The following is a 71,137-nucleotide window of genomic DNA, read 5'->3' as shown; positions in this document are numbered from 1 at the left end:
TCTGGTATTGGTATTTCAGTATCGATTTGCACGTCACTCGAGTTTATAAAAATGTCGGTTTTCAGCAGCACTACAATTTGGGATGTAGATCTCTTCACAGTCAAAGTGGGTGACAATGTTATGACAAACAAAAAACAGATGACCTATCTGGGCTGCATCCTAGAGGCTAATCTCTCCAGGGGAAAAAATCCACCGAAGGATTCGGCTCTTGGTGGGTAGATATACACTGAAGACTCTGGCACAAGCACTCAAGTCAACCCCACTTTGAGTACGGAGATCATGTCTGGTACCGTGACGCCTCCAAGGAAGCCCAAAACAAATCAATCAGGCTATGACTCAACCTTTTATCTGGGCCTCACCTTTCCGACAACCATTTCCTTCGTGTGCAGTGGCTCTTGGTAGCCGACAGAGTACACAGCTCCTTGCACTGGGCCTGGTGCACAAGATAGATAGATAGATAGATGATTCATTGTTCATCTATCGATCGATCGATCGATCGATCGATCGATCGATAGATAGATAGATAGATAGATAGATAGATAGATAGATGGATAGATAGACAGATAGATAGTACTTTATTGATTCCTTCAGGAGAGTTCCCTCAGGAAAATTTAAATTCCAGCAGCAGTGTACAGAATTGAGATCGAATTTAAAAAGTAAAAAGTAAATAATGGGGATATAATCGGGGTATAAATGGAAACAAAATAGAAAAATATTACAATAGAATAAAAATAAAAAGCAACAATGAGAATAAAAATATAACAGTAAAATAAGAATATAACAAGAGAAAATAGGCAGTAGTGACCATGTTATGAAAAATTATTGCACTGTTATTGTTTTGCATCCCCTGTCATCCTAGTACCCCCCCTCCCTCCCAGAGAGGAGTTGTACAGTCTGATGGCGTGTGGGACAAAGGAGTTTTTTAGTCTATTAGTCCTGCACTTGGGATGAAGCAGTCTAGCACTGAACAGGCTCCTCTGGCTACTGACAACGGTATGCAGAGGGTGACTGGCATCATCCAGGATGCTCACTAGTTTTTCCACAGTCCTCTTCTCTGCCACCGTCACCAGTGAGTCCAGTTTTATTCCGATCGTAGAACCGACCCACCTGATCAGTTTCTCCAGTCTGGAGCTGTCCTTCTTAGATGTACTGCCCCCCCCAGCACACTACGATGTAGTACAGAACACTGGCAACCACAGACCAGTTTTTTACAGACGTTGAAGGAGTGCAGCCTCCTCAGGAAGTACAGCCTGCTCTGTCCTTTCCTGTACAAGTGGTCCGTGTTAACAGTCCAGTCCAGCTTATTGTCCACCCACACCCCGAGGTACTTGAATGAGTCCACGGTCTGTACCTCGACACCCTCGATCACAATAGGTTGTGACCTTGGACTCGACCTCCCAAAGTCAATGACCAGCTCCTTGGTCTTTGACGGATTGAGCTGCAAGAGGTTCCTGTGGTACCAGACAACAAAATCCCACACCAGCCTCCGAAACCCCTCCTCTCTGCCGTCCCTGATGCACCTGACGATGGCTGTGTCATCCGCGTAATTCTGGATGTGACACAGCTCTGAGTTGTAGCAGAAGTCAGCGGTGTACAGTGTGAAGAGAAGAGGGACTATACCATTAAAACACCCATGTCTAGATACTTCCAGAATGTAAAAGATGTTCACCACTACAACCCCAGACGCAGTTCTACAAATCACGTTCAACTCCAAAAAGTGTTCCAATTCATCCAACCATCCATTTTCTACCGCTTGTCCCGTTCGGGGTCGCGGGGGTGCTGCAGCCTATCTCAGCTGCATTCAATGACCTGCTATACTATCAAAATGTGGAGCTCCCTACCAACAGCTATGAAAGAGTGTAAATCCCTTACTTCCTTCAAAGCCGCTTTGAAAAGCCACCTACAGGCTCGTAACTGGCAGTACACAAAGCATTTTACTTTTTTTTTTTCTAATGATATTTTTGCCTTTTAAATGTTACTTTCTGAAAAGTACTTTGTTCAGTCTGTATGTTTTTCTAATAGTGGACGAGTTTTAAAAGAAAGGATTTCAATTGAAACAAGCTCAGGGTTTCTTGTATAATTTCCCTGTACCATGGAATCTGTACTGATATGACACTGTATTCAAACTTCTGATAAATCCTTCAAAGAAAAAAACCAAAAACAAAAACTAAAGTTCACAGTACCACAAAGTGATAAAGATATGTGCATGACTCATGGCTGTGAGCTATCATATGATGTTTACTGAGGGTTATTTCAGTGCATGGTTTCGGTTTGCACTTGCTGACCGGGCATGTTTGTATCATGCAATTGCCTTCATTTTGAATTACATTGTATGGACACTACAGAGGGAGAGAGAGAACACGCATACAGTATAAATCAGGGTTGCGTAACGTTTTGCCTTCAAGGGCCAAAGTGAAAATGTGCGAATGGCCAAACCGATTTTTTTCCATGCACCACTATATAGGCTCATACCGGTAATATTTAATCATAAGGTAGTAAAGATTGTCACAGTTGTGACTAATTCAGTTAGCATACAACTCTGCATCTTTTATGTACACCTTGAACCTCAAAACATCCAAAAAAGATCATTTTCTGCAGATTTTTGCCATTTTTAAGTGTTGTTCTAGAACCAGTTCATCCTAGATAGTTTATCCCATCGCTTTCAAACTTTACCCAGACAGATTAGACGTATGGAAGATGGTCAATTTCGAAGCGTTTAAGTTTTCATTATAGGACGTGGGCGAAGCATGGCGACCAAGATTATCGTATCATATTCAAACGCAAATAAAAATCTATAGAATCTACGGTGGTTTTTACACAAAATTACTGCAAATTGAACAACTGTACCACTGTTGTTTATGTTAAATTCTGGTGACTGAGCTGCCAGTTTTTTTACCGTAAAATATATGGCCATTTCTTTTTGCTGTGTATTACTAATATAATGAAAAACTGTACCACTGTTTTATTGCTGAAAAATTCTGGCGAGCTGCTACTTTTTTTAAAGGGGAACATTATCACCAGACCTATGTAAGCGTCAATATATACCTTGATGTTGCAGAAAAAGGACCATATATTTTTTTAACCGATTTCCGAACTCTATATGGGTGAATTTTGGCGAATTAAACGCCTTTCTAATATTCGCTCTTGGAGCGATGACGTCACAACATGACGTCACATCGGGAAGCAATCCGCCATTTTCTCAAACACCGAGTCAAATCAGCTCTGTTATTTTCCGTTTTTTCGACTGTTTTCCGTACCTTGGAGACATCCTGCCTCGTCGGTGTGTTGTCGGAGGGAGTAACAACACGAACAGGGACGGATTCAAGTTGCACCAGTGCCCCAAAGATGCGAAAGTGGCAAGAAATTGGACGTTTGTTCCGCACACTTTACCGACGAAAGCTATGCTACGACAGAGATGGCAAGAATGTGTGGATATCCTGCGACACTCAAAGCAGATGCATTTCCAACGATAAAGTCAAAGAAATCTGCCGCCAGACCCCCATTGAATCTGCCGGAGTGTGTGAGCAATTCAGGGACAAAGGACCTCGGTAGCACGGCAAGCAATGGCGGCAGTTTGTTCCCGCAGACGAGCGAGCTAAACCCCCTGGATGTTTTTGGCTCACATCGACCCTAGCTTCCCTGGCCTGCTGACATCAACTCCAAAACTGGACAGATCAGCTTTCAGGAAAAGAGCGCGGATGAGGGTATGTCTACAGAATATATTAATTGATGAAAACTGGGCTGTCTGCACTCTCAAAGTGCATGTTGTTGCCAAATGTATTTCATATGCTGCAAACCTAGTTCATAGTTGTTAGTTTCCTTTAAGGCCAAACAAACACATACCAATCGTTGGTTAGAAGGCGATCGCCGAATTCGTCCTCGCTTTCTCCCGTGTCGCTGGCTGTCGTGTCGTTTTCGTCGGTTTCGCTTGCATATGGTTCAAACCGATATGGCTCAATAGCTTCAGTTTCTTCTTCAATTTCGTTTTCGCTACCTGCCTCCACACTACAACCATCCGTTTCAATACATTCGTAATCTGTTGAATCGCTTAAGCCGCTGAAATCCGAGTTTGAATCCGAGCTATTGTCGCTATAGCTTGCTGTTCTTTCCGCCACGTTTGTTTGTGTTGGCTTCACTATGTGACGTCACAGGAAAATGGACGGGTGTTTATAACGATGGTTAAAATCAGGCACTTTCAAGCTTTTTTTAGGGATATTGCGTGATGGGTAAAATTTTGAAAAAAACTTTGAAAAACATAATAAGCCACTGGGACCTGATTTTTAATGGTTTTAACCATTCTGAAATTGTGATAATGTTCCCCTTTAACCGTAAAATCTACGTTCCCTGTTTTTACACTGCATTATGGTAAACTGGAAAATGGTACCACTGGTGATTTTAGGGGAAATTTCTGGCGACTGAGCTGCCAGGTTTTTGTAGTGTAATCTACGGACTTTTTGACAGAGTAGCCTTGTGGACATGCCCATCAATAATTGTGCATCTTGAAAAAAGGTCAGTATAAATGTGTATTTAATTTGGCAGCTATCCTTTGGCGGGCCAATCAAAATGACACGACCCGTGGGCCCCACTTTGGCCATCCCTGGTATAAATGACCTTATTAGCACATCCGCCAGGTTGTTATGTAATCGTTGACGTCTATCTGTTAGCAAAAAGTTACTGGGGGATTTTCATGAAACTTTCAGAAAATGTCCGAACAGAGATGAGGAACCACTGCTTATATTTTGGGGGTCATCAGGATCATTTCTATCATCTTATGCTTATGTTATATGCTTCAAATTATATGCAGAGAAAAAGAAACCGGAGACTGACATGACGGTTTAGTCCGTTTATTCAATTCTGCTATAAATAGCTCAAAAAGTTACCGCCATATTTTGAATAAACTTTCAGGACATGTCAGAAATAGGATAGCACAATGTTTCTTAACTAGACCGGGGCCCACTTGTTTCACAGCTGTGGTCTGTATGGGGCCCAGCTGTGCTCGGTTGTAATAGACTTTTCCACCACTTTAACTCAGTCGGAGACTTTAAACTAGTGCGCAATTTATACGTGTTCTGTTATTTATTACAGACTTCATTTTACTCTTAAATATATTAATTCATATGATTAAATATTCAATAACTCCAGTTTTGAGGATAAATATGAAATAGAGGAGGTGGAACAAAGGTAAACAACATCAAACATTCACTATTTACTTTGTTTCATGCCTTAAAAGTATTCGACACGACACTTGTGTAGTTAATAGCCTCAACCCGAGTGAACCGAATACTAATGCTAACAGGCTAACGCTAAATGTGCTGTGCTCGTGTTGTCGCTGTGATATTTTCCGTTGAAACGGATCATAAAGACTTGCCTGACTTTAATGAATTCATCATTAGGCACTTTTCCATCTCAGAAACCTTTTCGGGAACGTAAAAAAAAGTACTCTGTGTGTTTCCAACAAAAACCACCCAGGTAGATGTAGTTTTCCAGGAGCTATCTTTAGTTCCTAGTAGCGAGGTGGGACTTTTGAAAGGGTTCCAGGAACTTTGGAGGGGGCGGGCTGTGCTGTCGACCGCTGATTGGTTGAACACAATTGCGGGTGTTCCTAAAAACTTTGTATTCAAAAGTGTCAGCCGCCATTAGACTATGCGAGGACAACTTGTTTACTTAAAGGCCTACTGAAACCCACTACTACCGACCACGCAGTCTGATAGTTTAGATATAATTGATGAAATTTTAACATTGCAACACATGCCAATACGGCCGGGTTAGCTTACTAAAGTGCAATTTTAAATTTTGCGCGAAATATCCTGCTGAAAACGTCTCGGAATGATGACGTCTGCGCGTGACGTCACAGATTGTAGAGGACATTTTGGGACAGCATGGTGGCCAGCTATTAAGTCGTCTGTTTTCATCGCAAAATTCCACAGTATTCTGGACATCTGTGTTGATGAATCTTTTGCAATTTGTTCAATGAACAATGGAGACAGCAAAGAAGAAAACTGTAGGTGGGAAGCGGTGTATTGCGGCAGGTGTTGTGCCGGATAACGCACCCCCGCCGTAGAAAGCACCCCTTGACTGTTGTGCCTGATAACACAGCCGGTGTTTCATTGTTTACATTCCCGAAAGATGACAGTCAAGCTTTACCATTGGCCTGTGGAGAACTGGGACAACAGAGACTCTTACCTGGAGGACTTTGAGTTGGATGCGCAGACGCGGTACCGTGAGTACGCATGCAGCTGCGGCTTCCAAACATTTGATCGCTTGCCCGTACGTGCGTGCCGCTATGTGCATGTCACGTACGTAACTTTGGGGACTTTAGGGAAATATATGTGCTGTATGAACTTTGGGGAGGTGAACGGTACCTTGGGCTGTGGAATTGAGTGTGTTGTGCAGGTGTTTGAGTTGTATTGGCAGGTTATATGGACGGGAGGGGGGAGGTGTTTGTTATGCGGGATTAATTTGTGGCATATCAAATATAAGCCTGGTTGTGTTGTGGCTAATAGAGTATATATATGTCTTGTGTTTATTTACTGTTTTAGTCATTCCCAGCTGAATATCGGGTCCCACCCGCCTCTCACAGCATCGCTCCCACTGCCCTCTAGTCCACTCTCACTTTCCTCATCCACGAATCTTTCATCCTCGCTCAAATTAATGGGGAAATCGTCACTTTCTCGGTCCGAATCGCTCTCGCTGCTGGTGGCCATGATTGTAAACAATGTGCAGATGTGAGGAGCTCCACAACCTATGACGTCACGCGCAATGATCAAGTATGACACACAGAATGGACTTGCTATCCCCGTTTGAATAAGAAAATCGCATTTCAGTCGGCCTTTAAATTTGTATGCAGTTTATTTTGCTTTACCAACTACATTTCAAAACGCGATGCTACGACAAGTAAATAGACTTTTAAACCTATTGACGTATTGACTATTGCCATAAGCTTGCATTTGTATTTAAAATTCAATACATTTGTTTGATAGAATTATATTGTTTATTTTATTTACCTACACTTTAATAACATAAATCTGACTTGTGAAATGCAATGGGAACACAAACCAGGCAAGTATCAGGAACTTTTAGTTCCTGAACTTTTGGTGGAAATGTTCGCAGATAAATTGGATTTTATGTTCTTGTGAAAACATCACGTCCAGTGTGTTGAAATATTTGTAGCGGTGACTTGAACTGTTGGAAACTCCCCGAAAGGGTTCAAGTAAGGTGAGGGTGACCAATGAATGGCTGAGTCAGCAGTGACAAAGAAACAGATGCTATTAAAAAATCAGTCCTGAGAACTCATGGCTGTTGTAGTGTTGCAAAAGAGGAAGGAAGACGCGAGATGAATGCACAAACACCACAAAAACTGAACTGCGACACAAGTGACAGGAAATAAACTAAAGAAAAACGAGAAACTCGGTGCGTCTTGAAATCCTGATGTAATACTTCGGGGACAATGTTCAGACATAACCTTAGCAGCCAACAACCCAGAACCCGTTCACTTAGTCATCAGTTATCCATCTGTACACAGAGTATATACAATATACAAACTAATAACTCAACTATGACACAACTTGATAATTTTCTTTTATCATTACCAAACTACTCCTCTCCGAGCTGCCACCTTAACGTGGTAGAGGAGTTTGCGTGTCCCAAAGATCCTACGAGCTATGTTGTCCGGGGGCATAAAGGTAGGGTCTCCCAAGACAAACTGGTCCTAGGTGAGGGATCAGACAAAGAGCAGCTCGAAGACCTCTATGAAGAAAACAAACAAGGAACCCAGATTTCCCTTGCCCGGACGCGGGTCACCGGGGACCCCCACTGGAGCCAGGCCCGGAGGTGGGGCACGATGGCCCGGCCGCGCACAGCCCGAATAGGCAACGTGGGTCCCCCCTCCAATGGGCTCACCACCCATAGCAGGGGTCATAGAGGTCGGGTGCGATGTGAGCTGGGCGGCAGCCGAGGGCAGGGCACTTGGCGGTCCAATCCTCGGCTACAGAAGCTAGCTCTTGGAACGTGGAACGTCACCTCGCTGGGGGGGGAGGAGCCTGAGCTAGTGCGCGAGGTGGAGAAGTTCCGGCTAGATATAGTCGGACTCACTTCGACGCACAGCAAGGGCTCTGGAACCATTTCTCTCGAGAGGGGCTGGACTCTCTTCCACTCTGGCGTTGACGGCAGTGAGAGGCGACGGGCTGGGGTGGCAATTCTTGTTTTCCCCCGGCTCAGAGCCTACACGTTGGAGTTCAACCTGGTGGACGAGAGGGTAGCTTCCCTCCGCCTTTGGGTGGGGAGACGGGTCCTGACTGTGGTTTGCGCTTACGCGCCAAACCGCAGCTCAGAGTACCCACCCTTTTTGGATTCACTCGAGGGAGTACTTGAGAGTGCTCCCCCGGGTGATTCCCTCGTTCTACTGGGGGACTTCAATGCTCATGTTGGCAGAGACAGTGAAACCTGGAGAGGCGTGATTGGGAAGAATGGCTGCCCAGATCTGAACCCGAGCGGTGTTTTGTTATTGGACTTTTGTGCCCGTCACAGATTGTCCAAAACGAACACCATGTTCAAACATAAGGGTGTCCATATGTGCACTTGGCACCAGGACACCCTAGGCCGCAGTTCCATGATCGACTTTGTAGTTGTGTCATCGGATTTGCGGCCTCATGTTTTGGACACTCGGGTGAAGAGAGGGGCGGAGCTTTCTACCGATCACTACCTGGTGGTGAGTTGACTGCGATGGTGGGGGAGGATGCCGGACAGACCTGGCAGGCCCAAACGCATTGTGAGGGTTTGCTGGGAACGTCTGGCAGAGTCTCCTGTCAGAGAGAGTTTCAATTCCCACCTCCGGAAGAACTTTGAACATGTCACGAGGGAGGTGCTGGACATTGAGTCCGAATGGACCATGTTCCGCGCCTCTATTGTCGAGGCGGCTGATTGGAGCTGTGGCCGCAAGGTACTTGGTGTTTGTCGTGGCGGTAATCCTAGAACCCGTTGGTGGACACCGGCGGTGAGGGATGCCGTCAAGCTGAAGAAGGAGTCCTAACGGGTTCTTTTGGCTCATAGAACTCCTGAGGCAGCGGACAGGTACCGACAGGCCAAGCGGTGTGCGGCTTCAGCGGTCGCAGAGGCAAAAACTCGGACATGGGAGGAGTTCGGTGAGGCCATGGAAAACGACTTCCGGACGGCTTCGAAGCAATTCTGGACCACCATCCGCCGCCTCAGGAAGGGGAAGCAGTGCACTATCAACACCGTGTATGGCGAGGATGGTGTTCTGCTGACCTCGACTGCGGATGTTGTGGATCGGTGGAGGGAATACTTCGAAGACCTCCTCAATCCCACCAACACGTCTTCCTATGAGGAAGCATTGCCTGGGGAGTCTGTGGTGGGCTCTCCTATTTCTGGGGCTGAGGTTGCTGAGGTAGTTAAAAAGCTCCTCGGTGGCAAGGCCCCGGGGGTAGATGAGATCCGCCCGGAGTTCCTTAAGGCTCTGGAAGCTGTGGGGCTGTCTTGGTTGACAAGACTCTGCAGCATCGCGTGGACATCGGGGGCGGTACCACTGGATTGGCAGACCGGGGTGGTGGTTCCTCTCTTTAAGAAGGGGAACCGGAGGGTGCGTTCTAACTATCGTGGGATCACACTCCTCAGCCTTCCCGGTAAGGTCTATTCAGGTGTACTGGAGAGGAGGCTACGCCGGATAGTCGAACCTCGGATTCAGGAGGAACAGTGTGGTTTTCGTCCTGGTCGTGGAACTGTGGACCAGCTCTATACTCTCGGCAGGGTCCTTGAGGGTGCATGGGAGTTTGCCCAACCAGTCTACATGTGTTTTGTGGACTTGGAGAAGGCATTCGACCGTGTCCCTCGGGAAGTCCTGTGGGGAGTGCTCAGAGAGTATGGGGTATCGGACTGTCTGATTGTGGCAGTCCGCTCCCTGTATGATCAGTGCCAGAGCTTGGTCCGTATTGCCGGTAGTAAGTCGGACACGTTTCCAGTGAGGGTTGGACTCCGCCAAGGCTGCCCTTTGTCACCGATTCTGTTCATAACTTTTATGGACAGAATTTCTAGGCGCAGTCAAGGCGTTGATGGGATCTGGTTTGGTGGCTGCAGGATTAGATCTCTGCTTTTTGCAGATGATGTGGTCCTGATGGCTTCATCTGGCCAGGATCTTCAGCTCTCACTGGATCTGTTCGCAGCTGAGTGTGAAGCGACTGGGATGAGAATCAGCACCTCCAAGTCCGAGTCCATGGTTCTCGCCCGGAAAAGGGTGGAGTGCCATCTCCGGGTTGGGGAGGAGATCTTGCCCCAAGTGGCGGAGTTCAAGTACCTCGGAGTCTTGTTCACGAGTGAGGGAAGAGTGGATCGAGAGATCGAAAGGCGGATCGGTGCGGCGTCTTCAGTAATGCGGACTCTGTATCGATCCGTTGTGGTGAAGAAGGAGCTGAGCCGGAAGGCAAAGCTCTCAATTTACCGGTCGATCTACGTTCCCATCCTCACCTATGGTCATGAGCTTTGGGTTATGACCGAAAGGACAAGATCACGGGTACAAGCGGCCGAAATGAGTTTCCTCCGCCGGGTGGCGGGGCTCTCCCTTAGAGATAGGGTGAGAAGCTCTGCCATCCGGGAGGAGCTCAAAGTAAAGCCGCTGCTCCTCCACATCGAGAGGAGCCAGATGAGGTGGTTCGGGCATCTGGTCAGGATGCCACCCGAACGCCTCCCTAGGGAGGTGTTTAGGGCACGTCCGACCGGTAGGAGGCCGCGGGAAAGACCCAGGACACGTTGGGAAGACTATGTCTCCCGGCTGGCCTGGGAACGCCTCGGGGTCCCACAGGAAGAGCTGGACGAAGTGGCTGGGGAGAGGGAAGTCTGGGCTTCCCTGCTTAGGCTGCTTCCCCCGCGACCCGACCTCGGATAAGCGGAAGAAGATGGATGGATGGATGGATTACCAAACTGGTAACTCTGGGTAGGATTCAGGACGGACATATTTGTGGTGTGGCCTTCTCAGGGGAACACAAGTCTTGTGCTGAAAGATACAAACATCCCGTTAGTCGGCATCCTAGTGAGAGCAAGTGATTGTTTTACTATGTTCGTAGTCTGTATTTCCTGTTTAGCGCTTAGCAATACCGCTAAACATTGCTGAGTGTTTCCCCAAAGCTGGGTCTGCTTATCACTCAGCTTCTAAAATGTGTAGATCAGGGTTCCCAAACTTTTTAACTCGGGGGCCGCATTGGGTTAAAAAAATTGGGCCGGGGGCCAGGCTGTGTATATATATATATATATATATATATATATATATATATATATATATATATATATATATAAGAAGATGGATGGATGGATATATATATATATATATATATATATATATATATATATATATATATATATATATATATATAAGAAGATGGATGGATATATATATATATATATATATATATATATATATATATATATATATATATATATATATATATATATATATATATATATATATATATATATATGTGTGTATATATCAGTAGCGTGCGGTCACTGGAGGCAGGTGAGGTGGGGCCTCACCTGCCATCATGGAAAGAAAAAAAATGTAAAAAGAAAAAAATTAATTAAATTGTTATATGTATCCAGTGATTATACTATAAAGTTATTTTCCATTTAACTTCACCAGTTTTAGATTATTTTTATTCAAAATCGCTGAATTTTCACATTTGCCGTTCAAATACTAAGAAGAGACGGTGCGGTGAACAGCAGCCAGTTGAGGCACATCACTGAGTTGTGCCTCAAAATGGATTGCGGACTCGGCTAACTGCTGGCCTGCTGTGCAGTGAGACCGTATTGCTATATGAACTATATTATACATTTCCATAGTTTAGTTAGCTGAGGTATATAATGTACAGTGTATTTTGTCAACAACTGTATGTGTGTAATGTATTTCTTGTGCTGAGCAATCATAAAACTGCTGCGAAGACGCACTGTGTGAGGCTCGCGTAATCCCGCCTCCTGGTGCCGGTTAATGCACCTCCCGACAGGAGCGCCACACCAACCAAAGCCCACACCCAAATCCTCCACGTGCAAGACCGAATCCACCCAAAAAAAGTCACTTAACAAGAAGCCAAAAACTGCAAAAACAACATTGCTCGCGCCGGAGGAGCCGTGAACGACTGCAAGGACACAACATTAGGTACACCTGCAGACTGCAGCACGGATTTCATATTTCATTCATTCACAACTCCTCCAACACGAACACCACTGTTCCCGCACTTAGAAGTAAAGGTAAGACCATAATAACGTTTTTTTTATTAAATGTGCTTTTTTGTGTGCTACAGTTTGTATGTGTAAAGTTAAAGTTAAGTTAAAGTACCAATGATTGTCACACACACACTAGGTGTGGTGAAATTTGTCCTCTGCATTTGACCCATCCCCTTGCTCACCCCCTGGGATGTGAGGGGAGCAGTGGGGAGCAGTGGGCAGCAGCGGCGCCGCGTCCGGAAATAATTGTTGGTGATTTAACCCCCAATTCCAACCCTTGATGCTGAGTGCCAAGCAGGGAAGAATGCTGGTATGAGCTTTTAAACATAACCCGTTAACTGCTGCCAATCAAATGGTGAATAAGATACTCTTTAGGGTTCATATGTTTGTAAATCTGACTGTGATGAAGTCAGTGCCTCACCAGTCATAAACCTCACCGCACGTCACTGGTATATATACACATATATATATTGTCTTTATAATCCGTTTTGTCATTTAATATCAATTAACATTGATGTTCATCAACATTTAACATTGTCACGTTATCGATTGGGAAAATTCATTTTTAGACAAAATTATTTGCCTGAGCGGCTAGGAGACACCGAGAGTAACAAGCGGTAGAAAATGGATTAGAAAGGAAATCATATTAATAACTTGGGACTTCCCGTGGGCCGGATTTTGGATGCTGGAGGGCCAGATCCGGCCCGCGGGCCGTAGTTTGGGGACCCCTGGTATAGATCATCCTCCTTAGGGAACTCTCCTGAAGGAATCAATAAAGTACTATCTATCCATCTATTGAGAGAGGGGATGTATGGCTCTTTGAAGAGAGCCGGACCTTAAGGAGCCTTTCACTCGTTATTTTAGTTACCATAAATCCCGGAATATAAACCGCTACTTTTTCCTTACGCTTTGAATTCTGCGGCTAATTTATGGATTGTTCTTTGCTGACAGTCATAATACAAATAGTTTAAAAAAAAACACTGAAAGGGTGTTATTGTTTGTACTTTGGCGCCATCTTTCGGACAAGTTCTTTCACTGCAGGTGCCGCAGTGTTGCATTGCCCTTCTGTTTAGACTGAGCTTTCAACCGGAAGTATAATTGCCGTTCTGTCTTCTTGCCGTCCATAGCATTCCTACTCGTATGGATTCTTCATTCATCACTCCAAGCAACGTTTGTAAGTTTTACAATATAAGTAAAACAATTCTTACTAACTCAAGCATCCCATGTCTGATGTCTGTAGGAGTGTTTTCATGCATATTTGTACGTGCTATCGTAATCGAGCAAGCATTTTAAGCAGCTAGCTAATATGCTAATATGTTTAAGAGTGTATGTTAGCATTATTAACTTGCGATGGCATTCTTTTTTGTATTTTTTCAGTTTCACTAATTCCTCAGTAAATTCGCTATATGTCATCGTGGCGTTATAGAGTCTGTTAAGATGATTGTAGAGCTCGCTTCCACGGCTAGTGGGTCGATGACGATGACTTCTGTTTTGTTTGATCATCCGTTTTACTGCCGTGTTTGGAAACAGTTAAGGTATGTAAATAAACATTTACCAAATATTCAAGTATAAATAACTAATTTCACAATGTATATACCCGCGATTTATAGTCCGGTGCGGCTAATATATGGAAAAATATTTTCTCTCTCTAAAATTTAGTGGGTGCAGATTATATGCCGGTGCGCTCCATTTAATTCTGTCTAATTTAGGAATGCTGAAGAATATGAAGACATTATTTCATAAAAGTACTGTAGCAGTTTATAGTACATTCTACAAAAAGAGCCCCCACAAAACATAGGGTATTTCTAAATAAAATAACAGTGTAGCCTGCGTTGGGGACGTGTGAGTTTATTTTATCACTTCTCGTTTCGGCTCCTCAAACGTTGTATTGACACAATGCTCATCCTTTGAGGAACCATCAGTGGTTTATGTCACTGTCACCTGTATGCTAAGGACTTGGTAATACCAGAAATAGTACAATTGAGCCACATCCTGCTAAATGCGACAAAAAAAAAGATCATTGCCAAATAGGTCCAATAAATTAGTAGTACACTATAACCTCGATTTACCAACTCCTAATAGAAAACCTTTCAATTTAGGAACTTTTAGATTGGGACGAATATGCCCTAATTATGTGTCTGCGTGCGAACGCTTCATTCATTCATTCATTTTGTGTCATGTCTGCAGGCAAAAAAGCGGGGTGCAGCATTGTTGGGTGGCACTTGCTGAGCAGTACACTATTAGTCACTTCTCAGCGCTTTAGCATGTGTGCTTTGTCTGTGGTTTTTAATGCCTTTTGACAAGTAATGTCCATTTTGCTAACTCAATGAGTCCCAAAAAATACAACAGACCATCGTGGAAAGAAGGAGGGAATCGCTGTGGAGACTATCTGCAAGGAATACATTTATAGGGCTCTCAAGTACGGAAGAATGGGCGAAGCAGGTTTTGTACCACAGCAAGATTTAATTGTGATGGGACCAGACATTTCTGGAAAAGGATGCCAAAGCAGACTTATTGCACAGAGGGAGAAAAGAGTCGCCTCTCATTCAGCGGCGCCTTTTTCAAGCGCTCACACACACGTGGCCCCCTTACCTCCGATCCTACCCTTCTCTCCCTCTGTCCACTCCTTTCTCGTCAGCTCCTCCTTTGCCGATGTTAATGTAAGCGGGTTTTACGTTTTTAAATTTTATTTTCGTGGTTTCTGATCTTGGTGAAGACACTAAAGGAACTTCTGTGAGTGTGTGGCTTGTTGTTGTTTTGTCTTGTTAAAGAGAACATTGATCCATCACTTCCTTGTTATGTTTGTGCGATATACAGTACTCTATATCACTTTATACTGTGTTCAAAGTGTACAAACCTTCACTAAAATATGCCTTTTGTCCAGGCTGGAACCCATTATTCATATTTACATTGTTTCTTATGGAGAATTTTGCTTCATTATAAAAACTTTTCTATTTACGAACCCTGTTCAAAAACTTAAACGGAGGTTCCACTGCATTAAAAGAATGTGTACTGTATATTTACTGTATTGGAAGAACTGTAGATGATTCTAATGAAGTGTCCAGCACGTGTACCGTATTTTTCGGATTACAAGTCGCTCCGGAGTATACGTCGCACCGGCCGAAAATGCATAATAAAGAAGGAAAAAAACATACCGGTATATACGTCGCACTTGAGTATAAGTCACATTTTGGGGGAAAATTTATTTGATAAAATCCAACACCAAGAATAGACATTTGAAAGGCAATTTAAAATAAATAAAGAATAGTGAACAACAGGCTGAATAAGTGTACGTTATATGACGCACAAATTACCAACTGAGAACGTGCCTGGCATGTTAACGTTACATATTATGGTAAGAGTCATTCAAATAACTATAACATATAGAACATTCTATACGTTTACCAAACAATCTGTCACTCCTGATCGCTAAATCCGATGAAATCTTCTTCCTCGTTGTCGCTCCTGGTATGCGCCGCTTCCTTTCTTTCTGCTGCTTGATCGCGGTTTTCTGCTGCATATTTCACTACGTCCAGCTTGTAATCTGCAGTATATGATTTCCTTTTCAGTGCCATTTTTGTTCAGCCCTTCTCAGTTTTTATAAGTTACCGCCAATGTAGAAATGATCCATTTTAATAGCTACGGACATAGCAGCAGTTAGCATCCAATGACCCACAATGCACTTCTGCTGTGACCCGCCCCCGCCAAATTCTTATTGGTTGACGTGTGTGTGTGACGATTGCTGACATTTGCTTCGTCTCACGCGAATGAGATAAATAATATTTGATATTTTACGGTAATGTGTTAATAATTTCACACATAAGTCGCTCCGGAGTATATGTCGCACCCCCGGCCAAACTATGAAAAAAACTGCGACTTATAATCCGAAAAATACGGTACATGTTTTATGTTCTGCAACATGTATGATCCAACATCGCCATTGCTGACAGTGGAACCACATTTCTGCATGCCTACCAAATCACATCCATGCCCAAGGGTCCACCCGTCCAGTTAGCGTTACTCTGTAACATTCACTCTGGACATATCGGGAAGTGGAACGCACTTGTTGTGTGTCCCCTTTGGTGTTGCATTACTGTCACAGTCGTCATCATCCTCAAGATCACCAAAGTCCTCCTCATCATCCTCGTCATAATCCTCATCACTGTCCAAGGTACCCACGTCCTTCTTTCTGCACGTTGTGCCTCCGTCTTTGAGGTCTTCCTGTTCCTTTTCTTCTTGGTCCAAATGCGAGTTAACTCTGCACAAGAGGCAGAAAAACATGTCCGTGGTAAATGATTGTAACATTCATCTTGGTTGTCGTTTCCTTGACCAAATTTGGATGTGTTGGGAAAAAACATTGCAAATGCAAATAGTAACTTGTCTATGGCAAATCCAACTATTATCCAACTATATCCAATTAGCTTGTGAAGGACATAATGTCATGGCTGACTTGAGTTTCCAATCATTTCTGCAACTCTTTATTTTTTTGTGATAGAGTGATTGGAGCACATACTTGTTTGTCACAAAAAAACTTTCATGAAGTTTGGTTCTTTTATGAATTTATTATGGGTCTACTGAAAATGTGACCAAATCTGCTGTGTCAAAAGTATACATACAGCAATGTTAATAATTGCTTACATGTCCCTTTCACTGCAATAAGGCGCTTTTGGTAGCCATCCACAAGCTTTTGGCAAGCTTCTTGTTGGATTTTTGACCACTCCTCTTCACAAAATCGGTGCAGTTCAGCTAAATGTGTTGGTTTTCTGACATGGACTTGTTTCTTCAGCATTGTCCAAATGTTCTCAATGGGGTTTTAGTCAGGACTTTGGGAAGGCCATTCTAAAACCTTAATTCTAGCGGTATAGCTCGGTTGGTAGAGCGGCCGTGCCAGCAACTTGAGGGTTGCAGGTTCGATCCCCGCTTCCGCCATCCTAGTCACTGCCGTTGTGTCCTTGGGCAAGACACTTTACCCACCTGCTCCCAGTGCCACCCACACTGGTTTAAAAATGTAACTTAGATATTGGGTTTCACAATGTAAAGCGCTTTGAGTCACTTGAGAAAAGCGCTATATAAATATAATTCACTTCACTTCACATTTAGCCATTCCTTTACCACTTTTGACGTGTGCTTGGGGTCATTGTCCTTTTGGAACACCCAACTGCGCCCAAGACCCAACCTCCGGGCTAATGATTTTAGGTTGTCCTGAAGAATTTGGAGGTAATCCTCCTTTTTCATTGTCCCTTTACTCTCTGTAAAGCACCAGTTGCATTGGCAGCAAAACAGGCCCAGAGAATATTACTACCACCACCATGCTTGACGGTAGGAATTGGTGTTCCTGGGATTAAAGGCCTCACCTTTTCTCTTCCAAACATATTGCTGGGTATTGTGGCCAAACAGCTCAATTTTTTTTTCATCTGATCACAGAACTTTCCTCCAGAAGGTGCTATCTTTAGACTTTAGACAAGCCTTAAGGTGTCGCTTTTGGAGCAAGGGCTTCCTTCTTGCATGGTAGCCTCTCAGTCCATGGCGATGCAAAACACGCTTGACTGTGGACACGGACACCTGTGTTCCAGCAGCTTCCAATTCATTGCAGACCTGCTTTTGGGTGGTTCTCGGTTGACTCTTGATCATCCTGACCAATTTTCTCTCAGCAGCAGGTGATAGCTTGCGTTTTCTTCCTGATCGTGGAAGTGATAAAACTCTGCCTTGCACTTTATACTTACGAACAATTTTCTGCACAGTTGATCTTGGGACATTAAGCAGCTTTGAAATGGCTCAAAATGACTTTCCTGACTTATTCAAGTCAATATTTTTTTTTTTCAGATCTGTGCTGAGTTCTTTTGACTTTCCCATTGTCACGTTTGTAACCGAGTCTAATGAATGCATCACATGAGCCATATTTAAATTGGCTCAGAGAAGTAAACAGGTGTCGTCAATCATTTCACTCATATGAAGTTAAGAGGCCATGCCATGAAGCTGAATTGATTGTAACTTTTCTACATCACCAAAATTGATAATGTATGTTGCTGTATGTATACTTTTGACCCAGCAGATTTGGTCACATTTTCAGTAGACTCATAATAAATTCATAAAAGAACCAAACTTCATAAATGTTTTTTGTGACAAACAAGTATGTGCTCCAATCACTCTATCACAAAAAATAAGAGTTGTAGAAATTATTGGAAACTCAAGACAGCAATGACATTGTGTCCTTCACAAGTGTATGAAAAACTTTTGACCATGACTGTAATTATATATATATATATATATATATATATATATATATATATATATAATTAACAATTATTATAATTGAATATTAAGAGTATCTGGAAGTTCGACTTCAACCTTGTTAACTTCCGTGACGACCTCCTTAAAGTTTTGCAATCAATCAGAAATATCAAGCAGCTTAAATGCGCCTAAAATGGATAAGTGTGAAGAGAGTTTTTTGCGTTTTTCCCATCATGCCTTACAATAGATTTAAATGGGTGTAATTCAGATTTTTTTTATGGTGTTTGGCTGTTTTTTATACTGTCCACAAAGTTCAGTGAGCAGGTTGTGTTATGTTTGGTATGTGTGACATGTTTGTTGACTTTTTGTGCTGGTTTAATTTTTTTTTCTGTGCCACAACCTATGGAAAGTTGTTGGGATTGGGTCATAGAGGTTAATGCTGTGCATATAGTCTCGGGAAAGTACACTCCATGGTCACTGGCCTGAATCACTCACATTGTCCACAAAATGGCAACAAATAAGCACCTATCAAACTGCCAGATATTTAAATATAATACTGTATGTAAATACCAGATTGCTTGTTGTACTCATGTTGTCTCGCGGACAGGCCGCAATTAACCCACGGGCCGTAGTTTGGACATCCCTGACTTAGAGGGAGTTTGGCTGAGTGCCTCCTGAATATCGGCCAGGGCCTAAATCTCAAAAACTTTTTGTATTTTTTCTCAATGTTTACAAAGTTTTTTGGACAAAGGAGGACTTTTGAGGGCAAAAACCAAATGATTTAAAAGAGTAGTGTTTTGTTTAGATATCGTGTACGATTAACTTTGTTTTGATCATTTGATCAATTGTTTGTAATAAAAGACAATAAGGAACGAGTTTGAATATAGAGTTGATCTTGTTGAACTGTCGATATCACTCATTATGAATTAATTGGAAATTTAACAGTTAATACATGTGATCTGTATCGACTGATATCACTCATGGATGATCGGTATCGGAATCGGCAACCCTGATCGAAACATCCCTAATAAAAGGGAATGGTGGATGATTAGGATATTTGGTATTCTGTGGTGTCAAAAAGAACCACAATGTACTCTAAATGATCACAAAACCGAAATAAAGTCCAAACAGTGAATTTTGTAAAGCATTCCACCGTAGCGCAAAGTGTCATCCGAACTCACAGACACCTCGCCGCCATTTTGTAAAGGCTCCTGACTGGGTGAAGAAGTCCAGTTATTTGCTGATGGCTACTTTTCTTCCTGTACTGGTAGATCACATCCATGAAATGACTCATTATTGCCCCCTTTGGAGACGCTGGTGGATTGTCTGCGGTAAAACATGCCGCTGGTGGTAAACTCATCGATAACCAAATTAGTTGGCAACTATTTCAATAATGGATTTTAAATATTTATTTGTGGCAGCACTACACTAATTTAGTCACTCTATACATTATTGTCTTGTCAGCAATTCATGCATTATAGCTTTGTTTAAAATATATATATATATATATATATATATATAGGCACTTTTATTTGCAGCATATGCATTTTATGGAAGGTAAAATAAGGTGTATAACTGTATGTGGGCTTTTTTATGATGTGTGTTATTCTCTGTATTATGTGTTGTACTCGTCAATGTTATTTTCAAATTTTTTAACATTTATAGTTTATTAACACAATTAGTTTTCTTCCATTAGGTGGTGTCAAATGAAGGTGGAGAGATGGAAATTAGCTGATAATGTCAATAATCATAATCATTGTCCTGAAACCAATAAATAAAAAAAGAAAACAGATTGCGACTCATGTCCACAAGATGGCAGCGTTATCAATGAAAAAACCGAATTCCATCTGTCCCTTTATTTAGCGAAATTGTTTGTCAGCCATAACCACACCAAAACAATGTGTAAAATACTTTTATCTAGCAAAACTGGTCGTTGTCTACCGTACAAACTAAGCCAAAAGCAACTCTTTGTAATCTGTTACATCAACAGCAGCCGCTTGCTCTCTCTCTCACCTGCACCAACACATACACTATGGCAATTAGCCACTGATGCGTTTATGGCCACACAAAAAGTTGGACAACTCCAACACTACACGTAAAGTGTAAATTTCAGGTCGTTTTACTATGACTCCTCAATCAGTGTGCTTATTCTACTGTCATTTGTTAAGAATGTTATTTTTTGGATATTAATCATGAAATGATGTTACAGGACTACATAATTGCTAATAAAAATATTTATTTTACAGACAGAAAGTTAATAAACACTTCATCTCATGCAACATGTGAATGTTTTAAGGGGAACTAAATGTGATCTCTGAAAGGGGTACACAATCTTTCCAAAGCAGGACCCCCACCCAGGCATAAAATACTATAGTGCATAGCTGATTTAAAAAAAAAAACAATATCTAAGAGGGGCCAAATCACATATATTAGAAAATAATCTCTTGAAATTGACTAGTCACTTGATTATAATAATAAGACATTCAAATTGTTATGTCAGGTTTGAGACAAATGTGCTGCTGGTATGGCCACGTGTGCATATCTGTATTCCACTGAATGCTCAGGGTGTTTGTGCGTTTGCTCACACACATGAAAAATTAGAGGGAATATTGGTCCCTGCTATCACATGTTGATAAAAACATAACATTTACATAATAAAAATCAACTACAGGCTTCCCAAATGCTGTAATAAATTAAGCATGATGAGTTAACTTGAAACTGTTTAATGTTGCACTTTTTATATGTAGAAGAAAAGTTTTGTCATTTTATTTAATCTGAGCAACAATTTGAGGCAGTTTAATGTGGATTAACGTGGGCATAATTATTATAGTGTTCCCAATGTTAAAAGGATAAAGCCATTGTTTACAAATTTGGTAAATAAATAACCAAAAATGTATATTTTGTTGTTTTCTTACTGTACCGAAAATGAACCGAACCGTGACCTCTAAACCGAGGTACGTACCGAACCGAAATTTTTGTGTACCGTTAAACCCCTAGAGCATGGAATTGTCCAAAATGTTTTGGTATCCAGGAGCATTCAAAGTTCCTTTCACCGGAACTAAGGGGCCAAGCCCAACTCCTGAAAAACAACCCCACACCATAATTCCTCCTCCACCAAATTTCACACTTGGCACAATGCAGTCCGAAATGTACAGTTCTCCTAGCAACCTCCAAACCCAGACTCGTCCATCAGATTGCCAGATGGAAAAGCGTGACTCATCAGTCCAGAGAAGGCGTCTCCACTGCTCTAGAGTCCAATGGCTACGTGCTTTACACCACTGCATCAGACGCTTTGCATTGGACTTGGTGAATGGCTTGGATACAGCTGCTCAGCCATGGAAACCCATTCCATGAAGCTCTCTGCGTACTGTACGTGGGCTAATTGGAAGGTCACATGAAGTTTGGAGCTCTGTAGCAACTGACTGTGCAGAAAGTCGGCGACCTCTTTGCACTATGCGCTTCAGCATCCGCTAACCCCTCTGTCAGTTTACGTGGCCTACCACTTAGTGGCTGAGTTGCTGTTGTTCCCAAACTCTTCCATTTTCTTATAATAAAACCGACGGTTGACTTTTGAATATTTAGGAGCGAGGAAATTTCACGACTGGATTTGTTGCACAGGTGGCATCTTATGACAGTTCCACGCTGGAAATCACTGAGCTCCTGAGAGCGGCCTATTCTTTCACAAATGTTTGTATAAACAGTCTCCATGTCTAAGTGCTTGATTTTATACACCTGTGGCCGGTCCAGGTGATTAGAACACCTGATTCTGATCATTTGGATGGGTGGCTAAATACCTTTGGCAATATAGTAGTGTATGTTCAGTGTTTGCCATGACAAAAACATTTTTTTGTTTGTTTTAAAAAGGGCATAAAACAAACAAACAAACAAAAGACAAAAAAAAATAATAATAATAAAAATGTATAATCGACAGATAGATCTGAAGTTGATCTAGAGATTTAAGTGTTGAAAGTAAAACAATTTTTAAAGAAATCTATGACTTATTTTTAATTGTTATGAGTGGGGCCCTTTTGGCTCCCTGAGAATTTTAGTGGGTTTGTTTTTTTATAAAAACTGTCATTGCTCAGAAAGTAACAAATCAAAATCATTGTTGTTTTGAGTTATTGACTTATTTAAGCGTCCACACACCTCACATCAACTCTTCCACGTTCATATTTTGTGATTACCATAAAAAGAGTTTTCTTAAACACAAAAGGCATTAAGAAAATGTTTTAATATAAACAGATCGAACGCTGATCTAAATAATTTATGACCTTTTTTTTAATGTTTATGACTGAGACCCTTCTGGGTCTTTGGGACCAAACTTGAGGGAAGCACTAAAAGGTTAAAAAAAATCTACATTTTGTATTGCTTTTTAAAAATTTTAAATATCAAAATGGCCCCTGCAGGTTTTGATTTCTCAGTGTGCAGCCCTCAGTGGAAAAGGTTTGGACACCCCTGCTTTAAAGCGACAGCAAGTAATAGCAGCACAAATATTGCATTATTTACTAAATAAATCGTGATTGTGTAAAGTCAATAGGCAACAATTTACCATTAGTAGAGCACTTACGGGATGACAATGTCCTCTTTCTTTCCACATTTGCAGCACATGTCAAGCTGAAGGGAACATGGCTTACAAATGATGTGATACGCATCCTTCACCGTCTTCTGACAACATTTGATACTGAAATAGGAAAACATGCACGTTAGATGGTACAAAGCAGTGATTCTCAACCTGGGCTCCGTTTAGTGGTGCGCCAAAGAACCACCTACATATTCATACGCAGTGTTACTGTTCAAACTGTGTGTAATGTGACAGTGGCCCAAAATATGAAATATACTTGTTAAATAAAACCTCTGCCTTGCTCCAGAGTCCAATTGGGCTACTGTTTATTTACCTCATCGGTGCAGATTTAGGCTTATTTTGAAAGGTTTCGAGGCAAATATATAAGCAATCGTGAAAAAAATATTTAAAATGGAATGGAGTGGATTTTTACACTTGAGAAAAAAAAAACATTTTCAATGATTTAAAACATTTATTATCACCTAAAGGTTATTGCTAGCTCACTTCACTTGACAATCATGGTATTTAGAAAATAAAATATTGGAGGCACATCATGTCTTTACATCTGAGGGGTTCACAAATTAAACATTAACAAAGTTGGACTATTTGGTGCATCGCTAAGTAACGTATTTGATTGACATAACGAGTGCCATGCTGCTGTGATCATGATGCTAATGAGAAAAATAATAAGTTTGTTTGCAGTTGATTTCCTGCCACAAATATTAATCTCATCTACAATTCATGTTTAGAGTTTTTATGGTGTGAAGTTCATATTTTGTCTCATTATTTAGCTATAGATGTCCCTGTTGTTCAGCAATATTTGCTAGCGATATCAAGATTCAGCATTTACTGTTGGGCCTACCAGAGATGTATTCATCTATTTTATTAATACTAGTAAGGATATTTTCTTGATGCAAACATATCACCAAAGGCGCTATAATGTGGTCATCTAGGTCGAATAAAGCCCTTGGCTTTCCTGCACAACAACTACGTTTTTAGTTTCTGTTATGAAAATCGAGAAATAAAATACAGAAGACGCACTTTATCTACTTTTTACATATACACGCCGTAAGCGCGCAACGTGATGAATACCAATTATCCCAAACAACAACGTAACACAATGGCGTGGGGGAGGTCGGTATGTGAGCTTCGGTGCTAACACTACACTCACATTTTAACTTCATAGTAGCTTAAGACTATTCACTTCAGCAAAACTAAATGATAAAACCTACTGACGGATGGTTGGCAGGGCTCCAGGCATTATTTTTAATATGTGCAGTGAAGCCTGCTTCCTGCACTACTTACAAAGCCGCAAAATGGCGGGTGTATACGCAGGACGTGGCCGTATCAAATTTGGGGCAGGTTTTTTTCTTTGTGATGTCATGAAAGCTCAGAGTGTCAAAACCAACCGCTTTCGCTTTTCTTCTCGCACATGTTGAGCAAATACTGGAGGTGACGGATAGATTTGGTGATAAGGATGGGTAGGCTACCGTTCACATTTGAACCGATACGGTACCTGTACTCAACGGTACTAGTTTTCAGTACTTTTGATTGTTAATAAATGTAGATTTTTTTAGAGCAAAATTATATTTTTTAATGTAACATTTTTAAAAAAGCTGGTTATAACTGTGTCTTGTTTTCGGATTACATTTGTGTCATTTGCAATGCAGTTGCAATGCAGTTGCACTTCCAAGACTTAAGAGGGCAGTACTGTATAGGCTATCTATTGTATGTTGTATAACTCGGAAGTAACTTTTTCCATGAAGCTGAAAGTGTTATGATGTGCCCTACAAAGTGTTTATACTGTACGTATTGTACTTATTACACACTAGCTGTTTGATTGTAACATTCATCTTAGTTGTACTTTTCATTACCGACTCTGGAGGTGTTGAAATTGCCATGTAAAATCACTAATACTAATAGTACCTTGTAGGGTTGTACGGTCTACCAATACTAGTAAAGTAGCACGGTACTAATGAATTAAAAACGGTACTATGCTGCCACTGATAAATACCAGTACTTTTTCTTTTGATGGCGAGCAGTCGTCACGTAGTGACATTGCTGGTAATATGAGCATAGGTGAGTGTTTAGTCAACACACACACACACACACACAGCACTTACAAGCAGATTCAGCATGAAGACAGAAAATTAAGAATGGGCGCATTTTGACTTAAAATCGATAAAAGGTGGCGCTACAAACACTGAAGCTTTAAAAAGATAGCTTATTAGCGGCTAACATCCATCCGCAGTCGGCAGTGTTTTAGCTACTTCTAAATCACTAATCCTCGCCTCCATTTCAACAATAAACTATGTTTCTTACAAATATCATCCCTGCAGGAAGAGGAATAGCTTAACATGCTTCACTACACACCATAAGAGGATACACTAGCTAACCGCTAATAGCAAGCTAGCGCTCCGGAATGTAAACAAACTAGTGGATCTAAACAAGTATCGACTGTAACGATACCAAGTACAAGAGCCATACATAAACGATACTACAATGATTACGTTTGTATTTTTTATTATCACAAAATCTTTTGTCATTTTTTTATTGTTTATAAACCCAGGAAATACATCTCTGGACACAGGAAACCTTTCATTATGACCAATGTATGACCCTGTAACTACCGTATTTTCCGCACTATAAGGCGCACCTAAAAACCACAATTTTTCTCAAAAGCTGACAGTGCGCCTTATAACCCGGTGCGCTTTATTACGATTCATTTTCATAAAGTTTCGGTCTCGCAACTTCGGTAAACAGCCGCCATCTTTTTTCCCGGTAGAACAGGAAGCGCTTCTTCTTCTACGCAAGCAACCGCCAAGGAAAGCACCCGCCCCCATAGAACAGGAAGCGCTTCACCCGCCCCCGGAAGAAGAAGAAAAAACGCGCGGATATCACCGTACGTTTCATTTCCTGTTTACATCTGTAAAGACCACAAAATGGCTCCTACTAAGCGATCCGGTTCATAAAAAGACGCAATCTCTCCATCCGCACACGGATTACTACCGTATTTCACAGCTGATATTCCTGTGAACCGCACTGTGGAACGGGAGCACGTACGGTGAATATTCGCACCACAGGGAATGAGAAGTCATCCTTCACAGTGGTTCTAGCTTGCCATGCTAACTTCCACCCATGATGATATTCAAAAGGAAGACCTTGCCAAAAGAGACCTTTCCAGCCGGCGTCATCATAAAAGCTAACTCGAAGGGATGGATGGATGAAGAAAAGATGAGCGAGTGGTTAAGGGAAGTTTACGCGAAGAGGCCGGGTGGCTTTTTTCACACAGCTCCGAAGGCGAACACACCTTCACTAAGACGGGCAGATAGCGCCGGTCGACATACGCCAACATCTGCCAGTGGATCGTAAATGCCTGGGCAGATAGTTTCGGTCACAACTGTGGTCCGAGCTTTCCGGAAGGCAGGATTCACAGAACTGCTGCACAACAACAGCGACACTGAATCCGATGACTTCGACGAGGCGGAGCCGGCCATTTTTGGATCCCACGCTTGCGCAACTTTTCAATTCGGACACCGAAGACGAAGAATTCGAAGGATTTACGAATGAAGAATAACTTCAGAAGGTGAGCGCTATGTTTATTTTGTGTGTTGTGACATTAACGTTCGAGCAACATTATGTTGCTATTTATTGCTCTACACCATTTTGAATTTTACTATGTTTGTGATTGCACATTTGCGTACATTTTGGGACAGAGTTGTTAGAACGCTGGTTTTCAATATATTATTAAAGTTTGACTGAACTATCTGACTGTTTTTTTGACATTCACTTTAGCGCAGCGTTTTTTTGACATTCACTTTAGCGCAGCGTAGGCGCGGCTTATAGTCCAGGGCGGCTTATTGGTGGACAAAATTATGAAATATGTAATTCATAGAAGGTGCGGCTAATAATCCGGTGCGCCTTATAGTGCGGAAAATACGGTACTTGGTATTGGATTGATACCAAAAAGTGTGGTATCACCCAATACTTATGTAAAGCAACAAACAGAAGAATAAGTGATTATTACATTTTAACAGAAGTGTTGATAGAACATGTTAATATCGGCTTATTTTCCATTTTAACACTAAATGAACAAGTAGATTAATAATCTATTTTCTACCGCTTGTCCCTCATGGTTTTGACAAAATAATTAAATGAGAAAAGACACAATATGTTACTGCATATGTCAGCAGCCAAATTAGGAGCCTTTGGGTTGGGAACTGGGGGTTGAATCACCAAAAATGATTCCCGGGCGCGGCCACCGCTGCTGCCCACTGCTCCCCTCACCTCCCAGGGGGTGATCAAGGGTGATGGGTCAAATGCAGAGAATAATTTCGCCACACCTAGTGTGTGTGTGACAATCATTGGTACTTTAACTTTAACTTGTTTAACTTTGTTTGTTTACTTACTACTAAAACAGAAGTTGTATAGTATGATGACTATCTTATTTAATGACAAAATGTGTCTTTGATTGCAATAAGAAATATAGTTAATGTATCCCAACGTTTTCTGTTAAAAGAAAGCCAAAAATGATATTGTATTGTGGCCCCCTTTATTTTGAAAAATATCGAAATAACGGTACCAAAATATTTGTATCGGGACAACCCGAGTACCCAGTCTATGGCAAATCCAATGTAAATTAGCATCAATCTAGCACAATTTAAAGAGTGGAGTCTTACTTTATATTGGAGCGTTTCTACCAAGCATACTTGCTTTCTTGGTGTTGAAAATTGCAAAATTACTTACAGGGAGTTTGTCCGAGTCCGCCCTGAATTAGGGCTGGGTGATATGGCCTTTTATTAATATCTTGATATTTTTAGGCCATGTCACGATACACGATATGTATCTCGATATTTTGCCTTAGCCTTGAATGAACACTTGATGCATATAATCACAGCAGTATGATGATTATATGTGTCTACATTAAAACATTCTTGTTCATACTGCATTAATATACCGGTATGCTCATTTTAAACTTTCATGCAGAGAGGGAAATCACAACTAAGTCAATTTACCAAAACTGTATTTATTAAACAGTTATTAAGCAGTGGCACAAACATTCATGTCATTTCAAAACAGAAAGTGCAAGATTGTCAGAGACATTTTAAAACAAGCTATTAGTGCACTTTTGTGCATGATGTCACTAAGATGACATATCAAAACAAAATTAAATTAAAGTGCACTTTTTGTACAGAACGCCACTACAATAGTTAAAAACAAATAAATTGCACTTTTGTGCATGATGTAACACAAGATATTTCAATAAGTGTCACATAAAAATGAGCTGCATATCAAATTGTATGTGTCATACGGTGTTGATGTGGAAATAGTTGCTTCGGCATTTTGTTGGGTGTGGCACCGAACGGAGATGTTGACATGCAGAGTTTGAAGCACTCTTCATTCTCTAGTGGGTAACTTTTCAAATGATGCTACATATTAGCATTGTTGCTACTTTTTGTAGCAACACTTGTGCCGCATAAATGCTCAACATATTCCTGCTTGAAGCCAAACCACCGCCAGACGTTGGACCCTGTGCTGTTTTTCTTGGGAATTCATTCTTCCTCCATTTGTTACCAAATTTGCACCTTCTCTCTTTCGTATTACCACTCGCACCACACCGTTAGCATCACAGCTAACGTTACCATGTTGCTACCTGTTTGCTCCGTGGGAGCGTGTGACGTTGCTCACGTGACGTATGTACAAACCCCGTTTCCATATGAGTTGGGAAATTGTGTAGATGTAAATATAAACAGAATAAAATGATTTGCAAATCCTTTTCAACCCATATTCAATTGAATGCACTACAAAGACATGTTCAAACTCATAAACTTTTTTTTTTTTTTTTGCAAATAATAATTAACTTAGAATTTCATGGCTGCAACACCTGCCAAAGTAGTTGGGAAAGGGCATGTTCACCACTGTGTTACATAGCCTTTTCTTTTAACAACACTCAATAAACGATTGGAACCGAGGAAACTAATTGTTGAAGCTTTGAAAGTGGAATTCTTTCCCATTCTTGTTTTATGTAGAGCTTCAGTCGTTCAACAGTCCGGGATCTCCGCTGTCGTATTTTACGCTTCATAATGCGCCACACATTTTCGATGGGAGACAGGTCTGGACTGCAGGCAGGCCAGGAAAGTACCCGCACTCTTTTTTTTACGAAGCCACGCTGTTGTAACATGTGCTGAATGTGGCTTGGCATTGTCTTGCTGAAATAAGCAGGGGCCACCTTGAAAAAGACGGCGCTTAGATGGCAGCATATGTTGTTCCAAAACCTGTATGTACCTTTCAGCATTAAAGGGGAACATTATCACAATTTCAGAATTGTTAAAACCATTAAAAATCAGTTCCCAGTGGCTTATTATATTTTTCGAAGTTTTTTTCAAAATTTTACCCATCACGCAATATCCCTAAAAAAAGCTTCAAAGTGCCTGATTTTAACCATCGTTATAAACACCCGTCCCGTCCATTTTCCTGTGACGTCACATAGTGAAGCCAACACAAACAAACATGGCGGAAAGAACAGCAAGCTATAGCGACATTAGCTCGGATTCAGACTCGGATTTCAGCGGCTTAAGCGATTCAACAGATTACGAATGTATTGAAACGGATGGTTGTAGTGTGGAGGCAGGTAGCGAAAACGAAATTGAAGAAGAAACTGAAACTATTGAGCCATATCGGTTTGAACCGTATGCAAGCGAAAACGACGAAAACGACACGACAGCCAGCGACACGGGAGAAAGCGAGGACAAATGCGGCGATCGCCTTCTAACCAACGATTGGTATGCATTTGTTTGGCATTAAAGGAAACTAACAACTATGAACTAGGTTTACAGCATATGAAATACATTTGGCAACAACATGCACTTTGAGAGTGCAGACAGCCCAATTTTCATCAATTAATATATTCTGTAGACATACCCTCATTACCCATACCCTCTTTTCCTGAAAGCTGATCTGTCCAGTTTTGGAGTTGATGTCAGCAGGCCAGGGAAGCTAGGGTCGATAGGGGGTTTAGCTCGCTCGTCTGCGGGAACAAACTGCCGCCATTGCTTGCCGTGCTACCGAGGTCCTTTGTCCCTGAATTGCTCACACACTCCGGCAGATTCAATGGGGGTCTGGCGGCAGATTTCTTTGACTTTATCGTTGGAAATGCATCTGCTTTGAGTGTCGCAGGATATCCGCACATTCTTGCCATCTCTGTCGTAGCATAGCTTTCGTCGGTAAAGTGTGCGGAACAAACGTCCAATTTCTTGCCACTTTCGCATCTTTGGGCCACTGGTGCAACTTGAATTTGTCCCTGTTCGTGTTGTTACACCCTCCGACAACACACCGACGAGGCATGATGTCTTCAAGGTACGGAAAACAGTCGAAAAAACGGAAAATAACAGCTGATTTGACTCGGTGTTTGAGAAAATGGCGGATTGCTTCCCGATGTTGTAAGAAGGTGTGCTTGTTTTAAGTCTCTGTGAGAAGGAGAGACAGGAAAGAGTGGGAAACGCCTGCAGTGTAATGCCTGCAGCTAAAAGCAACTGTGTGAGAACGTATACTCGAGTATCACGAAATAGAGAGGGCTGGGCGATATATCGATACACTCGATATATCACGGGTTTGCCTCTGTGCGATATAGAAAATGATTATATCGTGATATCGGCGTATACGTTCTCACGCAGTTGCTTTTAGCTGTGGGCATTACACTACAGGCGTTTCTCACTCTTTCTAGTCTCTCCTTCTCACAGGGGCGTAAAACATGCACACCTTCTTACATACGTCACATACTGTCGCGCAGAGAGGTAGCAGCATGGCTAACGTTAGCTGAGGCAGGTGGTACAAGCGGAGCGGTGCGAGTGACAATACAAGAGAAGGTGCAAAACTGATCACAAATGGAGGAAGAACATTTAATGCCCAAAAAAACAGCACGGGGTCCATCATCTGGCGGTAGTTTGGCTTCAAGCGGGGAGATATTCAGCAGACAACAGTAATATGCAAAGTATGCAGCAGAAGCGTTGCTACAAAAGGTAGCAGCCAACGTTCCCTCTAAGGTGCGCGCCTGCGCAATTGCGCACTGCTCAAGCGTCCTCTGCGCACAGCAAATATATGCCGCGCACCAAATCAAATCCCATCTAAATTCTAAACAAAATAAACACATTTATTCTGTGTAATTTTGCAATACTACTCTGAGTGACAGTGACAACAAGCGGCCCTAACGGTGTTCATCAACACCGTTCAATTGAACACCGTTCAATTATTGTAACGTCTATCGAGATGCTTCGAGGACAGGAATTATATCGATCACTTTATTGAGCAAAACTGTTTATATTCGGCCATAACCACACCAAAAACATGAGTAAAACACTTCTATCTCGAAAAACGAGTCATTTTCTGCTGTACAAACCAGGCCAAAACCAACTTGTCATCTGTCACCAACACGCATACCACTAAGCCACTGGTGCGTTTATGGCCACACAAAAAGTCGGACAACTCAAACACCACACAAAGTTACACTATGACTCCTCAGTCAGTGTGCTTATTCTACTGTAATTTATTATTAATGTTAATTTATTGATATTAATCATGGAATGCTGTTACTAGAGAAAGTTACAGGAATGCACACTTCATCCTATGTTTACATTTCATTGTGCAACATGAGGATGTTTAAGAGCAACTAAATGTGATCTCTGAAAGGGGTACAAATGATTTCCAAAGCAGGACCCCCACACAGACATACTGTACAATACTAATCCATAGCTTATGAAAAACAAAATTTCTTTTATTTTCATTTCAAGTGGGCCAAATCACTAATATTACTAAATAATCTCATGAAAATGACTCCTCTCATTTGAGTGTTATTATAAAAGATTGGTTTGAGACAGGTGTGCTGCTGGTATTGCCACGTGTGAAGTTGCTCACATGTGCTCCACTGCATGCTCACGGAGTTTTTGTGTTTGCTCACACACATGAACAATTAGAGGGAACATTGGTAGCAGCACTACTAATTTGTTCTTTCATTTAAAAAGTCACCCGCGAGAGAATTAAGAGTGCTTGAAACTCTGCACGTTAACATCTCCGGCCGGTGCCACACCCAAAAAAATGCCGAAACAACCTGCACTGACAAATGAGCCTGACGTCTTCCATTTACAGATAAACACCATATGAAAAACATAGTCACAAACACAAGGAGATAACGTCCGCAGTAACTTATTACATAGCGAAGGACATGGCCCCATAAACATCATCTATGCAACATTTTGACCAGAGAACCACCATTACATGTTATGTAGACCACAAGGAAGTGATTTCAATTTAGAAAAATAATAATAATAGGACTACTTTAATGCGCCCTATTATATGCATCAAGTGTTCATTCAAGGCTGAGGCAAAATATCGAGATATATATCGTATATCGCGATATGGCCTAAAAATATTGAGATATTAATAAAAGCCAATATCGCCCAGCCCTACGATATAGTCATTTTCTATATCGCACAGAGACAAACCCGCGATATATCGAGTATATCAATATATCGCCCAGCCCTACCCTGAATGCTGTATGACTGTTTACGTGAGCCGGTGTTTAGTCTGCAACCGGACGTGACTTCACGCGCAACAAAAGTACTAAAATATGGCACTGTTTGATTTTACGTGAATCGATACCAGGGACTACTGCCGGAATTTGGTCAGTGTCTATTAGAGTACTCATCCTTAAGTAACACATTTTACTGCTGTTATGTTCAATGCATTTATTTAATTAGTCCTTACCATTTCCGGGGTTGTGTTAGAGACTTGTATTTGTTGTACTTCACTTTCCACTCGAGAACACCCTTGCAGTGTTGACAGAGTCCATCGTGGATCTTGGAGTTTGCCTTCTACATTTTAGAAATACATGGAAAAAAACGTGTGAGAAACCATACAATTGCAGCGACAAGATTAGGCACACAAACTGCACTTGGGGTGTCCAAACTGCGGCCCTTCATACATCACAATCTTGCCTGCAGGGAGATTTAATTAATTTTAAACGTCTAACAATTTTGACACTGATATTCTGTTGCCAACTAGTGGACAACATGAGTTTTACCTTTTACAAGCATGTTCGGTAACACACAATCACTGAGTACTTACAAGCAGACAGTGTGTAGACAGAAAAGGGAGAATGGACGCATCTTGGCTTAAAAACTGACGATAAAAAGGAAGTTATAACACTGAAACGTCCTCAGGAAGAGGTGCTTTAAAACATGACTAGCTAGCTAGCGGCTAACGTCCATCCGCTGTCGGCAGTGTTTTAGCGACTTCTAAATCACTAATACTCGCCTCCATGGCGACAAATAAAGTAAGTTTCTTACAAGTATCATCCCTGCAGGACGAGGAATAGCTAAACATGCAGTACCGTATTTTCCGCACTATAAGGCGCACCTAAAAACCACAAATTTTCTCAAAAGCTGACAGTGCGCCTTATAATCCGGTGCGCCTTATATATGGGTTAATATTAATATTAATTTTCATAAAGTTTAGGTCTCGCAACTACGGTAAACAGCCGCCATCTTTTTTCCCCATAGAAGAAGCGCGCGGTGCATGCTGGGATATGTGACGTTTCATTTCCATTTGTGTGTTTATGTAAAGACCCCAAAATGGCTCCTATTAAGTGTGTTGTCTGTCTAATTATAAATAATGCAGACGAGGCGTGTTAACTGAGTTCTCAACGTTTACTCACAGCGTGCTCATAACCACATTCTAACTGCCAGCACATACAACAACGCTTCTCAGGGCTACCGCGCATGCTCGTCACTATCGTTGCATGCTGGGTAGTGTAGTTGTTATATTTGCTAGCTCATAACATCACATTAAGAGACACGCTTACGCGCTTAATTCAATACTCGCCGTCATTCCGGGTGGATTGACAAAAGACCTCCAGCCGCTAGATATTGGTGTCAACAGGGCATTCGAAGCTAGACTGCTAACTGCGTGGGAACAATGGATGACCGAAGGCGAACACACCTTCACTAAGACAGGGAGACAGCGAGACGGATCCCACATTCGCCCAACTTTTCAATTCGGACACCGAAAGAGAAGAATTCGAGGGATTTATGAATGAAGAATAACTTCAGAAAGTGAGCGTTATGTTTATTTTGTGTGTTGTGACATTAACGTTCGAGCAACATTATGTTGCTATTGCTCTGCACTATTTTGAATTTTACTATGTTTGTGATTGCACATTTGCGTACATTTTGGGAGTGAACAGAGTTGTTAGAACGCTGGTTTTTAATATATTATTAAAGTTTGACTGACCTATCTGACTGTTTTTTTGACATTCCTTTAGCGCAGTTAGATGCGGCTTACAACACGGGGCGGCTTATAGGTGGACAAAGTTTTGAAATATGCCGTTCATTGAAGGCGCGGCTTATAACCCAGGGCGCCTTATGGTGCGGAAAATACGGTATATACAGTATATACACACACACACATATACAGGTATATATATACAGGTATATATATATACACTAGGGCTGCAACTAACGATTCATTTGATAATCGATTAATATGTCGATTATTACTTCGATTAATCGATTAATAATCGGATAAAAGAGACAAACTACATTTCTATCCTTTCCAGTATTTTATTGAAAAAAAAAACAGCATACTGGCGCCATGTTCTATCAACTTGCCAAATAAAACAAGGAAAATGTTACAAAAATGCACACTTTTGACACCCCTGCTATAGATAATAAAAAATTTAATCTGTTAAATCTATCGATAAAAAGCAGAGCCTGACGACGCATGCTCGTTTATCATAACTCTCTCGCTCTCTCTGTCTCTGCCCCTCCCTCACGAATGCTGCTTCGCGCACAACTTGTTTTGTTTTTAACCTTCTTAACCCTGAACGTATATTGAAAATACACACAACCTTAACTCAAAATGCCGGACATTTGAGGCATTTTAGAAACACCGCCCGGACAGCCCCGCAAAAGAGGACATGTCCGGTGAAAAGAGGACGTATGGTCAGGACCTAGCCCGGTCGCTGCTCACCGGACACGTCCTCTTTTGCTAGCATGCTAGCAGCTAACGGGATACGATAGACTGACCATACGTCCGCTTTTCACCGCACATGTCCTCATTTGCGGAGCTGTCAGGGCGGGGTTTCTTAAATGTCTCAAAGGTCCGGCATTTTGAGTATGGTTTACACAACGTGCAGTACGCTACTTAATATGTCCGTGTGGAAACTCGTTCGGCACACCTCTGCACCGAACCGAAACCCCCGTACGGAAACGGTTCGATACAAATACATGTACCGTTACACCCCTATTATTTTGATTACGGTATTGTTTCTCAGCTGTTTGTAAATGTTGCAGTTTATAAATAAAGGTTAAAAAAAAAAAGACACACACACACACACACACACACACACACACACACACACACACACACACACACACACACACACACACACACAGGTAAAAGCCAGTAAATTTGAATTTTTGAAAAACTTGATTTATTTCAGTAATTGCATTCAAAAGGTGTAACTTGTACATTATATTTATTCATTGCACACAGACTGATGCATTCAAATGTTTATTTCATTTAATTTTGATGATTTGAAGTGGCAACAAATGAAAATCCAAATTTCCGTGTGTTACAAAATTAGAATATTACTTAAGGCTAATACAAAAAAGGGATTTTTAGAAATGTTGGCCAACTGAAAAGTATGAAAATGAAAAATATGAGCATGTACAATACTCAATACTTGGTTGGAGCTCCTTTTGTGAGTAAAGTATTATGAGCACTTCAGATTAGTATTTACAGTATTATGAGTACCATTAGGTGAGTATTTACAGTATTATGAGTACTTCAGGTGAGTATTTGCAGTGCTATGTGTACCTTAGGTGAGTATTTACAGTATTAAGAGTACTTCGGGTAAGTATTTACAGTAATGAGTACTTCAGATTAGTATTTACAGTAAAACGAGTATCTCAGATGAGTATTTACAGTAGTATGAGTACTTCAGCTGTGTATTTTCAGTACTATGAGTACTTCAGGTGAGTATATACAGTAATATGAGTACTTCATGTGAGTACAGTATTATGAACACATCAGATTAGTATTTACAGTATTATGAGTACTTTTAGGTGAGTATTTACAGTATTGAGTACTTCAAGTGAGTATTTGCAGTATTATGAGTACCTCGGGTGAGTATTTACAGTTCTGTGAGTAATTCAGGTGAGTATTTATATTTACTGTGTTATGAGTACTTCAGGTGAGTATTTACAGTATTATAAGTACTCGGATGAGTATTTACAGTAATATGAGTCCTTCAGGTGAGTATTTACAGTATTATGAGTACTTCTGGTGACTATTTGCAGTGTTATGAGTACTTCTGGTGAGTATTTACTGTGTTATGAGTACTTCAGGTGAGTATTTGCAGTAATATGAGTACCTAAGGTGACTATTTACAGTATTATGAGTACTTCAGGTGAGTATTTACAGTAGTATGAGTACTTCAGGTGAGTATGTGCAGTGTTATGAGTAGTTCAGGTGAGTATTTGCAGTATTATAAGGACATCGGGTGAGTATTTACAGTAATATGAGTACTTCAGGTGTGTATTTACAGTAGTATGAGTACATCAGGTGAGTATTTACAGTAATATGAGTACAGTATTATGAGCACTTCAGATCAGTATTTACAGTTTTATAAGTACTTCAGGCGAGTATTTGCAGATATATGTGTACTTTTGGTGAGTATTTACAGTATTATGAGTACTTCAGGCATACTTGCCAACCTTGAGACCTCCGATGACATGGCACCCCAAACCATCACCCAACCATGCAAATTTTGCATTTCCTTTGGAAATCGAGGTCCCAGAGTCTGGAGGAAGACAGGAGAGGCACAGGATCCACGTTGCCTGAAGTCTAGTGTAAAGTTTCCACCATCAGTGATGGTTTGGGGTGCCATGTCATCTGCTGGTGTCGGTCCACTCTGTTTCCTGAGATCCAGGGTCAACGCAGCCGTCTACCAGCAAGTTTTAGAGCACTTCATGCTTCCTGCTGCTGACCTGCTCTATGGAGATGGAGATGTCAAGTTCCAACAGGACTTGGCGCCTGCACACAGCGCAAAATCTACCCGTGCCTGGTTTACGGACCATGGTATTTCTGTTCTAAATTGGCCCGCCAACTCCCCTGACCTTAGCCCCATAGAAAATCTGTGGGGTATTGTGAAAAGGAAGATGCAGAATGCCAGACCCAAAAACGCAGAAGAGTTGAAGGCCACTATCAGAGCAACCTGGGCTCTCATAAAACCTGAGCAGTGCCAGAAACTCATCGACTCCATGCCACGCCGCATTAACGCAGTAATTGAGGCAAAAGGAGCTCCAACCAAGTATTGAGTATTGTACATGCTCATATTTTTCATTTTCATACTTTTCAGTTGGCCAACATTTCTAAAAATCCCTTTTTTGTATTAGCCTTAAGTAATATTCTAATTTTGTGACACACGGAATTTTGGATTTTCATTTGTTGCCACTTCAAATTATCAAAATTAAATGAAATAAACATTTGAATGCATCAGTCTGTGTGCAATGAATAAATATAATGTACAAGTTACACCTTTTGAATGCAATTACTGAAATAAATCAAGTTTTTCAAAATATTCTAATTTACTGGCTTTTACCTGTGTGTGTGTGTGTGTATATATATATATATATATATATATATATATATATATATATATATATATATATATATGTGTGTGTGTGTGTGTGTGTGTGTGTGTGTGTGTGTGTGTGTGTGTGTGTGTGTGTATACATGTGTATATATTTTAGGGATGTCCCGATCCGATATTTGGATCGGATCGGCTGCCGATATTTGCCAAAAATTGCGTATCGGCAAGGCATGGGAAAATGCCGATCCAGATCCAGTTTAAAAAAAAACTCCGGTCCGTGTTTTCCAACACACCGATTCAAATAATACATTCCACTTTTCTGCTGCTCCGTAATTTCCGCTCCGCATTTTCCAGCACATATCGGTATCGGTAATTAAAGAGTTGGACAATATCGGAATATCGGCAAAAAGCCATTATCGGACATATAAATACATACTTAAATATACACACACACACACATATATACATATACATATATATATATATATATATATATATATATACACACACATATATACACACATGTATATATACATAACATAGACCACAATAACATCGTACCGTGGCCTTAATATCCACATAATATCGTTACATCCCTAATTAGATGCCGCTTTACTCTCTTTATGTCAAAATGTAAACACTATGATGCGGGGGACTGTTTGAATCTCAAAAACAAATGAACAAACGTATTTAATGGTCCGTTCATAAAGTTGAACACCTTTGAGAATGTTGCTGTTCAGCTTCTTGTAAGAGAACAGCAAGTGGTGCAAAAAGTACTGAAACGGTGAACATTCAAAAGTCTAGAGAAGGTGAAATTACGTTTAATGTAATATCCCCAACTGTTTGTGAGTAATGTATAATGTACTAGATGTGTTCTGAGAGCGACGACCATGCTAAAGCTACTCCGATACATGCTGGTCTCAGATCAGATGTCGTACCTTTACTTGTGTAGACGCTCCGTGTCGGTCATTCCTGTAGGCAGTGATGTTTTGATGCCTTTGTCGTCGCGATCGAGAAACGTTACCTTTTTGTGAACTCATTGCAATTGGTAAAAATAAAATAAAAGTTTAACTCCACGTGGAATACAACATGTTTTACCAACAACTTGTTTAAATATGGAGAGAACTGACCCCGGAAGTAATTACTCTTCTTCGTTTGTTTTAGTGAGCATTACCGCCATCTTCTGGAATGGAGTGTGGCTCGAGATGCTAAATAATTGTATTTATTTAACCTTGTCTTTCCTAAAAAAAAAAAAAAAAAGGATGTATTGCTGTATGTTTATGTTTTGAATGCAATCTTAAAAATATATACTTACCATCTTGTTCTCCAACTTCTTTCAACAATGCGATTCCAGGAGGGTAACATGCTTTTTTTGCCTCAGTGGGAGACGAGGAAAGACCGGTGTGTTGTTTCCTTTAATGTTCATAGGCTTACAATGTTATGCAGAGGTATACTTAACAGTTTTATAGAAAAATAATACTATTTACAGCCACACAAAATATTTTCTTCTTACAAGGGGGGAGTTGACCTGAAAACAGAGGATGTTCTGGTGGAAAGAAACGTTCTAACTTGGAAAACAGGGGCTGGATGTCCACCCAAAAGTGCACAAACTCTTTGATTCAAAGTTTTTGCACTTGCAAGATTTTTTTTTTTGCTTGCGACTTGTAGTTACTGTATTAGAATTACACAGCAAATACTAAAGAAATCGAAATGGTTGAAAAGCAACATTGTTAGTTTCCCGTCATTACTGCAATGGTCATTTAAGGCATTTAGACCACATGTGTCAAATTCAAGGCCCACAGGCCACACCTGGCCAGTGGAGATAGGGGATATGGACTATCACAATAACCTAGCTGCCATTTATGGTGTAAACTAGTGCTAATCAACTACACAGTGTAGTTTCATGGGGCCCATGGGCTCAGGGGCCGGACATAGCAATGTGGATGTTTTGTCAGAAAGTGCCGACTGTGTTTACTTAATTGCAAAGTAAACACATCGGCTTTCACATTGCACTGTCAATAAATTCATTATTCTACCCTTGCTACTCGTTTCCAGCGTGTGCGGCTAGTTAAGAAAAAGAAGCTCCAGTTTTTGTTGGATTGATGCTCCTTCTTTTGAATCATTTTCATTCCTCATTTAGGTTTGTAAGACTGAAAATATGAATCATAAAATTGTACCCACCATTGTGAATTTTACATAAATAAAATAGTAGGTTTAGTGTTGATATATTCACACAATAAGCTACAAATGTTTACACGTATAGAAATTACACAACATTCACACACCGAACATTGTATGTGATTTATCACTACTAGCGTTGTCGCCCTCTACTGGTCAATCTGGCACCTATTTTTAGAAACTGTAAACAGCCATCCATCCATCCATTTTCTACCGCTTATTCCCTTCAGGGTCGCGGGGGGCGCTGGAGCCTATCTCAGCTACAATCGGGCGGAAGGCAGGGTACACCCTGGACAAGTCGCCACCTCATCGCAGGGCCAACACAGATAGACAGACAACATTCACACTCACACTCACATTCACACACTAGGGCCCATTTGCATCAAAATTTGTTTTGAATTGTAATATACAATAGGATGGTATTATAGGATATGTTAAGATTTGTTACTCATCAAGATTGTATTTATTTACTTCTGAACAAGGTTTTATTTTCATGTTGTCCTACACAGTTTATATATTTAAGCAACATAGACATATGATATATTAGGCAGGCAACACTAGTGTTTACAATATGACATGTAATATCTTATCAAACAAGCATTTTATACTATGTTGTTCAAAGAGGACAGAGACCTCAAATTTCCTATTTCTAACAGGACACCTATTGTGCCGCTGGTGTGTGTGTGTGTGTGTGTGTGTGTGTGTGTGTGTGTGTGTGTGTGTGTGTGTGTGTGTGTGTGTGTGTGTGTGTGTGTGTGTGTGTGTGTGTGTGTGTGTGTGTGTGTGTGTGTGTGTGTGTGTGTGTGTGTGTGTGTGTGTGTGTGTACAAACCCCGTTTCCATATGAGTTGGGTAATTGTGTTAGATGTAAATATAAATGGAATACAATGATTTGCAAATCCTTTTCAATCCATATTCAATTGAATGCACTACAAAGACAAGATATTTGATGTTCAAACTCATAAACTTAATTTTTTTTGCAAATAATAATTAACTTAGAATTTCATGGCTGCAACACATGCCAAAGTAGTTGGGAAAGGGCATGTTCACCACTGTGTTACATGGCCTTTCCTTTTTACAACACTCAGTAAACGTTTGGGAACTGAGGAGACACATTTTTTAAGCTTCTCAGGTGGAATTATTTCCCATTCTTGCTTGATGTACAGTTTAAGTTGTTCAACAGTCCGGGGGTCTCCGTTGTGCTATTTTAGGCTTCAAAATGCGCCACACATTTTCAATGGGAGACAGGTCTGGACTACAGGCAGGCCAGTCTAGTACCCGCACTCTTTTACTATGAAGCCACGTTGATGTAACACGTGGCTTGGCATTGTCTTGCTGAAATAAGCAGGGGCGTCCATGGTAACATTGCTTGGATGGCAACATATGTTGCTCCAAAACCTGTATGTACCTTTCAGCATTACAGGCGCCTTCACAGATGTGTAAGTTACCATGTCTTGGGCACTAATACACCCCCATACCATCACAGATGCTGGCTTTTCAACTTTGCGCCTATAACAATCCGAATGGTTCTTTTCCTCTTTGGTCCGGAGGACACGATGTCCACAGTTTCCAAAAACAATTTGAAATGTGGACTCGTCAGACCACAGAACACTTTTCCACTTTGTATCAGTCCATCTTCGATGACCTCAGGCCCAGCAAAGCCGACGGCGTTTCTGGGTGTTGTTGATAAACGATTTTCGCCTTGCATAGGAGAGTTTTAACTTGCACTTACAGATGTAGCGACCAACTGTAGTTACTGACAGTGGGTTTCTGAAGTGTTCCTGAGCCCATGTGGTGATATCCTTTACACACTGATGTCGCTTGTTGATGCAGTACAGCCTGAGGGATCGAAGGTCACGGGCTTAGCTGCTTACGTGCAGTGATTTCTCCAGATTCTCTGAACCCTTTGATGATATTACGGACCGTAGATGGTGAAATCCCTAAATTCCTTACAATAGCTGGTTGAGAAAGGTTTTTCTTAAACTGTTCAACAATTTGCTCACGCATTTGTTGACAAAGTGGTGACCCTCGTCCCATCCTTGTTTGTGAATGACTGAGCATTTCATGGAATCTACTTTTAAACCCAATCATGGCACCCACCTGTTCCCAATTTGCCTGTTCACCTGTGGGATGTTCCAAATAAGTGTTTGATGAGCATTCCTCAACTTTATCAGTATTTATTGCCACCTTTCCCAACTTCTTTGTCACGTGTTGCTGGCATCAAATTCTAAAAGTTAATGATTACGGTATTTGCAAAAAAAAAAATGTTTATCAGTTTGAACATCAAATATGTTGTCTTTGTAGCATATTCAACTGAATATGGGTTGAAAATGATTTGCAAATCATTGTATTCCATTTATATTTACATCTAACACAATTTCCCAACTCATATGGAAACGGGGTTTGTGTATATATATATATATATATATATATATATATATATATATATATATATATATATATATATATATACATACAGTATATATATATATTTTTTTTTTTTTTTTTTATTAAATTATTTATATATATTTATTTATTTATTTATTTATTTCCGCCAGACTTGATGCACCTGCAAAAATTGGTGAGTTTACATGAATGTTAAGGGCCTCATAAATGTGATCAAAGTTGGAGGATAATAATAAACAAAGCAATTTCAATACGGCCTTAGCAGCTTTTTGCTGCTCAGGCCCTAATTATTAATGGAATACACCCTACTAATGATTTTTTGAAACAAAAATGTAACATTCTGTGTGTCAGGCTCGGTCAAAAATAAGACTCAGATGCAGAGTAGGGAATAATCTGGCAGGCTTTTATTTTGATTAGCCATGTGCGCATTGTTTATGTGGAGCAAATACCGTGCGCCATACCAACATATGTGCGCCACACATTTTCAATGGGAGACAGGTCTAGATAATACAGGCAGGCCAGTCTAGTACCCACATTATTTTACTATGAAGCCACGCTGTTGTAACATGTAGCTTGTCATTGTCTTGCTGAAATAAGCAGGGGCGTCCATGATAACATTGCTTGGATGGCGACATATGTTGCTCCAAACCTTTCAGCATTAATGGTGCCTTCACAGATGTGTAAGTTACCCATGCCTTGGGCACTAATACACCCCCATACCATCACAGATTGTATGGGCTCGTCAGCTGATAATACTTCCATGTTAACTGAAGTCGAGAGAGCGAGAGAAAGAGAGCGAAAGAGAGAGAGAGAGAGCCATGACATTATGTTCTTTACGTATGTAAACTTTTGACCACAACTGTATCTTCAGGAAGGCGGTCGGGGTTGGGGCGGGGGCGTGGTTGGGGATATATGTATATATATCTACATCCTGAAAATATGCAAACAAAACTGTGTTTCAATAATTGATACTTCAAACTTGCATAAATAAATCTTAAGGAATATAACATAAGCTTCTGAGAGCTTCAAAATGTAATGAATAAAATGCTAAAGTTGTTGATAAACAAGCAATTATTTTAATAATTAAATATGGTCACTTTAAATGAATTATTATGATCATTTAAAATTAATTATTTCAAATATGTTTATTTTAATGTATAATTCTATGGCTGGATGTAATAAGGAGTCAGAAAAAATAAAAATAAAAATACAATTAATTTTGATGTTTTTAGCAAAATATAGTAAAAATGTATTTAGTTTGTTTTTTTTGAATTAACAAATATATTCAATTTTGGGTAAGATAAACATCATAATACAATTTATCTCTAGTCTGGATGATTTAGTTCTTGTCACCCTGTTGTCCTCCCGTCTCTTCCCCAAGGATGGCTCCATGAGCTGGGCAAACACCTGGAGATGCCCTATGTCAACAACACGGTCGGCGGCCCGTCGGTGCGCAGCTCGTACATCGCTGCCCTCTACTTCACCCTCAGCACCCTGACCGGCGTCGGCGTTGGCAACGTGTGCGCCAGCACAGACGCCGAGAAGATCTTCTCCATCTGCACCATGTTCATCGGCGGTATGCCGGACGCCTCGTATGGAATAACGTGATTGGGCAGGCACACTGTTTGTATCGTGGGAAAGCGGATGTGAAAAAAGGCTGTCCTCACTCAGGTCCGCATGGAGCTGGAGGGGGCGTGGCCTCCAGCTCCGGCTGAAAATCGGGAGATTTTCGGGAGAATATTTGTCCCGGGAGGTTTTCGGGAGAGGCGCTGAATTTCGGGAGTCTCTCGGAAAATTCGGGACGGTTGGCAAGTATGTGCTAGACTTAAAGATACAACAGTATCCCCGCTTTTACTTTGAAAATAAAACTTTCCTGTGTCAAAATACATCCATCAAAATGTAAAAAAAAACAACACATTTTTGGTCGTTTTCTCCGTTTATGTTGCCCGGTATTTTGACTTTTGTTATATGAATGAAAATCATAATGTTTTAGATGTTATTGCTTTTCGACACCAAACAAATACAAACACTTTGTTTTTCTATTTTTGGGGGGGATTTTTAACATAAAATTCGAATAAACGGTCATTTCCCCCCATATCTATTTCCATATACAAATGAATGAAATAAAATAAAATACTTTTTTTTTTACTTTACTTTCCAAAAACGTGTTATTTTTCGGTGTCGAATAGCAACAATGATATGTGAAAACGGTTGGATTTACATTATATATTTCATATGATAAAAAATCAATAATTTCATATTTCATATACAAAAATGAAAATTACTATTCTGCAGAACAGATTATTATATATTCCTGTCACCAGAAGCGGAAGATGCTCGTTAAAGACAAGATCGTGGGCTGACTTGTAGGTGGGAAAAGTATAATATGAAAAAGAAAAGAACATTTATTGACAAATCATACTCTGACCACTGAAACTTAGACTTAGACTAAGACTTAGACAAACTTTATTGATCCACAAGGGAAATTGTTCCACACAGTAGCTCAGTTACAAAGGATTGAAAGGGTATGGATGGAAAGGATAATGCAGGTATAAAGTAGACCAAAAATTTCCATAGTAGCAATATAAAATCTACCATATACTGTATGTAATATTTACATATTATATATACAGTATGTAATATATACTGATATGTTATATTATTATATGGTATTTTTATATAGTATATACAATATATAACAAATCCCAATTACCATGTACAATATTACAGTTTATGTAACAGCTGCAGCAAAAAAAAAAGGGCAGCATAAAATAGAGAGTAGATCCAGCAGAAAAAATACATTATAAACAAAGAGAGGTAGCTAACATAGAAGCGGTCAGGTAATATACAGATATCATCTATTGCTGTATGGCGAGTGATTATACAGCTGAATGGAGTACGGAATGAAGGAGTTCTTGAATCGCACAGTGTGGGAACAAAGCTGAAGGAGCCTGTTGGAGTATGAGCTCCGCCGTCCCTCAATTGTCTGGTGGAGTGGGTGGGCAGGATTGTCCATGATGGCAATTGTTTGGCCGACTGTCCGGATCAGTTTGTCAATACGGTTTAAGTCCCTTTTGCTGGTACTGCCATGCTCCCCCAACCAACCACTGCAAAGTACAGGGCACTGGCCACAACAGACTGGAAAAAAGATCTCCAACAGCTTGCTCCACACATTAAAGGACCAAAGCTTCCTCATGAAAAAGAGTCCGCTCATACCCTTCTTGTATACAGCTTTGCTGTTGTCCTTCCAGTCCAGTCTGCTGTTCGAGTGGACTCCCAGGTACTTGTACTGCCCCACTACTGCCACCTCCCGGCCCTGGTTGTTGATGGGTTCCACTGGGGTAATTTTCTTCTTGAAGTCGATCACTTGGTACACATTAAGGAGCAGATGGTTTGCCTGAGACCACTCCACAAAGTCAGCGATCAATGGACCTCTCCGATACACCCCACGCAGTTGTGGACAAAGGGGTGTACCTCGCCCCATCCTTTCTTGTGAAAGACTGAGCATTTTTTGGGAAGCTGTTTTTATCCCCAATCATCCAATCAAGCTCCAAATAAGTGTTTGATGAGCATTCCTCAACTTTATCAGTATTTATTGCCATATAAATATAATAATATTGTATTTGTAATATAATAATATAATATATCAGTATATATTATATACTGTATATATAATATGTATATATTACATATTTATATTGATACTATGGTACATTTTAGTCTACTTTATACCTGCATTATCCTTTCCATACTTACCCTTTCTATCCTTTGTAACTGAGCAACTGTGTGGTACAATTTCCCTTGTGGATCAATAAAGTTTGTCTAAGTCTAAGTCTAATTTATTTATCTGAATGAATCCCGGAAATATATTCTTCTTCATGTTGCTTTTTGGTGGTTTGTTGTCGTCACTGGAAGTGTTTTGTGTGGTTTGTTGTTGAGTGTCATTTGTACGGTTATCAAAAACAGGTAATGTCCATCCATCCATCCATCTTCTTCCGCTTATCCGAGGTCGGGTCGCGGGGGCAGCAGCCTAAGCAGGGAAGCCCAGATTTCCCTCTCCCCAGCCACTTCGTCCAGCTCCTCCCGGGGGATCCCGAGGCGTTCCCAGGCCAGCCGGGAGACATAGTCTTCCCAACGTGTCCTGGGTCTTCCTCGTGGCCTCCTACCGGTCGGACGTGCCCTAAACACCTCCTTAGGGAGGCGCTCGGGTGGCATCCTGACCAGATGCCCGAACCACCTCATCTGGCTCCTCTCGATGTGGAGGAGCAGCGGCTTTACATTGAGCTCCCCCCGGATGACAGAGCTTCTCACCCTATCTCTAAGGGAGAGCCCCGCCACCCGGCGGAGGAAACTCATTTCGGCCGCTTGTACCCGTGATCTTGTCCTTTCGGTCATAACCCAAAGCTCATGACCATAGGTGAGGATGGGAACGTAGATCGACAGGTAAATTGAGAGCTTTGCCTTCCGGCTCAGCTCCTTCTTCACTACAACGGATCGATACAGCGTCCGCATTACTGAAGACGCCGCACCGATCCGCCTGTCGATCTCACGATCCACTCTTCCCTCACTCGTGAACTAGACTCCGAGGTACTTGAACTCCTCCACTTGGGGCAAGATCTCCTCCCCAACCCGGAGATGGCACTCCACCCTTTTCCGGGCGAGAACCATGGACTCGGACTTGGAGGTGCTGATTCTCATCCCAGTCGCTTCACACTCAGCTGCGAACCGATCCAGTGAGAGCTGAAGATCCTGGCCAGATGAAGCCATCAGGACCACATCATCTGCAAAAAGCAGAGACTTAATCCTGCAGCCACCAAACCGGATCCCCTCAACGCCTTGACTGCGCCTAGAAATTCTGTCCATAAAAGTTATGAACAGAATCGGTGACAAAGGGCAGCCTTGGCGGAGTCCAACCCTCACCGGAAACGTGTCCGACTTACTGCCGGCAATGCGAACCAAGCTCTGACACTGATCGTACAGGGAGTTGACCGCCACAATCAGACAGTCCGGTTATCAAAAACAGGTAATGTATAAAGTTAAATAAATTATTTAAAAAAACAAGGAATAATAATATAGACTAATAACTCCACCAAATGAAAACATGACAGCATGCAGTGGAACTGTTTCGACAGTAGTAATGTCTGATTGGTTTAAGTGAGTGTCAATCAAATTATTAGCCAGCGTTGACGGTCCAACGCCTTCAAGCGATATAATTGGTTTGCTCGTTCAATAGACCTAGCTACTATTGGTCGAAAATCTTGTCAATCACCGCCCTTCTCTTCGCTGAAAGGCAAAATAGCAATCTGAGCGGTGATGTCTCACGAGTCAAGTGATACTGCTGTCAAACGCTTGCTAACATTCCAAACCACTAATTAGTCTCTTGGAGACACTTTTTTTTTAACGGTTTTTATTTTTTGTATTTCAATTCGCCATTGAATTACACAGACTCATGTGTTGAATGGTTCTAATTCGGGATCGTGTTGTAATAAACCAGGAATGTAGGCTCATACGACTTATTTGTTTGTCTGGTCTTTATTGTCTTGTGTCTCCCTCTTTTTTTTTTTTAAATTGTATAAACCTTTATTTATAATATGAACATACGATCAAGAAATAATAAACAAAACAAGTACAGAAACAGTACAAAACAGTGCCAGGGGGTTGTAAACTCAATAAAGTAAATAAAATAGAATGCTATATACATATATATATATATATATATATATATATATATATATATATATATATATATATATATATATATATATATATATATATATATATATATATATATATATATATATTTATATAAGAGCGTTTTAAAGTAGAGTTCTAATTGTTTTTTAAAGGCACAAAAAAACAGGTCGGGTGTTGAGAAACTTACATTTATGAATATAAAACTTAGCCAATAGTATAATAAGGTTAAGTTAAGTCCTCTGCATTTGACCCATCCCCTTGTTCACACCCTGGGAGGTGAGGGGAGCAGTGAGCAGCAGCATTAGCCGCGCCCGGGAATCATTTTGGTGATTTAACCCCCAATTCCAACCCTTGATGCTGAGTGCCAAGCAGGAAGGTAATGGGTCCTATTTTTATAGTCTTTGGTATGACTCGGTTTGAACTCACAACCTACCGATCTCAGAGCGGACACTCTAACCACTAGGCCAATGAGTAGGTGGTCAAATTAATTTTCACGTTTTTTTTTCATACAGTGTAAATCCAAATAGCACATCTTTAAAACAAAGCACAAATTTGTCATGAAAATTGTCCAGGAGGAAACGACAGATGCCCTGCCACAGTGATCGAGTGCAAGTCCAAAACAGGTGGTAAACAGTCTCTGGATGCATGTTACATAAGGCAGTGTTTTTCAACCACTGTGCCGTGGCAAACTAGTGTGGCGTGAGATTCAAAATATTTTTAGCAAACCAGTAAATATAGTCTGCAAATTATGTGTTGTTGTTGAGTGTCTGTGCTGTCTACAGCTCGGCAGAGTAACTGTATAATACTCTTTCATATAAATAGGTGGCAGCAGGTAGCTAATTGCTTTGTAGATGTCGGAAACAGAGGGAGGCAGTGTGCAGGTAAAAAGGTGTCTAATGCTTCAACCAAAAATAAACAAAAGGTGAGTGCCCCTAAGAAAAAGCATTGAAGCTTAGGGGAGGCTATGGAGAACAAAACTAAAACTGAACTGGCTACTAAGTAAACAAAAACAGAATGCTGGAGGACAGCAAAGACTTGCTGTGGAGCAAAGACGCGTCCACAATGTACATCCGAACATGACATGACAACCGACAAAGAATGATGAAAAACAACTGAAATATTCTTGACTGCTAAAACAAAGTAGATGCGGGAAATTTCGCTGAAAGGAAGACATGAAACTGCTACAGGAAAATACCATAAAAGGAGAAAAAGCCACCAAAATAGGAGCGCAAGACACTACACACAGGAAAACACCAAAAAACTCAAAATAAGTCACGGTGTGATGTGACAGGTCATGACAGTACACCTACTTTGAGACAAGAGCTATAGTGATGCATGCTTGATTATGGTTTGAATTCATATCAGAAAATTGTGACAACGACTTTTTACTGTCAACTGAGTGTTGTTTTTTAATGATTTCTGCTGGTGGTGTGCCTCTGGATTTTTTTCAACGCAAAAAATGTGCCTTGGCTCAAAAAAGGTTGAAAAACACTGACATAAGGTGCAGGTAACGTCAATGTCCTTCTGTTTAGTCTCCCTCTTTTCCCGGCAATACTCGAACGCCTTACTTCCTATCAATAACATCACTTCCCTATCTGTCTCCGGAAGTCCCGCCCCTAGCAAAGTCATTGGCTAACACCCCCGTGCCAGTCGCAACATCATGTAGTTGAGGCAACCGAGCGGAGGAAGGAAAGGGAAGGCAGTAAAGCGTCAGTTTCGGAAGCCGCCTCGAAGTGGAGGACGGATCCTCGCGGTGAGCTCCGCCGCCACACACAGCCTCCACACGACGGGACGCAAGACGAATAACAACCAGGAGATTAACCGTCTCGTTTTGTCGTCGAGAACATCAATTTCCTGGCTGGGTGAGACGATCACAACACGGTGTCGCCTCCAGACAAGCAACGTCCAGGTAATAATTGTTACTAAATTGACATCTTCTTCGGTTTCGCTTGCAAACATTCCCGAACATATTTTCGCTAATTACCGCCTCTCGCTTTTCTGTAAACACACACTCGTCACTGAGGAAAGCTCAACTAACCAGTTTATTAGTGAAACCTTGCACAACACACTGCTGGCTTTACCCACCATTTTATAGTCCAGCAATGCACCAATATGGCCCTGACGATGGATTATGTCATATTTGTTGGGGTTTTTTAAACGTGGAAAACTAATAACATGCATCCGTGTATTTATTTCGCGGCTGTGAGGCGCCATTGCTTCCCTTTCCTGGAAGATAGCAGGTGACGTTGATGAGTTATAGCTAATTAAACTGAATGGAAAACACCCGTGTGTAATAAAAACGATTATGTGTAAAGATGTGTAACTAAGGCTGTCAAATAGGGCTGGGCGATATGGCCTTTTATTAATAGCTCGTTATTTTTTAGGCCATATGTCACGATACGCGATATATCTCGATATTTTGCCTTAGCCTTGAATTAACCCTTGATGCATATAATCACACCAGTATGGTGATTCTATGTGTCTACATTAAAACATTATTGTTCATACTGCATTAATATATGCAAATTATAAAATTTCATGCAGAGAGGGAAATCACAACTAAGTCAATTTACCAAAACTGTGTTTATTAAGCAGTGGCACAAACATTCATGTCATTTCAAAACAGAAAGTGCAAGATTGTCACAGACATTTTAAAACAAGGGATTAGTGCACTTTTGTGCATGATGTCACTAAGGCCCCGTTTACACTTGGGTTATCCAGGGTAAATCACATCTAACCTTATCCGTGTCCACACACAACAATGCCACCCTTTAAGACCACCGCCCCCTTCTGTCCACCGGCGCAATTCGACTTGGTACCGTATTTTCCGCACTATAAGGCGCACCGTATTATAAGGCGCACCTTCAATGAATGGCATATTTCAAAACTTTGTTCATATATAAGGCGCACCGTATTATAAGGCGCACCTTCAATGAATGGCATATTTCAAAACTTTGTTCATATATAAGGCGCACCGCCGGATTATGAGGCGCACCTATGCATCCATTTGATGGAGCTGCGCTAAAGGGAATGTCAACAAAACAGTCAGATATGTCAGTCAAACTTTATTAATAGATTACAAACCAGCGTTCTGACAACTCTGTTAACTCCCAAAATTAATAAACAGCTGATTTACTCGTGTTACGGTATATCAAATGTTAGTGCAATCACAATATAGTAAAACTCGAAATAGTGCAGAGCAATAACAATATCAATAACTCAACGTTGCTCAAACGTTAATGTCACACAACACAACACACAAAATAAACATGTAAAGCTCACTTTATGAAGTTATTCCTCATCCACGAATCGCTCTAATTCTTCTTCTTCAGTGTCTGAATTAAACAGTTGGGCGAATACGGCATCCAACAGGCGCCGTCTCGTCTAAGTCGTCATTAATCGAGTCAGTGTCGCTGCTGTTGTCTAGCAGTTCAGTGACAATTCCTGCCCTCCTGAAAGCTCGGACCACAGTTGAGACTGATATATCAGCCCAGGCATTTACGATCCACTGGCAGATAGTGGCGTATGTCGTCCGACGCTGTCTCCCTGTCTTGATGTACGTGTGTTCGCCTTCTGTCATCCGTGTTCTACTGCGTGACTGATCGCTTCGAGTTTAAACTCTGCGTCGTAAGCGTGTCTCTTAATAGGAGCCATTTTGGGGTCTTTACATAAACACACAAATGGAAATGAAACGTTGTATATCCCAGCATGCATCGCGCGCTTCTTCTTCTACGGGGGCGGCTGCTTACCATAGAAGAAGAACGTCTTCTTCTACGGGGGAAAAAGAAGTTGGCGGCTGTTTACCGTAGTTGCGAGACCTAAACTTTATGAAAATGAAGTTTAGGTTTGTTGTGGCTCAATATTGGTCCATATATAAGGCACACCAGATTATAAGGCGCACTGTCAGCTTTTGACAAAATTGGAGGGTTTTAGGTGCGCCTTATAGTGCGGAAAATACGGTACACATGTGTAGGAATAAAAAATAAAATAAGCATCCATCTGCTTTCCAGTAGATTACTTTACTTCACTGTGAAGTTATTTAAAAAAGCTACAGTATATTGTAAATAGTTTGCTGTGCATTTTACATTTGTTTGCTGTGTTTTGTGTGCAAGTATTTAAATTAAAATGTATCTCCTTTGAACAATATCCAGTGTTGTGGTATTTCAATGAACTAGAATCCAGTGAGCTGTGGGGCACTATTGTAGTGAATCACACCTGAGACGACATAAATTGATCAAATCTTTAATCGACATGAGGAAGTACACAATGCGATAAAGAACATTTTACAACAATTACAACAATTAATCGAGACAGAGAATACCCAAAGTATTGTTGTTGTGGGTTGACTCCGCCGTTATGGTATTCTTTCGTGAGATATGGCGTCAGGGGATAAGCTGGGTCACCCCAATGAAAAACAGAGAGCAGATCTTCATCTTCCAGCAGTTGTTTGGGACACGAGGGGATGGTTCCATCTTTCAGCTGCGCGCTAATGGCGGAGTTAGCGAAGATGCGGGCATCATGCACACTGCCTGGCCATTTCACAGTCACATCCATAAAGCAATATTTGTAGTCACACACTGGCTATCACCATCACATCCACGGGAGGAAGGGACAAAGTTTTTCGGTAAACAGCTGACCCGGACATTAGAAAGTTATCTTGCCGTCTGAGAAGTTTTGTATCCGAAATAGCTGCAATCTCCCGTTTCCTTCTCTTAAGGTATTGATTTGTGATTTCCAAAAGCGCCTGTACATGTAGAAGAAGGAGAAACACGGGCATGCCTGGATGACTCGCCTCCATCTTTGTCAAGAAGCTGCCTGTGGCGCGTTTTTTCTGATGCCTTTTTCTGTGTGGAGTGCTGGCTTTCTGGCGTCACTTCCTCTCTGAACTCACTTCGTAAACGATCAATGAGTCCATACAAAGCTAAGTGCTGGAGATTCAAGAATTACACGGCTGACTTACCTGTGTAAAAATTTGTCCGAGGAGGGGGACCTTAAACGATGGTTTAGTGTGGCTGAAACGGGGCTTAGGCTAAATAATTATTCGTTTAAGGGGTTAAACGACTTAGTGTAGACATGGCCTAAGATGACATATCAAAACAACACTAAATTAAAGTGCACTTTTTGTACAGAATGCCACTACAATATTTTAAAACAAATAAAGTGTACTTTTGTGCATGATGTCACACAATATGGTTAAAAAACTGTAAAATAAAAATTAGCTGCATAATAGGAAATCAAGTTTTGTATGTCCTTCGCTATGTGGTAGGTTACTGCGGACGTTAACTCCTTCTGTTGTTGACTATTTTTGTCATACAGTGTTGATCTGGAAATGGAAGACACCAGGCTCAATTGGGTCAGTGCTGGTTGCTTTGGCATTTTGTTGGGTGTGGCACCAGCCCGAGATGTTGACATGCAGAGTTTCAAGCACTTTTCATTCTCTAGCGGGTGACTTTTCAAATGATGGTACAAATTAGTAGTGCTGCTACTTTTTGTAGCAACGCTTTTGCCGCATACTTTACAGTTGTCTGTTCAACATCTTCCCGCCTGAAGCCAAACCACCGGCAGACGATGGACCCCGTGCTGTTTTTCTTGGGAATTAATTCGTCTTCCTCCATTTGTTACCAGATTCGCACCTTCTCTCTCTCTCGTATTACCACTCGCACCGCTCCACTAGCACCACCTGCTATTGCTAACGTTACCCATGCCGCTAACTCTCTGCTCGGCGAGGGCGTATAACGTTTCACGTGCGACTGTGACGTAGGTGCGCTTGTTTTATCTCTCTGTGAGAAGGAGGGACAAGAACGAGTGACAAAAGCCTGTAGTGTAATACTGTAAATGCCCGCAGCTAAAAGCAACTGCGTGAGAACGTATACTCGAATACTCACAAAATAGTAATTTTCTACATAACAGTGATAGGGGCGGCGTGGCGCAGTGGAAGAATGGCCGTGCGCGACCCGAGGGTCCCTGGTTCAGTCCCCACCTAGTACCAACCTCGTCATGTCCGTTGTGTCCTGAGCAAGACACTTCACCCTTGCTCCTGATGGGTGCTGGTTAGCGCCTTGCATGGCAGCTCCCTCCATCAGTGTGTGAATGTGTGTGTGAATGGGTAAATGTGGAAGTAGTGTCAAAGCGCTTTGAGTACCTTGAAGGTAGAAAAGCGCTATACAAGTACAACCCATTTATCATTTATCATTTATAAACAGTCATATCGTTAAAACCCTACTTTGTGCTGACTTGTTTCCTGCTATCTACGTTTGTGTACCGTGGATAGTAAATATATACTCTTGTACAAGCTGTACTTGTGCTCTTAAGTATATCCAAGTTTTGTTTGCATTGCATTGTCCATCGTGAAGATATACAGTAATAACATAAAACATTCCGACATATAAGTGACTGAAATACTGTATTAGAAACAGCTAAGAGTGATCCAGTGCACTGCAAGTTACACTACAAAAATAAAAATAACATGTTAAAGTAATATCTATCTATATGTGTCGATCAAAACAGAACATGTTTACACCAATATCAGTGTTTCCCCCAGAAAATTTGTTAATTAAGGTGGTGACTCTCCAGGGGAAGGGGCTGGGTGGGTGTAAGGATCGGTGTAACTCGGCTGTCATCATCACGTCTCCATATCGTCGCTGCCACCACAGCCTGGGGGGTAGAAGACTACAGACTGTGGTGAAGTAGGCAGGCTTCGTCGCGTGAAGAAGCCTACAACTTTTGGTTGTGTTTTCCGCTCCATTTGCTGAATGGCAATATACGTTATATATCTCGATATTTTTTCCGTAAAGTAAAAACAAAACAGTCCTAGTTACCTGAGATACTAAGTACGTCATTATTATGACTTAGTAATTTACTAAGTCAAAATAATGACTTACTTAGTCAAAATAATGACTTACAAAGTCAAATTAATGACTTACTATAAGTAAGCGTTTACAATAAGCGTTTGAAAAAAATAGTTCAAAGTGGGGCCACATGCTGACATATGTTCAACTCATCATGCTTAATTTATTACGGCATTTGGGAAGCCTGTAGTTGATTTTTATTATGTAAATGTTATATTTTTATCAACATGTGATAGCAGGGACCCTGCCATTCAAAACTAAGCTGCTACATTACTAATGATTAATGTAACTATAGCTGGAAAAAATAGTACAATAGCAATAGGAGAGACTATTCATCCCTGAACACCATGGAGTGCATGTAGGCTTTATGATGCAGTTACATTATTGTATCAACTATCAGAGACAGCTTCAGGAAACTCTTCATTTAACATAATGTCCTTTTTTGCTGCTTCAACACAGCTCAATCAACACAGAAAAAGGTAAAGTGAAATAACTTGGTTGTTAACTGTAGGTAAAAAATGCTTGTCTTTCTCTCAGACAAACAGGGCTTTGCTGTCCGTAACACACACGCACACACACACTGCACAGTGAGCTAACGTTACGCTAAAAGCTAATTAGCCTTCACCTCAAGGACTGCGAGCGAGCTGAGCTGCTGCTTATGTTTCTAGAACGTCAACGGGGTCATAGTAATGTTCCTAGTTGTTGACTTGGAAGTGTTTGTTATAATTTGGGGAGAGTCCGCTGTCTTTTGCTTACCTGCTAAAAACACTTGTCTGCTCACCCGCACCGTCTCTCCTCTCTGCCTGCCTCTGCCGTGAGCACTGACTCCATGCGCTCTGAATACGCACTGCTGATTGGCTGTTACATGCGCTCTGAATACGCACTGCTGATTGGATGTTACCACTCTGCGTGTAACCAATCAGATGGTTCTGTGGGTGGGACAATGCTGGGATGTACTGACAGAGGCAGAACGAAGCTGAGCAGCTTGTTAAGACTTTAGTTTAGGTGGTGGCTCTTTGTTTTTATGGCGGCCGCCTTAACAACAAAGCGCTGCGGGAAACCCTGAATATAAAGGCAGTAGTTCAGGGCTATTCAACTACATAATGAAGAGGGCCTCAGTTTGAGGAGCCCAAGGGCTCAGGGGCCGGACATTGAAATGTGGAGGTTTCGTCAGAATGTGCCTCCGCAGGTTATATTTATTTTAGACTGAGTTTACTTAATTGCAAAGTCAACACATCTGCTTTCACACTGCACTGTCAATAAATTAATTATTCTGCCCTCGCTACTCGTTTCCAGCGTGTGAGGCTAGTTAACCGTATGAAGAGGGGGAAAAAGCCCCAGTTTTTGTTGAGGATTGATGTTCCTTCTTTTGAATTATTTTCCTTCCTTACTTTAATTTCTTCACACTTTTTTCTTCATTCCTTGTGTATTTTACATAAATAATGTCCATTGTGTATTATACATATATAAATTGAATACATTAATTCATGTTTTAATTAACTACATGTATTAAACAAGGTTTGATCATTACTTTCCGACAAGAAACCACACCACCACAAATACAAAATACATCACAAAGTTTGCAATTTCAATAAAAAACTAAATATATTTATGCACAATACCTACTTACAAATGTTTGACCAAGTTATGTGATGGAAGTTAGACGCTGGGATTTCTACCATTGTTGCTGCTTGTCTGGATCAATGTGTCCATCGCTTAAAAGGTCCGCCAGGATACAATGACTCGAGGACTTGCTCGGGGTAGAACATTCATACTCTGTTTTCCAGTTGTTGTTAAAAGTCAGTTTTTTGCAATTTATTTAGATTTTTTTTCCAGGGTTGAATGAGTCTTCTTCACTGTGAGACATATGCCTCGTTGTTGCCCCGTGTGGGGTGGCGGCAGTACTGCATACATGAGCAACCCTGGTTTAAGCCTATTTGGGTGATGTTCGGCAGGCCAGATGAAAAGATGTGGCGGGTCGGACGTGGTCCGCGGGCCACCAGTTAAATAGACCTGCAGTATAGTTGGATACAACTTTTGTTTAAAGGGGAACTACACTTTTTTTTTGCAATTTTCCAGTCATTCACAATCCTTATGTAAGACAAAAACACGTTTTCATTTTTTTATGTATTCTAAGTTGTAAAATATGGCAAGTACAAAGTGGCTAACAATGCAGCTAATGGGAGTACTGTATTCCACCCATAAAGCACTCTAAAAACATAAAAAAAAACGCCAAACAAAACTAATTTACATCTCGTGACCTGAATATTACAAAGTATTATTGGTATTGTTATTATAAGCGCTAACACAGACAAACTATTTTGAGTCGTGCCGGGATCACAGAGAGCTAACTAGCTTATGCTGCTAAATTGACATATCAAGCCGTTGCATCGCATCTGAGTTGGTGAAAGTTGATTATAAATAATGCCGCTCACCTGAACAGTAGTAGGATGTGGTCATAAACTGAGAAGTTGGTCAACTTTAACATCCAACTTATACCCGCAGATGGCGAGAAAGACACAATAAGATGCTCGTTTGCGGCACTCTTTTAAAACTCTGAGTGGATTATGATGAATTATTTTAACGGGAATATATAAACATCCTATCAGTTGGCATCCCAGTGAGAGCAGACATCGTACAGTAAGTGATTGTTTTATTGTGTTCATAGTTTGTATTTCTTGTTTAGAACTTAGCAATACTGCTACACGATGCTTAGTGTTTCACCAAAGCTGCATATTATTAGCACACACCTTCTAAAACTTGTAGATCATTTTTCTTATATTCAGGATTAAAAAATACAAGTTTCTGGATCATTTGTCCAAAAGTAGTCTTTAGTGTCTCTCATGAAGTTTGTCATGATTAGTAGTGTTGTTGTTGTTGAAGGAAACGGTAAACGTTGTGATGCGTCTGTAAAATTAATATGCAGCCGTATGGTAAAAATGTGCAAATATTACATGTTATGAATGTTACTACATTAAATATATACCTACAGCATGTACTGAAATGGTTGATGGAGGCTTTTATAGGCAGAATAGAGCGACTACCAATGTTGTTAGTGGACTTTTGCTAGCGTCTATTTACGAGTTACAATGCATAAAAAAATAAAAACAGATGTGTTCTTGTCTTACACAAGGATTGTGAATGATAGGCAAAATAAAAACAGTGCAGTTCCCCTTTAAGTCTAATCCATATTATAGCCGGTTTATGTAAGAGAAAAGCCCAAAACAACAACTAATAAGAGGAAACCACTCACATGACTGTGGGACAAGCACTGGCCTGAAGGCACGTGGCGAATGCTACAGAAAGGCTTCACGTGCAGCTCACTACACTCTCAACCTGGCACTGGCTAATACTAGGAGTTGACAAAATGATGCACTCTGGTTTATCTCACTTATGTGCTATTCTGGCACACCACCTCCAACAATCTTTGAGTCTACAACCTATAAGAGAATGCCAAGTCTATCAAAGATCTGTGATTTGATAGTACAGTATTCCTTCAGCTGGGGGGTGCCAGAATAGCAGGGCATAGTATCATACTTTCCATTAGCCGTCAAGACCAGGGGGTTGGCAACCCAAGATGTCGAAAGAGCCACATTGGACAAAAAAACAAGCCTGTCTGGAGCCGCAAGAACATTAAGAGCCTTATATAAGTTAAAAGGAAGGCAACACATGATGTGTCTATATTAGCCTACCATCAAAATGACTATGTGTCGCAGGCTGACACAAATCTTCATTGACAGAAATGTCACACATCATACACATTTTTACAACATTGGAAAACATCAGTAAAACAGAGGCTTCTGCGAGGGTGAAATAACTCCTGAAAATTACTGTCTTAAAATGGCCAAAGGGATAGAGATGTGTGTCCAAGTTAAAGGAAACTGCAGGCTGTTTTTTTCTAATATATTTAATACAATCTTTGCAAGCTGGGTACCGTTTGCTGTGGTCTAGAACAACATGGCACACAAACAACAATTAGAAATGACAGATGATGTGTCATGAGACATGCAAATATAAATTAAATACACAGAGGACCTTAAATGAGCTCAAATATACCTACAAACGAGGAATAATGATGCAATATGTATATACACCTAGCTTAAATAGCATGTTAGCATTGATTAGCTTGCAGTCTGCACTGACCAAACATGCCTGATTAGCACTCCAACAAGTCAATAACATCAACAAAACTCACCTTTGTGCATTCACGCACAGCATAAAACATTTGGTGGACAAAATGAGACGAAGTAGCATTAAACACTTCTTTCTGTGGCAGCGTCTGAGAAAGTTGTACGTGTAAACAAACTGTGGTAAGTTCAAGGACCGCCGAAATTGGTAGGACAGAACAGCGCTCACCAAATACTCTCATCAGTGAATTATTTTTCATTCAAGCAGTGAGATTTCTAACAATTTGAAGGTTTGTATTGTAGCGGTTGCTTTTAAGGACATCATTCACCACACCTGTTTACTTGACTTTGTCGTCATTATTCACTGTCATTGTTCTATTGTGCACATAACAATGTTTTTCTTGTTTAGCATTCATATATAGTATGCAGTTAAGAGTGAGTAATTCGGTGTGGCCCCTTTAAGCGACCGTCAGGAGATTTACCAAGGTGGGGGTTTGTTGTGACCGCCTTTTTGAATCTCTTTGATGTAAGCATTCATTTAGTCTTCTCTTTGATGGAATACATGGCACACGTTTTTGTGTGTCAAAGATAGGGCTGGGCGATATGGCATTTATTAATTAATCTCAATATTTTTAGGCCATGTCACACGATATATATCTCGATATTTTGCCTAAGCCTTGAAGGAACACTTGATGCATATAATCACACCAGTATGATGATTCTATGTGTCTACATTAAAACATTCTTGTTCATACTGCGTTAATATATGCTAATTTTAAACTTTCATGCAGAGAGGGAAACCACAACTAAGTCAATGGACCAAAACCGTATTTATTAAACAGTTATTAATAGGGATGATACTCTAAACCGATTTTCCCGGTTGTTCGATAAGAAAAGAACCGAGTCCTCAGACTCGAATCCCTTTTTGAGAACCGTTACCCGTTATCGAGACCACTATAGTAAAGAAAAAGAGTTGGTTCTTTATTCGAGTCCCTGGGAACGAATCCCGTCCTGACCAGAAATGCCCCGTGGGACATCACAAGAAAGGACGTCACGTAGCTCAGTCATTAGGCGCAGATAGGGAAAGCAGGAAAAACAATGGACCGGAAAAAGCGCTCCAAGGTGTAACAAAGTTCAAAACAAAAGGTATAATCCAATGAATAACTTTACTGAGAGATTTGAGCAGGGTACAAACACATGACGAACACTTTTACGACCAACCGGAAACATAGCAACCAGGCTAGCAACGCACCTCCTTTACGGCAGCTGTCGCAACGTTCTTAAAGCAACCGCAGCACATACATATATATATATATATATATATATACATATATATACAACATATATGACATGATCTCCCTTTTTTAACTATTGTTTTTCTTTCCTTGTAAACAAAACAAAATCACACTGTACATGTGTTGTCTGTCTAATTATAAATAATGCAGACGAGGCGTGTTGGCTGAGTTCTTGACGTTTACTTTCACAGCGTGCTCATAACATCATTCTTAGCTGCCGGGTGGCGACATGCAACAACACTTTTCGGGGCTACCGCGCATGCTCGTCACTCCCGTTGCATGCTGGGTAGTGTAGTTGTTATATTCCCTAGCTCATAACATCACATCTTTCCCCCAATAAAGAAATAATGTTAACTCAATAAAGTGTATTTCTTTTTTTAGCTTTAACTTTTCGATTTTTAGCATTGTAACCACATTTGCAAACTACTTTTATCTTCATTGAATTTTCTTTCAATAAATAAATAAAGTACAAAAATGTCAAAGCATCATAACAAACAGTTATGTCAAATAGTAGCAGAAGTGCACTTTTTGGAGAGCTGTATTATTTTCAGTTTTGTGCCCAAGGGACTGATTTTATTTAAAACTATATTATAATTTATACACCTGTAGTGATCACAGGGACAGGTTGTTTTTGTGTGACTGTATATATTTGTTTTTCTGAAAAATCCCACTTAATATACTTTGGGTAACAGTCAATATTTATTTATTTTATTTTATTTTTTTAGGGGGTTAACAGTCAATATTTATTTATTTATTCGATTTTATTATTTTCTTATATAATAAAAGTGAGCTTTTGTTAAACCAAATATTGTGGGTTTTTTTTCCATATACAAAAACCTATCTGGACTCGATAAGAGAATCGATAAGGAATCGGTTCTATAAGAGGATTCGATAATAGGATTCGATAATAGGCTCGAACTCGATAATTTCTTATCACACATCATCCCTAGTTATTAAGCAGTGGCACAAACATTCATGTAATTTCCAAAACAGAAAGTGCAAGATTGTCAGAGACATTTTAAAACAAGCTATTAGTGCACTTTTGTGCATGATGTCACTAAGATGACTTATCAAAACAACACTAAATTAAAGTGCACTTTTTGTACAGAACGCCACTACAATTGTTTAAAACAAATAAAGTGCACTTTTGTGCATGATGTCACGCAATATATTTCAATAACTGTCAAATAAAAATGAGATGTATAATAGTAAATCAAATAGTGTATGTCCCTCGCTATGTGGTAGGTTCCTGCGGACGTTATTTCCTTCTGTTGTTGACTATTTTTTTCATACGGTGTTGATGTGGAAATGGTTACTTGGGCATTTTGTGGGTGTGGCACCGTCCGGAGATGTTGACATGCGGAGTTTCAAGCACTCTTCATTCTGTAGCGGGTGACTTTTCAAGTCACTTTTTAAGTCATGCTACAAATTAGCAGTGGTGCTACTTTTTGTAGCAACGCTTTTGCCGCATACTTGTTCGACATCTTCCCGCTTGAAGCCAAACCACCGCCAGACGATGGACCCTGTGCGGTTTCTCTTGGGAATTAATTCTTCCTTCATTTGTTACCAGATTCGCACCTTCTTTCTCTCGTATTACCACTCGCACCACTCCGCTAGCATCACAGCTAACGTTACCCACGCCGCTACCTCTCTGCTCCACGAGAGCGTGTGACGTTGCACGCGCGACAGTTTGTCACGTACATGTATGTAAGAAGGTGCGCTTGTTTTATGTCTGTGAGGAGAGACAAGAAAGTGAGAAGAGCCTGAAGTGTAATGCTCGCAGCTAAAAGCAACTGCCTGAGAACGTATACTCCAATATCATTATATAGTCATTTTCTATATCACACAGAGACAAACCTGCGATATATCGAGTATATTCGATATATTGCCCAGCCCTAGTCAAAGATACTTCAAGTTGTCTTGCTTTCGCATTACAAGCGCAACAGTATCATGTTTGTCCTCCTACAGAAACCATATCAAAACAAAAATATATCTCCCCCCCCCCCCCCCCCCCCCATATTTTTCTATTTTCATACATTTTTGAAAAAGCTCCAGGGAGCCACTAGGGTGGCGCTAAAGAGCCTCATGCGGTCGAGACAATGACAACAGTAGACTGAGACACATATTGTGCATCACGCATTTCGTTACAACACAGAAGGACCCTTGTAACATACATTTGAAATGACACGAGACACACAATTGCTTTTTGGAAACTACTTGAGCTTCTTAACCCGCTGGAATTGTTGTCAGCCAGATGTTAATCTCTACAACTTGCACCGCTACTTCTCGGAAGCACCAGACAACTCAAAAGGCAGCCCTAGGTGCTGGATGTATGATGCTTGAGTGCTTTTCCAGCCTTAAGGCAGACCGAAAAGAAGCTTCAAACAGACAGGACCATGTCCTTATCAACCTAGTTCAAAGGAGCCATGCATCCTCGAAAAGGTGCCCACCATAAATACTAGGGGTAGCACGATACACTCATCTCACAAGCTATTTCGGGTTCATTCAAACAACACAAGATTTTAACATTTCTTAGTAGAGTTGGTACCATTTAGGAGCCCCCGACTCGCAGGTCTTGAATGGGGGGTGTCATGGGACACAGAATTTCTGACAGCACCCCTGCTTTAAAGAAAAACTGCTACGGCAAGTGTGACAGTCGCTCGCTGTCGTGCGGGTTCCAAGGACCACCAAGGAATGACATTCTTGCGGGCAGGTTTAGACTTCTTTATTTTTCGACAAGAAAGTCTCTTACTGGTTGATTTTCAGCCTTTCCGTTCTTCTGCTCGCTCCCTGCTCCTCCGCTCCAGCTTTTCAGCTGCGTGAGTCATCGTCTTCCGTGTGCTCTTTTCCGCTCTCGCTCGGCATCAGCGTCCTTCTGGCTCCTTCTCATCTCTCCGCTTCTCTCTCACGTTTCCGGCTACCGCCCTTTTACACCGTTGGAGATGATTATCAAATTGTGCCCAGCTGGGTGCTCCACGCACCTGGTGATAATTGCGGCGTCGATCACGGCGCGCTCCGCCTCGCCGCTTGCTCGCCTCCTCGCCGCCATCTTGGGGTGGGCTCCGGTGTGCCCTACCTCGCCGTCGGACTGCCGGCCCCGCCTCTCCACAGCAAGTTATATGACTACAATTGGGCATCAATAGGAACCGGGTCTTACATTCTAATTCTCCCGTAACTGTTTAAATGTTTAAATGTTGATTCCTATTTTTGATGCTCTGTCTGCCGACCGGAAGATTTAGCTAGCAGCAGCTAACTGTTTACCTTGGTACACTGTGGGGAGCTGCTAACTTAAGGTGCTGTTTTCAACTTCCTCACAGTAACATTTTTTAAAGACAAACACCACGGCAGGCTTATGTTTTGTTAACAGAACAAAGATGCTTTAAAACGGTCTATATTTTTCACAATTACAAAGTTTATACAATGACATTGTTTATTGGCCCGAATAAAAGGATTGGCGTCTACGGCGGTCACTCAACCGGACTTGTCAACACGTACGTGCAGGGAGCACGTGCACACATACAAAAGCAGTCCAAGAGAAGCAACTAACAATTTGAAGTCATGTTGTTATGATAGAATATACATTCAATGACAGCTAACACTTGCTATCCAAATCGCCAATATTAGCTAACAACACCTGCAGCTAATGCGCGTACATGTGTTACGTACGTACTTAATTGCGTCATTACGTACGAGAAGTGTCATATTCATTGGAAAGTTGGCGCCCTCCAGGCATCTGTGTTAATGTTACAAACTGACCCTCTAAGTCAATAATCAAATAATCTACATTAGGACGAAGCTAAACATGTTACTCACAGCAAGTAGGAGCGGACAAGCTAAACATTAAACTAGCTTGAAAATAAATAAGTGCTTAGTAAAGTTGAAAGAGGAAATACACTTTTCTTGGTATTTTGCCTATAATTCGCAATCCTATAGGACAAGAACATAATGTCTTTTTTAATAAATCATGCCTTCAAACTGGATAATAAAATGATGCGAACATAAACTGAGAAGTTGGTCATCTTTGACAGCCAATTTAGAACTCCTAGATGACGAGAGACACGTGAAAGATACCCCTTTGTTTTAACCCTTCGCAAGGATTATGATTAATTTTTAATCTAAAGGTGAATACATCGTCATCCTAACAGTCTGCATCCCAGTGAGAGCAGACATTGTACAGTGAGTGATTGTTTTATTGTGTTTGTTGTCTCTCATGTCTGTCGTGAGTAGTAGTGGTGGTGGTGTTGAAGGAAAACGGGAACCATATGCTTACACAGAGCAAAACATGTAAATGTTACATGTTGTTATGAATATGCCTGTTACTACATTACATACTGTATGTACTTACAGCGTGTACATAAAACCTGGATAGAGGTTTTTGGTAGTTTTTAAGTGCTTTATAAGCAGAATAGGGCGACTAGTTACTAGTTGGAATACATAAAAAAAGAAAACGTGTGATTAGGGCTGGCCGATATATCGAATATACTCAATATATCGCGGGTTTGTCTCTGTGCGATATAGAAAATTACTATATCGTGATATTCGAGTATACGTTCTCATGCAGTCATCATACTGGTGTGATTATATGCATCAAGTGTTCATTCAAGGCTAAGGCAAAATATCGAGATATATATCGTGTATCGTGTCATGGCCTAAAAATATCGAGATATTAATAAAACGCCATATCGCCCAGCCCTACGTGTGATTGTCTTACATAAGGATTGTGAATGATCTGCAAAATTCCAAAATAAGTGCAGTTCCCCTTTAAGAAGTGCTAATGGACCCACATTACAGCAGAAATTAAGCTGTTATTAACGGGAAATTAACAAGTAGATGAACGAGAGTCTAGCGTGAAGCTAATATAATAACATGGAACCATTTCCCTTGTGGATCGTTAAAGTTTGTCTATGTCTAACAAAAGCTCCTGCTGTTTTGCGGCCACTGCCAGGCATACATCGTTGGGAACCGGAATCGGAACCGGAATTATCCAAATTCAAACGATGCCCAACCCTATCTATGACTGGACATATAAATATTTTTCTATTTGGCTGGGTTACCAAACAATGCGCTTCACAACTTTGCACGGATGACATACGCATGAGCTGTTACCAGTTGAACTTGTTTCCACAAATGAAAACAAAATAAAAACAATAACGGTAAATTCAAGTACAGTGTAAATATAATTATATCGTCTGCATATCTGATACCGCGACTTAGACTTATACTTCCTTTTATTGTCATTCAAATTTGAACTTTACAGTACAGATAAGAACGACATTTTGTTGCATTAGCTCATGGTAGTGCAGGATAAAAGAGCAATAAGGTGCAGATATAAATAAATAGATTACTGTACAGATAAATATATTGCACTTTTGCATATACATCCACATTTATGAATGTATGTTATATTGTCTTTATATTCATTATAAAGACAATTATAAAGGCTGTCAAGTGTATCAATGATTCAGCTGTAATCTCTTATTTCTCTGGCTGCTGCTTCTGAGAGAGCAATCCAGTCTAGTCCATGGCACATTTAGGATCCTCCCAACCAGATCATTTTGTTCTAAGGCGGTGTAAAATGATCAGGTGACGAGAATTAAACTAACAATTTATTCTACAAAAAAGGAGCAAGCATAACAAATAGTAATACTAGCACTGGAGGAAGTAAACCAAGCTTTTTAAAATGGACGTTTAAAATGATTTAGTCCATTTTGGAGATAAACGTTGGCAGGGATCGAAACTAAAAGTTAACTTTTGTGCCGAGCACAAGCACATTCTCCTTTGCCTGTTTCTTCTTCCGGAACCTAAATTAGATGCAATGTGTGTGTACACTCAAATAAAAAATAAAAACGCGGTCGTTTGGGTCCATAAAATCCCGATCACGCGTAATATGTATTTTTTATTTTTTATACCCTTTCTTTTTTCAAAATACACTAGAATGATCCCCATTTCTGTTGAAAACCGTGAGGGTTTGCAGGCTTACCAAGGCATAGTGGTTTAAGTTTGAGTTCCTGTCTTTTTTACTTTAAACAGCAATGTGACTCTGTCTTTAAAGTGTTTGAATCTTTAAAGTGTTTGAATCTTTCTCTGCGTTGTGCTTCAGTTTTGCTTGAGTGTTGATGAGACTGCATAATCCTGTCTCGTCGCAGTAGTACATTGTTTACGAATGATCAATGATCCGCTTCAGAAACGACAACAAAAAGGTCTGTTTTCTTCTTTGATGTAGACAGTCGAAAGAAAAAAAGAGCCAGGCAAGGCCAAACACGGACGGCAACTTTTTTATTTATTTATTTGTTTTGTTTGTTTGTTGTTGTACATACAAACATATATTCTCAATGTACACAACAACCAAGGCACTTTCAACATACAGTATCTCAACAATTTCAAACATCCACCAAGTTGAGCAAATATTGTCAAAACATGTAAAGGAAAGAAAATAAAAGCAAGTACAAATAGAATATACAAATAATAACATTAATAAAAAAATCGGATAAGATGCACAATTCAAAAAGGCAAAAAAAGGCTAATCTAAATCACTTGAAATTTCTCCAATAAAGATATCAATTGAAGGGCTTTTGTACTTTTAACCATTTTCCAAGAGTTTGATGATTTGAAAACATTAAGCCAATGATAAAATGTAGGTTTAACTTTCAGAAATCGTCATTTATGTATAACAAAATATAGCTTGCAGCATAATATTGACAAGCATTTCTATGTTACCATCATTTATTAATATGCCAAATTTAATCTCTTCTACTGTACATGGACGGCATCTTAAAAGTAAATAAGCATTTGTCCCAATTGATTTACGTCACTGCCGGCAAACGGCGAGGGTCGATTACGATAACGATGATGTTTGGTGGATAGAATTTCGACTAATATCAAACCGCGTTAGATGGGACTTTACCTGTATTTGCAAAGAAATAAAACGCAGCAAGCATTCATTGAGATTTTAAACTATTTTAATTGTAAATTAAATATGTTACTGCTTTGTCTTCATTTTGTGGACCGCATGAGGGATCCAGGTCTATGACCACTTTTTCTTTGAATGACATCAAGTGCCAACATTTATTGTGGCACTTGATGTAATGTAAACAAACAAACTTGCCTAATCATAGTGCAAAAAAAAAAAAAAATCAATTCACATATTGGCTGTTAGCGTGTCCCTCCGATTTCCTCAGTGATCCTTCTTGATTCCTGTCTTGCTTTGTTCCCAGGGCGTGAGCGACTTCATGCAACGAACCTTGCTTTGTAATTTCTGGTTTCTTCCGACCAAAAAATATAAAAATATATTGCTTGTTTTATCGAGCGCATTAGGTGTCTATAGCGATATATACTGATATTGTTTTATGGGCTCAACCCTATCGACAGTTTGAAGGCAGAGCACAATCTCTACCGTGGCCAAATTTATATACCGTGTTTTTCGGACTATAAGTCGCAGTTTTTTTCATAGTTTGGCCGGGCGTGCGACTTATACTCAGGTGCGACTTATGTGTGAAATTATTAACACATTACCGTAAAATATCAAATAATGTTATTTCGCTCATTCACGTAAGAGACTAGACATATAAGATTTCATGGGATTTAGCGATTAGGAGTGACAGATTGTTTGGTAAACGTATAGCATGTTCTATATGTTATAGTTATTTGAATGACTCTTACCATAATATGTTACGGTACCATACCAGGCACGTTCTCAGTTGGTTATTTATGCGTCATAACGTACACTTATTCAGCCTGTTGTTCACTATTCTTTATTTATTTTAAATTGCCTTTCAAATGTCTATTCTTGTTGTTGGGTTTTATCAAATAAATTTCCCCCAAAAATGCGACTTATACTCCAGTGCGACTTATATATGTTTTTTTCCTTCTTTATTATGCATTTTCGGCCGGTGCGACTTATACTCCGGAGCGACTTATAGTCCGAAAAATACGGTAGTTTCTACCATCATACCGTGTATACAGCGCAGCTCTATTTGCTAGCTCTCAGTTAGTAGTGTGCTTAAAGCACTGCATGTGCCATTCCAATCCCTCACACCAAACAAGGGTGTTGGTATCATCAGTCAAGAAAGCAATGACATTCATCCGCTTCCATTGTTTTCCTTAAACAAATGTGCAGGAAGAATCATCCCGCTCATGTCATGTTTTATTTTTTATTTCAGGATGAACCACTTATCCTTCAGCGAGCTTTGTTGCCTCTTCTGTTGTCCGCCGTGCCCTAGCAAGATAACGGCCAAGCTGGCCTTCCTGCCTCCCGAGCCCACCTACAGCCTCATGTGTGACGAGAGCGGCAGCCACTGGTCCCTGCATCTCTCCGAGCGCGCCGACTGGCAGTACTCGTCCCGAGAGAAGGAGGCCATCGAGTGCTTCATGACGCGCACCTCTAAGGGCAACCGCATCGCGTGCATGTTTGTGCGCTGCTCGCCCAACGCCCGCTACACGCTCTTATTCTCCCATGGAAATGCAGTGGATTTGGGCCAGATGAGCAGCTTCTACATCGGCCTGGGTTCTCGGATCAACTGCAACGTGTTCTCCTACGACTACTCTGGTTATGGCGCCAGTTCGGGGAAACCCTCAGAGAAGAACCTGTATGCTGATGTCGACGCTGCCTGGCAGGCGCTGCGCTCACGGTAAGGAAGGTTGATTGAACGGATGGAAGGTGCATTACCAACTCAAAACAATGAGAATTGACACAATTCTGCCTCTAGAAACTTTATTTATAAAGCACCTTTCGTACATAAAAAATGCAACACAAAGTGCTTTAGACTTAAAAACAATGGCCAATGACCCACATCCCTCATCAATCACAAATATACACAGTTACACACGCGTACAGTTGAATGCATGGCTGAATACAGAGGAACCAGGTGAATAAACCTATCACAGGAGCCGTCTGCACCGGGACGTCACCAGGCCTCGGCCACCAGTATGCAGACACAAAGCGCCCCCACGGCTAGAGGTGGGGGAAATAATCGATTTTTAGACGCATTGCAATTCGGACATGGACGATTATAAAATCGATTTAGTAAACATCAATAATCAATTTATTTATTATAAATAAAGTAATTCAGATTGTTCTAAACTTTGTCTGACTGCAGCGATTCCCACCTCTACCCACAGCCATGGCCGATATAATCCCTGATGCAGAGAGCTCCTTCTGAGGAACGCCTAAAAGTAAAAATAATAAAACATTTAAAATAGTTGATACCATGAGTAAGAATATAAGATAAAATATGAGTAAAACATATTATGAAGATAGAAAAACACATATGTACAATAAATACATTTAACTACCGTATTTTTCGGACCATAGGGCGCACCGGATTATAAGGCGCATTAAAAGGGCCATACTATGATTTTTTTTTCTACATTTAAAAGACTTCCTTGTGGTCTACATAACATGTAATGGTGGTTATTTGTTAAAAATGTTGCATAGATTATGTTTTACAGACCATCTTCAAGTCGCTTTCTGACCGTCGCTTCAAGATGCACTGTTTGGTGGGTGGTCTTATTTACGTGAGTCACCTTCGACAGCGTCTTCTCCCTGTCCTCTTTGGTGTACCGGTGTAGCGTGCAATGACGGGAGTCGAAGAAGTGTCAGAAGATGTAACTAACTGTTTTAATGATTTCGGATTTTAATTAAATGAATAACGGAGCAGCACCTCCTCATCCGTGGCTCACTATCACAACAACAACGCCGGAAATGTGTCCCGTGAAAAAACGTTTGACCGGAACTCTCTATTAACTAAAGTTTTGTGGGTCAATTACGTAAACCCACTACACCGGTAGTTTTTAGCGCTTCCACAGCGAGTCTACTGACAGATATAAGTTAGAACTTTACGCTATTTCATATTAGAAATGGCAACAGCAGAGCATGAATGCCCCATAACAAGATGTGAGAGAAAAAGAAGAAGCTTATCAACTACAGAGGGCTGGCAAGGGCTGCAATGGCGGACGGGCGCAAATTTTCAGGACTTATGCAGATCCTGAATACACATCAGCAGGTACCAGTTGGTAAGAACAGTTGGTTTTGCATAATATTGCGAAACAAAACAACAGATAATGTCTGCTAACAGGTGCCATTATACACACACCATAACAATAATCGTATGTTGAAGCACAGCACGTCTGACTATGGTAGCTGTAATGCACCGACAATCCATCAAGCGGTGCGGCTTCGTAGCTTACCAAAGTCGTACCAAAATATTTTGACAGATTTTTGAGCACTGTGTGTAATGTTCTATATTCTCAATGGAATATTTAAAATTTTGGTGTTGTTTACGGGCGTCATCAAAAATGGCTTCGAGGTCGGTAAGCACAACCAGACTTATTCCGTACATTAAGGCGCAATGTCGGTTATTAATGAGTAATAAAAAGGAAAGTATTAATGACTTCAATAAAATTAATAACTGTTGGGTAAAAAAAAAAAATCAAAAAGGTGGGTCTTTAGCCTGCTCTTAAAAACTGAACGTTCTCTGTGGCCCTGAGGTCTTCCGGCAATTCCATCCTGTGATGTTGTGTCCTGACCCCGGGATCTTAGAGGTCCGCAAGGGTTTGTAGGGTAAAAGCAAATCCGAAAGACAAGAAGGCAAAATATTATAGAAAAATGTGTAAACCATAAGAAGAAGATTACAATTTTCAGTGTTGTGTAGGTAAGAACTTTACTGCAACAAGGTGTCTTAATTTGGTTCTCTAAACTACAACTACAGTGGAACCTCGATTAACCAACCCCTTTATTTGCCAACTTTGTGGTTTATAAGCCTTTAGATCTCATCAAATGTCTGTCTGTGTGCAAACTGTGTCTCTGTGTACGAACGCGTCAATCATTCATTTTGTGTGCCGCTGGAAGCCTTAGGGCAGGGGTCACCAACGCGGTGCCCGCGGGCACCAGGTAGCCCGTAAGGACCAGATGAGTAGCCCGCTGGCCTG

At 40.8% G+C, this 71,137-nt stretch overlaps 2 protein-coding genes across 2 annotated transcripts in view; one reads left to right on the top strand and one right to left on the bottom strand.

The window, feature by feature from the left end:
• Window positions 1–14,488: 14,488 nt before the first annotated feature.
• lg20h9orf85 (linkage group 20 C9orf85 homolog) lies at window positions 14,489–38,813 on the bottom strand. The gene is made up of 4 exons (XM_061980564.1): window positions 38,603–38,813; window positions 32,777–32,883; window positions 23,024–23,137; window positions 14,489–16,483 (listed from the first exon to the last, which is right to left on the bottom strand). Exons 1-4 carry the CDS (start codon window positions 38,702–38,704, stop codon window positions 16,243–16,245), a joined length of 564 nt encoding a protein of 187 aa, XP_061836548.1. The 5' UTR covers window positions 38,705–38,813; the 3' UTR covers window positions 14,489–16,242.
• A 10,722-nt stretch (window positions 38,814–49,535) lies between these two features.
• The window catches only part of abhd17b (abhydrolase domain containing 17B, depalmitoylase), a 42,971-nt gene continuing 21,369 nt past the window's right edge, over window positions 49,536–71,137 (top strand). Inside the window, exons 1-2 of the mRNA XM_061980563.1 lie at window positions 49,536–49,850; window positions 68,371–68,838. Of these exons, the coding sequence (XP_061836547.1) occupies window positions 68,372–68,838 (467 nt within the window). The 5' untranslated portion in view covers window positions 49,536–49,850; window position 68,371. The remainder of the gene's footprint in view (window positions 49,851–68,370; window positions 68,839–71,137) is intronic.

The sequence above is a fragment of the Nerophis lumbriciformis genome, linkage group LG20 (assembly GCF_033978685.3).
Source record: "Nerophis lumbriciformis linkage group LG20, RoL_Nlum_v2.1, whole genome shotgun sequence".
NCBI lineage: Eukaryota > Metazoa > Chordata > Actinopteri > Syngnathiformes > Syngnathidae > Nerophis > Nerophis lumbriciformis.
Note: the sequence above shows the minus strand (reverse complement) of the source record. Positions and strands in the feature narration are given on the sequence as shown.

Coding starts and splice junctions, on each gene's coding strand:
- lg20h9orf85 (XM_061980564.1), bottom strand. CDS start 38,704: ATGAGTTCACAAAAAGGTAACGTTTCTCGATCGCGACGACAAAGGCAT. Junction 23,138..32,776: donor CTAACACAACCCCGGAAATG/GTAAGGACTAAT, acceptor TTCCTATTTCAG/TATCAAATGTTGTCAGAAGA. Junction 16,484..23,023: donor AAAGAGGACATTGTCATCCC/GTAAGTGCTCTA, acceptor CCTCTTGTGCAG/AGTTAACTCGCATTTGGACC.